The sequence below is a fragment of the Struthio camelus genome, chromosome 6, assembly GCF_040807025.1.
Source record: "Struthio camelus isolate bStrCam1 chromosome 6, bStrCam1.hap1, whole genome shotgun sequence".
NCBI classification, from domain to species: Eukaryota; Metazoa; Chordata; class Aves; order Struthioniformes; family Struthionidae; genus Struthio; species Struthio camelus.
The window spans coordinates 9,944,415-10,015,306 of record NC_090947.1 but is presented as its reverse complement, the minus strand read 5'-3'; the positions used below and the strand labels follow the sequence as shown (position 1 = coordinate 10,015,306).

The following is a 70,892-nucleotide window of genomic DNA, read 5'->3' as shown; positions in this document are numbered from 1 at the left end:
ACATCTCATTCATGTTAGGAGATTGCAGAAAAGGTATAGACACTTGAAAAGACACAAAACTATAATTGATGTTATTTTAATTTCACATTATAAAGAAACAATCTACATCATCCTGTTTAGAACTAAAAAGCTACGCTGTCTCCTTCTTGAAAGTCTGAGAGCCTATGGGGAGCTATTCATTAGTAAGAAAGTAAAACCACACACAAAGTTCACAAGTTATTCCTGGGTTTCACAGCAGCACTTCAAGATTATCACACAAGATGCAACAAATGAGGTTATGCAAGAATCTGAGAAGTGAGGAGGTCTCAGATGAAAGGGGTGAGGGCAACCTCTGGGCTGTGGAATGTCACATTAAAATCAGCCATCTACAGTTTTGAGTTGTTTCTGCAAGAGCCTGTGACTGTGACCCTGTGCTTGGTGCAGCCAGTATTTGCAGTCAGTATTTTAACTCTGGAGTCTGCCTGTCTAAGTACACTCACACAGCCACTAACAGCAGTCAGCTGGAGACAGCTGCTTTCCCTCAGCTGATAACCAAATCTCCTGGTTCAGCCTCCCAAAGCAGACACACACAAGACGCACGTCCTACCTCCCCACATTGCTTGCATACACTCAAGAGTGGGGGCAGACCTCCACAGAGTCCTGATATGCGATTTTTATGTCATCATTGTGAAGTTAGCCAGATCCTAGCCAATCCCAGCCTTGGGCCTACCACCACACAACTGTCTCTGCTGCTGTTAGCTTCATCAAAGCAGCTTAAGAGCGGATCTCTACCCAGACCTCATGCTGTCTTTGTGCATTTTTTTCATATTAGCAGGGTTTGTGTGCCAGGGAAGTGTTGGTGTCATTTCTGCTGTGCCATTTCTAGAAGAGATGAGATTTTGGAAGTTTCCAGGGCTGTCAGTTAACCTTTTTTTTATTTTTATTTTTAATAACAGCATTAAAATTCACTCTATCAGAGACATATACAGTACAGAACCTGCATAGATCCTGATCAAGATACTCTCAATTTCATTGCAGAAGACTCTGAAATACCTTTTGAAACCAGAGTCAGTCTTCACAGATATTCACATGAAACCTCTTTGACGCAAAGAAATGACTAATAAAGTACAAACCATATCTTCTTATAAAATTCACTATGAAGTAATATGCAAAACATCCACGGAAAAAAACAAGCATACTACATTGCATTCAGCATGTAGGTAATTAGCAGACCTGGAGAAAGGCTTGCAGGCCCAAAAGCTTATCTGTTCTCCCTCCTCTCAGTTGTCAGCCAGCCTGTAAGAGATACTACTTCTTGCTACAAACTTTCCCTAACAGAAACTTGACCCTATTTCTTCTTAGAATGCTCTGGTCATTTTCACACGTACACATCCCCTTCATGATTTGCACAGACATTCAGATTTAAGCTATATCCTGTCATTCAGGAGAACATGAAAGCTCCAGTAAACTTCCAGCAATGGACAGCTCTGAAGACAAGAACACCTGGGGTCTCAGCTGATTGAGCAGTTCTTTCTAATGGAGCTTGCAGATCAGCATCTACCCAGATTAAACAGTGGGAGAAAGGAAGGAGACTGGGCAGGAAAAACAAAGAGATTAAGGTTCAGGTTTAAACAGGAATGTTTACACTGGAAGGTTAGCATGATCGTAGACATGGTTAGAAGCTGGAAACCAGTCTCATTTACTACGGACGACAAACATGAGACAGACAGCATCAACAGTCTCCATTTAAGTTACTTCCCTCCCTTGTCCTGTGCTTGCTTTACACAATTACCATAGAAAAAAAAATTATATAATGAAGCTTTGGGAATCAAGCATAAAAGAAACATCAGTTTTGATGCAAACCTCTTCTGATATACCAGTCATTATCATGTTAAGATAGGACAGAATGATCAGGCTTTGAAAGGCAATGTTTTTGCTTTCATTCTTTTCCTGTGTCCTTCTCTGGGACCTCACCGTTTCTTGATTTACTAAACTAAAGGCTATTTAGGAACAGTGGGAAGAGTGTTCCCAGTCACTGTTCAGTCTAAGTCGTGAATAGAACACGACTGGCAGGGCTGCAGAACCTGAGACCACAAGTTGAGGGTATCCAGATCCACAGTTGCCTCAACGCATTCTTTGTTTAAAGACACAGTCAAGAAAGCCTCATCCCTGAGTTGACAATAACAAGCTTTAAACTCAGGAGCAACACTTGAAAAAGAAAGAAAAGTTCCAAGAGAAACACCTAATAAAATTAGTTGTTTCTCTCCCCACACAGTTCAATTCACTTTATTTGTTGTTAGTCTGAACTGCAAAACTTTCTAACAAAGTAAATAATTGAGTGATAGGAGAAGGGAGGTATTTATTTACGTATTTATTTTTACTACAGAAAGTTCCCGGAATGCAAGCCAGTCATTTCAATCTAACAAGAAAACAGTGAGTAAATAGCTACTGGAAGATTTTTCAGGGTTTATGAAAGTAACATCCTTTACAACAGAATTAGATTAGAAGAAAGAGCAGGTCCAACTCCAAGGCAGGTGCAGGAGAATATGAGCGAGGTTCACGTTACTCCAATCTAATGCATAATTCCCTGTTACTTTGCAACCAAAATCAGTGAGTGCAGTCGTAATCACTGTCCCAGGTCTGCTATTGCAAACACTTATCCATAAAATTGCTCCCAGGCATAAGTAGTCCCACATGGTTCAGTGGGTCTCATGACGTAAGCGTTAGCAAGGGTCTTAGGTCAGGGTACCACATTCCTTAAGCCAGACAGATTCCCATTCAAGTGATTAGGAGGGCTTCATTTGCCAAATAAAGAGAATTCCACAGGTATTTGTTTGAAGTGTGATACAAATTTACTTTGGCCACATTTCCACCTTTCTTCAGTGCTTGCAGGAAAGAACTATTTGAGCGCGTGAGTATTACTGACTAAAGCAAATTTCAAAGCCATATTCACAGGTATTCACACCAGAAGTTTGTGTACTCAGTAACTAACAAATGTTATCTGATCAAATCAGAACTAAGCGACAACTCAAAATTCCTGTCTGTCTCGCCCCCACACACACACATTCACCAATTTCCCAGAGAGATTTTCGTCAAGTTTTATACATATTAAGAAATCCTTGGCCTTTTGCAACTGAAAGGCAGGCCAAATTCAGTGCCAGGTAAATCATTTGGCTTGAGCTGTGAGCAAGAGCTACAGCAGTGAAACAATAAGTTAAGTTGTCATCTTGCTAAGTCAGCAACACAGGATTGAACCCTTAGCGCTATTCATTGCAAATTGATCTATTGGATTATGAGTCAGTAGTTCAATCATCTTTAACAACCATAACCAAATAGGAATGTTATTAAACATCTGTCTTCAGGAGCAAGTTTACTGGAGGAGATAAAGACACTTTAGAGACCCCTCCATTAGTACTGCCTATTTCAGCATGCATTCCTGTCATAAGCACCTTTCATTCATAAAAATATCTCAGGAACCCAAAGCATCCTGCAGATGTCTGCCTTTACATGCTGGTGACTGCGCCCTGGCACCCTCCAGACACGGACCAGTTATTTCCAATACACATTATTTGTTAACTTCTTGTTGCCTTCCTACTTCATATTATCTAGGCACAGGGGCAAACTTTTTTGAGAAAACATTAACCTAACCCCGGATTTCCAAATATATAGTGAGCGCTAAGACGACTTGCTCCCGACAGCAGGCCAACTCAGCATTTATTGACAACCAGGACAGTTATTTAAGAGTGTAATTTCAAGCTCCTAAGGGTCTAGCTCTTACCCAGGGCCTCCCACCCCCTTCAGACCCTCCCCCTTTAGACACATAAGGCCAAGAACAGGGCCTGCATTTGAGTCCACAGAACGACTTGGGGGGGGGGGGGAGGGGGAAAAAAGACAAAGAAATCATCCCAGGTCTTTTGCAGGTCTTAATCACAGCTCTTGAACAAGCTCCCCACCCACTCTGTAACACAATGGCACCAGCAAAGGTGACAGCAAACTATCTCCTCTAGCAACAACGATTTGTCAGGGCAAGGACAGAGAAAGAGAACATTAGCAGAGAAGTAAAGGGCGATTCACTGTGTTGACTGGAGAGGGGAAGGGATCTTACTAACCGCTGCTGAAATTCGTGGTGATTTACTAAGAAAGAGGGTAATTAGGCACACAAAAGCAATCTCTCTCCTACTCCTCTGAGGTCAGTTTGGGTTCTTAGAAATTTGTACCTTAGTCCAGGTGCCATACAGAAGTAAGGAATTCATTATGCAAGATGAAAGGGTAGATCTCACCACCCTGGTCTATTGTTTCAGCCTCCACAGACATTTGTCACTTTATCAGTTTAGAGTCATCCATATTTGTAGTTTCCCCACAAGAAATCAAAACAATTTGCATTTGCATTTAAAGGTCAAATTCCAAAACAAAATTATCATGTGAGCAATGAAGAGCTGGGGGGGGGGGGGGATGAGTGTGGATTTCCGTTCAGGTTCCGAGCAGGGAAACTGCAGCCAAAGGCAGGGTTTAGTTAGCTATCTTCACTTTACCCTTATTCAGTTTCCTCATTGCCTTGAAAGAGGGCTCTGTACTGATTTTAAAAGCTGTATTACGCTTTCTAGTTTTGATGCTATGAAAGAAGCAACTTACTATGATGTTTTAAAGTTATTTGCATTATTGATATTCAAGAACTGGAAAGCCCAGCTATAGAAAGAGAATTGAGTCTATCTAGATTAAAACAATGAATCTCATTCTGTCATAATCCATACATAAATTACAACATCAAAAATTACATTCATTATAAACTTATTGTGACAACTGACCAGGTCAAACTGAACACGAATGACTATGCATCCAGCGAGTCAAACCAAGTCCTGATCCTATAAACAAGCTGGGACCAACAATCTGAAGAAGCCTTGTCTTAAAAGGGTCAGTCTCAGACCTTTTCATCTTTGTGCTCCTTTAAATAGATCAAGACTCATGCAAGCTATATTGTTACTGTGCTCTGAAAGCCTTGTCCTTTAAAAAAAAATAGTCGCAGGAACACACAAACTGCAACTTAGCCAGCTGGGTGATATCAGGAGTAGCTAGATGAAAAAGGAAAAAGAAAAAAAAAACTCCTAGAATCAACTCTTGAAACTCCCCAACAGGCAGCATATTTCAGCAGTGCAAAAATGCACTGCTGAAAAGTGCATTTTTATGGAAGGGTGTTGGCTCTCTATGTTATCAACTGCCATGCCCTTACTAGCTCTTAAAAGCAGAACAAATGTTAGAAAAGTTTTTATGACTGGACAGGGAAAGGCAGGAGATAGACTATTAAAAGAAGTATGGGAAAGAGCTAGCACAGAGCCAACACAGTCTTGCAGCTGTATTACATTATCCCAGTGGGAAGTTGCCAGGCTGGCAGCGAAGTTCAGCTCTGCACTCATGAAAACGAAGCACTGATACCACCAGCTAGAACTTGTATGAAATGAGCTTCCCACACCTCTGTGCCAACTCAGCTCAGCCCTGATTTGCAACAATTTTGCTGTTCCAGCCCTGGGCCTGTTTTAAGCAAAGGCTGCCAGTCAACCTGAACAAACCGTACATCTGAACTGTGTGGTGACTTACAATTAAGCTTCTTTCAAACCACCATGGTAAATACTAAGGATTTGTTATACATAAGCAGCAGCTAGCCGAATAGGTACTCTTCTGCAAGTTGCTACCCATCCCACCGCAATCTGATCCTAACACTTAAAATCTGTAACCCAAATGAGCTCCCATGTTATTAATGCTAATTATTTTATAGTATCATAAATGTACACAGTACTTTTTAAAATACAGAATAGAGACATTCTCTTTTAAAGCTGGGAGAGTTAACTTCAATCCAGGATGACAACTTAGAAAAGAATTCATAGAAATAACTCTGATGAGGAAAAAACAGCTCAAAAATTTCTTGAGGAGAAGCAGAGCAGGTAAGTAGCATGATGGATAAATATCAAAAGCATAGTCCACGTGTAAGGTAAGACACAACAGAAGGCCTGAAACTTCATGTCCCTGTCAACACAAGAAAGGCTTAGCATGGTAGCTGAACACTTTCCTTCACCTGCAACAGTACCTCCAAGGTCACCCACTAAGCCTTTCAACATCGTCCGTACTCTACTGCTTCCACAGACCAAAATTCGTGGAGTGCTTGCCAGCTCACACTAAAGTGAAGCGTTAGTGCAAAGGTACGGTAGCACGGGACCACAAAAATGCAATCAATTTCTAGCTCTATCCTGCTTCATAGGGACACATGATATGTCATTGGTTTACTGTTGTATAGCTTCTGCGGTTCAGACAAACTCAGCAACATCTCAGGAAGAAACAAATGTCAATTCAAATTTCTACGATCCTGAATTCGAAGCACTTTACAAACACTGTTTAACACAAACGACATATAAAAGCAGAATATAGATGGTATCACTTGACTTACTACTGAGCTGCAGCTGCCTCCGCCCTGCAAAATTGCAGCTACACTGTACAACCCAAAGTCAGGAAGAGGAATGGCTATCCAGCTATACTAAAACTGCACTCAGGAGTTAACTTTTAATATTTGCAATTATGAGAACTATTCCTGAGAATATTTGAGATATTAAAATAGCATTCATTGTAGGTCATGGCTCAAATTCTTCTGGTTATCTTCACAGAAAATGCTCCAATCTTTGGAGGCAGCTGTCCAGAAGAAAGGACAGCCTCAGAACTTTGAAAATACAGAGCCAGTATGTTTTGGTTTTTGCATGCACCATTTCTGTGTTGTCTAGTATGTTATCATACACTTTATGCCACACACAACTTGCAAATCCAAAAAAGGAAGCTTTCAATTGTTTAAAAAAAAAAAAAAGAAATCAGGTGACTCAGTTTTTCAGCAACAAGTTTAATGGACTGGATAACACATCTGCAACTGGAGAACTTGGCATAAAGCTGCGCTCATAACACAACAGACCATATTTAAGAAACTGTGCAAGTCTTGCCTGTACTGCCCCTGCCCTGACCAAGAGGTGGTGTTTGCAGCCAGGCAGAAATCCGTTCCTTCAGAGAGGTGTGCTTTATCAGCTCTACCTGAACCCTCAGATAAAGATATAGAAGAATAATGGACAAATAAATCAAAGTTGGAAAGAGGTAATGCCTCAGTACTTAATTTCTAAACTAAAGCTTTGCTAGCTTGAAACATATTAAAAAAAGATAATTTGCTTTTTAAAAATCCACAGTTTACCGCACATTGAGAGGAACATGACTGAAGTCCTTGTGCAAAGGATCTTATGGCCTAAGGACATACCAAACCTTCCATAAACAGAAATTTACCCTCATAGAGCTCACTGCAAAAGTAGTCTGAGATGATAGTCAAAAACCTGCTGAGACACAAAGTTTGATACAAATTTAAAGGAACAGGAAAGAAGATTTAAGTCTTCTTCCTGCACCACATAATATAATCATGCTGCTGCACAGTTGCATCTGTTTTCATTAGATTACTCCAGAGCACAGTTCCATGGCAGTAGATCCATTTTGCAGATTCAGAAGACATGGAGCCCCACTCACATCGCTGCACTTTTCCGCAGTATGTTAAGCCTGCTGACCTTCAAGACTGTCACTGTAAATACATTTCTTTATTAAACGTACTGATTATGGTGCTCTGGATTGCACCTTCCTGATCTGATCAATCACAGCTCCATCCTCTCCTCCAATACTAAATTCCCTCAAATGTGCAAAATCTCACAGGCAAATGATTTAAAGGGAGTTCTTTAGAACCAGTAGGGAGCATTCATTTCCAGACAGAGCAAACTCTCAGTTGTTTTGCTTGTATCTTCATCCTTCCTTGAAGATCTTCAGCATTTACAGCAGACACTATTGCCTGTTTTCTTCCACTAAGTTCTGTGTGGATGCACTGATTCCTTCTCAAAAATATCCAGGCATAGTACTTCAGCTTCCTTCTCAGAAATATCCAGGCATAGTACTTTAGCTTTTGGGACGGAATTTGTTGGAAAAATGCCACCTCTGCTTGTGGTGCTCTATAAATGAAGGTATCGTTAATCTGATATGCTATAGGTCAACTCTTCCTTTCTTTAGTGTTCACTTTTCAGCAACTGGAATCACAAGGCATGAAGTCAATAGATATTTAAACTATTTAAATAGCACCAAGGACAAAGGTCATACCCCTGATGTGATCTATTTTCTTCACAGGAACTCACCCAAACGTTGGAAACCACTGCTATGGAGATAGATTCTGGGGGTTGTATAGGTAAGAGGCAGGTATATCTGAACTAGAAATAGCTTTTTCTAATAATGTATTGAAATAGCTTAGAGCAAGGCCTCTTGCTCAGGTGAAAAATATCACCTATGTGCTATACTCAGGAAAATGCCCATGAAGGTGTGGAACACAGTCCTCTAACAGCCTGCAAAAACTTGCAAGTAGCAGCTTTCTAGCCAGGGATACAACTGTGTAAAGGAATAGGAGCAAGGCCTGCTGTACATGGCCAAGTTACTCAAAGCTGTGAACTTAACTATAAACATGCAGGCCTTTCAGTAATCCATCCTTCTGAGCTGCAAAAGAATTTGGCTCGTCAGGTAGCCAGGGTGCTAGGAGCAGGACCTTTCCATAAAGAAACACCCTTGTGTTTCTTATCCCAACAAAGTTCAACTACTGAGTGCTCAGAAATGAGGACAGCAGAACTGATCCAAGATGCACTGACTTGTTGTGCAGAAGCCTGTCAGGAGATTAGGATGTTTAATGATATAAAGGAGTCATTGCCTCCCAACAGCTACCTATAGCCCGTGTAAAGCTAGTTTCTACTTTTAATGTTAAGCTTTCTTTAACCAGCTAGACAGTACCTCTAAACTGGCATAGTTGCATCTGAGTCGAGCTCTGCTTGTATAAGCAGCTATCCCCTCATATCACAGGGCTTAAGCAATAAGGATACAGAAGCACCCCCAACACTTTCAGTAATGTGTTGCTACGGTAATGAGCTTCACTGCTCCCAGCAGTGCAAAGGGTCTGGCCAGATGCAATTAGGGCACTATATACTGTACAACAGTAGCACCCTGAACTAATCACAGGAGGACACAGGGTCACTAATGTAGGTCCTTGTAGGCAATATTAGCCTGCAAAGTTGCAACAGGCACACGACATCACCACCACCCCCCCGAGACACTCAGCAGCAAGAGCACAACAATGCCTTCCACCCAACAGGCTGGAACAACCCAACTCACAGCAGCAATCATCCCCCCTCTCAATGCCTGCTCTCTCCAGTGTTGGCCGAGAGGCTAGCGTGTTCCTGGACATTCAGAAACCCAGAGCCCATTACAGCAAAGGAAATCAGTATTTAGGTTTCCCAGCCACTGCTACTTCAGAGCCCAACGCTGCTTTTAGCAACAGTCCTTACCTTACTTTTTAAGGTAAGGACAGTTCTGCTGCACTCTAATGGTTTGTCACTAGCCTGAAAGGGGAGGGAGATGGTTTACTCCTCCGCAAACTTCAAGTGCAGTTCAGTGAACCAGGCTTAACAGTTGACAGCGGCAAAATGGGTGGTCCCACACTGACATCTTCCTCCACCCAGCCATGCACTCCCCCTGCTTCCCTCGTGCCAGACCTGACATTTGCCCAGCTCCTCTATAAGTCCACCAGCTTCCTGACCTAGCAGGAAATTAGCCCAACAAAAGTTAAAGGGGAACATCTTCGCACAGATTAGCAAACTAGATCACTTGGTCAAAGGCCAGCTGAACATCACATCTGATGCCAGCGAGAAGGGAAAGCCTCTAGCTTCTTGAATTTCTCAGGAAAACAGTTCCTGTAGAGGTAGAATTAGACAACTCCAGCACCACCATGGCCACAGCCACCTACAAGTACATTGGTAAATAACTTAATGAACAGTGAAAACAGGCAAACTTGGAGAGGAAGTGCAGTATTTCTATGCCTTGCTGTCCATATCACTACAAACATGTGAAAGGCAACTGTTCACATGTTTAGAAAGCTTTGACAAGTCTTGTGAATTTTCCAAAATAAGTCTGAGTTCTGTCTCAAATGTACTATACGAAACAGAATCCTAGCTTGTGTAACAGACAGCAATAGCACAATTAAAAAATCCCACCTGAGGCCAGCTCTGTTCAGCAACCAGAGAGGAAGAGAGCTAATTAAAACCACGTTCCCTAAAATTAGGGGTCATTAGCTGCACATACCAGATAGAACATAGTGTCTGTCACAGACGATTGACCTCAAAACAGAGGAAGGAGCAGGGTAGGTGAATGTAGTTACAACAAAACACAGTCTGAAGGAAAACATGATTTAAGAGCTACTAGAATCACCAGGATTTGTGCTGAGATAGGAAGGATTTCAGATTAATTAACTACAGGCTCAAACCTGCAAAGACGTTTGCACCTCAGACCTCGCAGAAGGGAGGTGTAGGCATCTTTTGAGAACAAACACGGGGACCATCACAGTTCAGTTTTGAAATGTGCCCTGCACTGCCCAAATCTCTGTAGACTGCAGCAAGCACCATTTTTGCATCTACAGCAGTCAAAAAGCTCTTGAATCTTTACCATGGGATATCAGCACTGCTATCACTTTCAGACATTTCTTTCTTCACTTCCCAATGTTTTCTCTGCCCTATCTGTCATTACCTTGTTTTCTCATTTTCCTTTTCATTAAGGATTATTATTCAGGGGAGGAAATGTAACACAGTGAGAATTATTCAACATGAATGGAGAGAGACACATGGTCTAGTGACTTAAGCAGAGGATCAGGAGCCAGGGTGCTTGTAAGACCTAGCCTGACAGACTCCCTCTTGGTCTTCATGGAAGTCACTTAAGGTCAAATACCTTTTCCCTTTCACAGCCAAAAGGATTTAAGTTCAGCAGGTGCTCAATTCCTTCAAAGAGAAGGAAGGCTTACTCCATTAACACTGATTCTCCAACTTGTAGCTACACTGTCCTTGTGCAAAGGGCAGACAGGCCCTTTAGGCTCATCCTCACCACACAGTTACAACACAGGAGATTGTGAGCTCAAGTATTTCATGATCAGGTCAATTCATAGCACAGCTTTACAAATACAGGTAGGCACAAGCTGTGTACGCTACATCAGCTGGTCAAGGTGAAATTTGACTTGGATGACAGCCTTCTCCCAGTATGACTGCAATAAAGAACTTTATTTTTCTGATCTAATCTGGCTGCAAACTTTTGTTTGCAAATATCACACAGACCAGTCTTCAGAAGTAACTAGTGCTGACCAGTTCACTGCATTCATCCAGTGAAGACAACTCACTGTGGGTGATGTCCAGTCACCTCACATCTCCTTTGGCTCAGTGCTTCTTCATTCTCCAGTCTCACAGCATTGGGATTAAGGAGGAATTCCCATAGAATAGAGCTCCACAACGGACAGTGTATTTAGACCCCAGGTGCAGTCCCCAGGGAGCATCCCAGCCTTCCCATTACGTTGCTAAACCTTTGCTGTGCACACCATGCCAGACAGACAGCAACAATGTCTCTTTGACATCCTGCTTTAGTTTTGCACTGGATAGTGTAACACTCACTTGCTTAACAGGAGAGTTAGGAAAAACAGAATAATTTACTTTTGCTTGGTATGTGTTTCTTTCTTTTTACCAAACAGGAAAGTAGAATGAGACAAGAAAATAGATCCCACTCAGAAAATGAGCCAGTTAAAAATAAGTTACTGAAGAGTTAGTCTAATTCCTGTGGCACTACACGTTGGGTGCATGGGCCTACAGTTAATTTTCCCCTCATGCTTCCTCTAGGAAACAGGAGCTCTGTTTCTGAATTCAGAGAGCAAATTCCAGAAAGATCATTCTGACGCTTCAGATTAATGCAGGATATACAGACCAAGCTGGACTCTGGTTCTCTACTGCATTCTTATGTCACACCATGGATATCTGAAGCAGAGCAAAGCAGAGCAGCAAGACGATGTCGACTCTGTGAAAGCTGCAAGGTTCACAACCTGTTATATGCCTATATCTGCCATATGCAAGCTGGTGCATTTTCAGAGCAATAAGGTTGAAGGTTTTTTGTTTGTTTGTTTTAAATCAAGGCCAATAGATTAAGTAAATCCAGTACACTAAAAGGCCATACAAACACTTGTCCCAGGCTCAAGAGACAGGGTATCCAGAATGGATGAAGGGCTGAGTACGTTCATTTAGCAATTTTCAGCTTTAAAATACTAACGAAAACAACTCTCAAAGTAGAGTTATACTGAAACACTCTGATCTGAATTCCTACATATCCAAAGCTCTATTGAAAACTGAAATATAGGAACTTTTGAAAACATACTATTTTCTCCCTTCCGAAAAGCAAGCAGAATCATACTTGTCATCTCAGTGGAAAAAGGTAGAATCCTACAAAACATCACCCGTTCCCTTAGCAGTAGTTTAGAGGAGGAAGCTAGAGTACAAATTTAGAGCCCACCGGCTATTCTGCATTCACTCACCACACAGGCATTAAACAATGTGATTTACTCTACCTTCAAAGCAGAGTGAACTGCCAGAGAAAGGCATCATTACCGTGCACTAAGAATATCCAAACATAGGGAGAGCACAGAGAAGCTGGTGCACTGTAAATTCATATTCCAGCTTATTGCACACTAACTTTCCTGTACGGACAAGCCCTTAGACTAATAGGCACCTGGGAGTCTTCAAGTCTGAGGGCCCAATAAATAAAAAGGCTATTTTATTTTTTATTGGTGCTCTGGTACTAAGCTCTGATGCCCCTATTCAGACAATGCTTCCATTGAAATCCAGTCATGGTCTATTATTAACTACCATTTCTTTTACGGCTGCAAGCTTTCCAGGTTAGAGGACAGGGATTTCATATCAAGCCAAATAACTAATCTCAGTCCAAAGGGAATTGCGCAGGCATTTATTTTGATTTTATATAAGTACCTATATACTGCTTGATTCAATAGACTGGCATTGATACTTAGTGAAGTTAACTCCCCTCACATCCACCAGTTCCCAACTTAAACTAAAAAAAAAAAAAAACAGAACCAAAATTCAAGGTTTGTCTTGTTTTAAAAGCAGTTCCAGGTTCAGATTTGTTTGGGACAAAGTTCAGGACCACTATGAAGTTTGAGAGTCATTGACACAGCTTTCAGTTCAAATTCCCCAACCTTTAAAAGCATCACAAACCCTCCAAACAGAAAACTGATTCCAGGCTCCACTGCACTCCATTCATACAGCTCTAATCTTCAAGTTACTCTGAGCTGCTCCCCCACCATGCTGATTTCCCATATTGACAAACCAGGGTTGAGCAGAATCCCCTGAACTCAGTGAAACTCCATTAGAAATGAAGTCAAGCCACTGCCAAGAGTCCCTAATGCAGTTTAGCGATTCCCCAATCCTAGTGGGCACCCCTGTGACGGGTAGCCTGGCTACTCGCAACCAGGCAGTATTAGGAGTTACTTTTGCATTGCTATGCAGCTATAGGGAAAGGATTTTAGAGGAAAGCCCTGGGCTAACAAAGTATTCCTGCATTGTATTTGCTTATTAGCTCTACCTGCAAGAAGCCGTTCAGATTCTGATAAAGAAATCCATTTCCCAACCCTTGGGGTATCCAGCCTGCACGTGAAGGAAACAATTATTTACATGCATGTTATTTTAACTTTCTTCCTGCTTTCAGCTTTTTTAGAATGATAGGTCAATGACAAACATTTTCCTTCCAGACAGTTTACTCGGCTCATGGTGGTGTTCACTGAAAGTCTGACAGCTTTATCTTCTTTCTGAGCTACTTACAGCTGTGACTCCCTTTCTTTGAAGTCAGCTTGGGTTTGGTTGGAATGAAGCACAGACATCAGTGACTCAGGCTTAGTGTGTCACCTGCATTTGTTATCTTGCAATAGACAATTTAATCAATTACAATTTATTTTTATCTATGCACAAGAACAAGACAAAAACATTGATCATTTCAGAGTTGCTTCCTCACTGCTAGCAGGCCATTTAACATCGAAAGACCATATAAAAAAGGTCTTCCCAGGAGCTTGGAGTGTTTAGGTTGTTCTTTTTATAGTGCAGAAGGTCATTAATGAGCAAGTGAAAGCAGCATGGAAATAGCTAGACAAGCCTTGTTGAGTTAATAAGAAACTGCCATTCTGCTTCAGCACTTTCTCATTAAAAAGCCTAGCAATGTTCATGTCTGAGGAGACTGATGGTACAAATCTGTCTAATACTCAATTTAGTTCCAAGTTAGAGCAAATTTCTCTCTCTTTTTTTTTTTGAATGGCATTTACAGTTTAGCAACTTTTGAGGAAAAACATTAGATTTTTAAAAAATTTTTGCAGATGCAACCCAGAGACAAAGAGAGGCAGATGCTCCTTGAGTCTCCTGAACAGAAGAGCAGGAACCCCCAATCAGATTTTGGCCACCCAGTCCTCTGAAACAGTTCAGGCTTCCCCATAAAAAAATCAGTCACCATGTTCTCGTAATTTCTACTTTTGTCCAGACTAGAGTCTTACAATAGACTTTGGTTGTTGTGGGGTTTGTCGTTTTCAAGCGTTACATTGGCTTAATAGGAGAAAGGGACTGACACCACCTTTAACCCAGCCTTAAGTATCATGAATCCGTCATGCAACAGAAGCAATGATAGGAGAAAGGCACTTTCTCCTAAGAATTTAATTAGAAGGAAAGCTTTATTAACTTTCTAGCTACTTTCCTTTCTCCCACTTAATTTTGGTGCTTCTGCCTAGAATCTTAACCAAATTCACCTGCCTTGCCTCATGTATCCTTCAAGAGAGGATCAGTTACCTGCATTTCAGAGCTTTTGCTGCCAGACTCCGGCACTTTCTCTTAAGCAGCTTTTACCACTGTGCTTACTATTCCAAGTGACTGACTTTGTAGCAGCTCACCATCACACAGATGGAACACAAGAAAGAACAGCTCAATTGCTTAAACTTATCCTACAGTGACTTTCATATCACTCTGAGGTTGTCATCAGCCTAGTCACACAATTAAGTGGAGATATGGGGTGAAACGAACATCCTTGCTGGCCAATTACCAGTGCTTAGTCACTTTGAGCTAAGTGACCATGCCATCACCCCCTGAACATGCAAAGAAAGCTATGTGGGCACTGCTACAGCATTCTGTAATTTAGGCCTAGCTTCAGGGCTATGGAAGTGCTGGAGAAGAGGGAAGGAAGAGATTAGAGCACAGTCCAACAAAGAAATCTGATGTAAAAGAGCCACGTCTTCCCTACTGTACTTCACGTGTACAAAACCTTCCTGGGTGCATTAGACTAGAAGTACTAACACTGAGCAATACCAGTTGTCTCCTGCTGTTTTTAACACTAAAGAAAACAGTGCAGTGCATTAGTGAGGGAGTTTCATTCTCTTATCTGTTATTCTCCAGCATTTGTTAGCTAAACCTCTTAACTCTCCCAGCTACCCATTGCTCACACTAGGGAAGTTCCTAAAGCACACCTTTTCACACAGCATGGGTTTTATCTCTCGGCTGATTTTTCTTTTCTGAACTGCACATATGGAATTTCTTGTTAGTAAGCCCATAACAACTGTATATCCCAGCTCTGAAAACTCCCTCTAGAGCTATCTCCACAGAACTCATTTTTATGTTAGTTTCTTTTTCTTTTCTCCTCCCTACAGCAACCTACCAAAAAGTCCCTAGACCTATTAAGGCAAAGTACTGCTTCCTGCACCTCAGGTACTACGGCAAGGCGCTGAAGTTGCTGAAGGTTTGAAATCTCCAATCAATAGGGTCATATAGAGGTGAAGAGCGTTTAAAAGACTGAAAAAGAAGTGAGAAAGACAAGATGCATCCTAACACACCAAAAACATTGCAAGATTCTACTAATGTGAATAAAGGGTTTTTCCAATATGGGCCATACTGTTTTTGTGGGATGCTTTGTAAACTCACTGATCTGAGATAACTTCAGAGAAGTCTCCCATTATTCTAATTCCATAAGTGCTTTCTATTATTATTCACCACTGCAGAAACATCAGTGTAGAACAACTGCACCAGCATCTCTACCTCCTTCCCAGCCACGCTCCTGGCAGCCACAGTTACTGACTGGAGAACGCTGGTAACTTTCTCTATACTAGCAGTCTTGAACTCTTGCACTTAGTGCAGCTACCAGGGAGGGGAGGGGAAGAGTTTAGCTTAATTTATAAAATACACCACACTACCTTAAAGCAAGTTGAGCACTGGTGTTAGAAGCATGCCCAGCTCCTCCGGCACCACAGTCTACTCTGCTGGTTGTGCTCTGGACTACACAAAGACACAGCAAATGACAGCTTAAGACCATACAAACATCAGTGTGGGATGGGAGAACTAAGAGCACATACTAGTAATTGCTTTATATTCAGAAAAACTTACTTTTAAATGTATTACTTCTCTGATAAGCAAGAAGGGGACAGCAAGGCAGCAGAGAGTAGCGCACTAAGAAGTGTAACAGCTAAACATGCACAGCAGCAAGCATGCATTCCTTGACTGTATTTCTGATCCTTTCTGAAGTTGATCAGCAAATTTACCACAACATGAAATAATAAGAAATAAGCATGCAAAGAAATTAGTGAAAATTCATGCAAGGTTTAAGAGCTTCTGAAGGACCATCAAGTAGGAACACAACCAAAATATTTATAGTCTTGGGAAATTTCCTTTCTATGTTATGGTTGTCACTGGAAAAAAAAAAAGACTCCTATTTAATTGAAGGAGTTTCTCCCTTTGAGCTTTTTTCCATAGCCTATACCATACAGGTTCAGCTTTCCTTAGCACGTATTGCTGTTTCTCAACGCTTGAACTAGATCTTCTGAAATCAGAATTTCCTGTCTACTTAAAAGAAGTGCTGTTTGACAAAAGGCAGTTTCCTTGCCCTACATTCACATGCATTTCAGGACTTTGTTAGTGGGAAATGCAAGAGATTTCAGCAAAGATCTGTTTTTCATGCTGCCATTACTGCTTGCTTCTTGCCATCTCATTAGAGCTCCCCTTAGGTTGTACAGGGCCCTACATGCCAATAACGCATACAAGCTGACATCTGGCTCCTTCCTCATCTATGGTTAAGTCAATATAATCAGGTAACATGACGGAACTATGCAGGCGTTGCCTTCTTTTTGGAGACAAAGATACTCAAGTTTTCCCCCCTCAGGCAAGAAATGAGAAGTGTGAGATGTGATTTGTGATGAAATTTAGAACCATGCAAAACTTGTCTGGTTTCAGATTTCATTACCACCACACTAGAAAGGTTTGGCAAGGTAAGTGATCATCCGCCAACTAAGATCATGCAACATTCAGGTTCAGGAAGCTTCCAGTGTGCAGTAAGGTGAGAAGTTGCAGCTTCAGTCAAATCTGCTGTTGAAATGTGTTCGAGCTCTAAAATTCTACGAGGTTTTGCTCATATGTCAAGAAGGTACCAAGCAAGTACACATGTCCCAACAAAAGAAATAGGCCCATTTCAGCCTTACAGACAGTAATGGGGAACAGAACAGCTGGGAATGCCGTGTTCCTTCTTGGGCTTGTAAAATCAGCCTTACAGCCAAAATGAGACTGGTGCACACTTTCAGAAGGAAGCTCAGAGCAGGAAGATAGCATACCCCCACACTAAGGGGGCACCATTTCCAACAGCACTGATAACTTTGTAAACCTGAACAGAGACTGACAACTTCATGAAGAGCTGCTCACACTGTTGCTATGTTGAATTTGATCCCCACATTAGACAAATTATGAGATTCATAACCACATATTTAGCTGGAAGTTGCATCTTTCTCAGTCCTTTTCTGACCAACAGCCCATGGCATATAAAAGTGCCCCCACGCTAAAGGCTTTTTTTGAGGCAAGCTTTGCACATGTCCTAAGCCAGTCAGAAAGGCAAGAAGCATGAAAGAGCAAAAATATGGGATTATTATGCCTTTCTAACTGTAAGGTGGTCCTTGTGCAACTTTGTCCAGATATTTTTGTGAGGTAAAAAAGTCTGAGAGGGGAGATCCTTCTTTAGGAGGGTTTTTATTTCTTATTAAAAACCGAAGGGAGCTTTTACAGTAACACAACACTTTGCCCTGACAGAAAACACTACTATTCTGCACAGCTTTTCACACATCTTTGGAACAATGGTGCTCTCTACTGGTGCCTTACGATCCCGGCCCTTACAGCTTGCTTTTCTCAGTGAAAATCCTTCTCCCTCCTCTCCACGCCTTAGATTTCCTTCTTTTAGCAGGTTTCCTCACTAGTGTCCTTAAACTTACATTGGAAGAACAATCGGCCACTGCCCAAGAATTGCTTACCTCTACAGTTTAATCTCTTGCACTTTCAACTGAAGCTACAGAGCAAATCATCTCCTAGGGAAGTAGGCTTGATCAGGAAAGAGAGACCGTTTTGTTTTTATGAAGTTTTCCGTTTCCCAACAGTTGAGGTTGGATGATTGACAGCACATCACAGTGCTGTTCTGGCAGCTTCACATTCTGGTCACCTGCAAACATTATTTATTAAAGAAAAAAGTCCCTTTATTGCTGCTGGCTGATACCAGGTTTCAGGAGAGAACTTGCACCTATCTTATCATTTGAAGGCTCAACATTGGTTCAAAGATCTGGAAGTAGATCAGAACCCAAACCTTAAATTCTGAAATATCATCTAAAATCACTCAAAATTTGGAGAAGACAAAGAACATCAGTATTGTGAGGTTTGCCTCTAACAAGTCTTTCAACCCAAACTAAGTTCGGAGAGTTATTTTGGTTTATGCTTCACCCCTCATTTTCCGACTAATTTAACATGTAAGCAGTAGCTGTTCTTAAGTCATTCCTTTTGCGGCCCCAGAAACGGAGAAAGAATGCATTTGACAAGACTATCAAATCCATAACTTCTGACAAAAGAGAGTGTGATAGCAAGTTCCAAATTTCGCTGGGGCTGAAGGAGTTAAACCATTTCTTTTTTAATGTCAGATTTAGAACCAAAGCTCTCCTATCATCCTTTGGTTTGGCTACTTGTTTACTGAGACCAATGGCACTGAGTAACAGCTGTGGCACAAATGTTCAGAGAGAAAAACTATCCTACACAAACGTAAGCCTGGCCTAACCTGCCTAAAATAGATGATTTTTACTTTTACAGATCCACACAAGCAAACGTACAGAAACCCTGAATGCAGCATTTCACAACTGGAAACCTACTTTGACCTTTCAGCATACACTATTAAAGAGATATAAGTTTATACAGAAACCACTTTTTTTTTTTTTTTTTTGCATTTTACCTTCAGTGAAAAGTTCTGAAAACAAGACTGAGACTAGGCTTCCACTTCCTATGTTTCTATTTGTAGCCACGCATCTTAATTACATTATTGCCTATCATATTGTCTAACGCAGTGAAACATCAGAGAGAAATTTCTCAGCAATTGCACCCCCAACAATAGCAGCCTCTATAGCCCATATTCATAGTGAGAAAGGATGGTCATTGCCTCCTATTTATACAGTCAGAGACAGATCTTCTGTCGATTCCTCTCCTCAAATTAAGACACTCAACTGCCACAGCAACTAAGCACTCTTAAGACACCTTGATGAGCCCTCTAAAAACTAGCACTGAAAAAAAAAAAGTGAGGGGCTTCATGGAGTTTGCTCTTTAGGTGTAAAATCAATTCATTCAAGTTAAACGCATAACCATACAGTCCAGTCCAGAGAGATTTTAGAGGAAAACTAACAGGTGTCAGTTGTACAGAAAATACATTGCCAGAAACAAGAGGCATGTGTGACACTGCAGAAAACTTAACAAGAGCTAACTTCTGCTGTCTTCGCACTAATGGGGTGATACAAGACAAGTTTAAGTGAGTCTTAAATGGGCAGCTAAGTCCAGTTTGTGACTGCTTTGCACCAGTGAAGTGATGTTAAGTACCATGGACTCTAAAAACACAGGGAAAAGACAGATACCTAGCACATTGTTCTTTACAGCTCTCCCTATAGTCCTGGACAAGTCACACAGCATTTATTTACAATAGTTACCCAAGGAGAAGGCAGAATTAATCTCTAGACCAAAATGAAAATAAAACTAAATATCCAACTTTGATTATGAAAGAATTTTTAGCCTTCTCCCTCACCCTAAAAAGTAAAAATAAATGTTTTATATGAAACTTTGGTATTAAGCTATAATTATTACATTCCATGCTAGAAATGAGCATTTGCCATTTTTTGTGAATACTCCGTAATATTCTGGCATCATGAGCAACATGTCATGATAGCGCTAACTCTTTTAAACACATTTTTTTCATTAAAGTCATATGTCTCAGATTTAATTGCTTGCTTAGACCAATTCACCCTAAAACAGGAAGCAAAATAAAGTCTCTTTTCCTTTTAATTATGCTAGTGATTTACAAACACAGCTCTTAGAGCCATACTCAGGAAACACATTTCAAACAGGATTTCGTAGAATATTTACACAGAACTTATTTCATTGAAATCTGAAATGCCATTATTTGTAGCTTACTCTTCAGAGAAACTGAGCACTTACTGCTGCCGCTAAAGTCACTGGAAGCTATGGGCTCACCTCACTCCTAAAATAAAAATAAAATCAAACCATTAGTTCATCAAATACTTTGAGATCTTTGGACAATAGCTGTTACAGAAATGAAAACACAGTATTAAAATATTCATGCAAGGCACTTGCAAACCAGTCTTAGGATCTTCACTGCAGCTTGAGAGACTGGGACTCACTTTCCCCAGTAACAAGGAGAGAAGCAGTTACCTGCTAGGGCCACTGTAATTACATGAGTTTTTCAGTATGTGTTACTGACAAATTCTTCCAAAGGGTTTCAGGGCTTATGGATGTGCAAAGCAAGGTGAGGGGGTAAGGCAGGAGCAAAACCAAAGCACAAGATTTTCCTACCCCTTCCTAAGGAAAGTCGTTTTTTTTTTTATTACTGGAATTAATACTTTGGATTTTGATGTAGTTAATTTTATTGTTGTTCTCTCCCATCTCCCAATTTTTTAAAGGCAGGATATAGCATCTGAATCTGGCTCAAGTCTTTTGAGATGATCTAGCCATCAGGAAACGGAGAAAGAAGTCTGGAGTACAAACAAGTAATTCTGAAAAACAATTTGTGAGAGAGGAAGAGACATCCAAGCCAAAAGAGAGTGGAGGAAAAAGCAGCTGGCAATAGCTTTGGTATTGTAAGTCCTACAGCAGTAAGGCTTCCTGTCCAGTTGCCTAGAATGCCTTTCAGAAGAAACTAACAGTCTAAATATTTATGATAGAGATTGGATTCCAATACAGCTCAGATACTGATTGTAATGCAGTAAGTACTCTCTGGCTCATGCTACAGTTTGTCTGCTTCCTCCCGCCAGGACAGTGCTAAGGTAGCACAATACCCACTCATTTGCAGAGCAAATCATGTGTAACCAACTGCTAAGAAAGATATACATGCATATAGAAGGACTCTTCTGCATACAGACACCACTGATTGATGGTAAAACACCATTTCTCCTTATAATCCCTTTACAGGGCCAGCAGCACTGAAAAAACACAGCAACAGCAGAGGATGAGAAAATCCTGGCTCCAAGTATTTTCTGAGGTCACATCTCTTCTCCGGTGTCTGTAACTGGTCCAAGGACTGGTCATAGGATAAAGTGAAATAGTAGGGTCCCTGTGTAGAGTAAACAGTCAAACTAGTATGTAATATGAAAAAGGAACTGTAGGAGTAGTTGCATCAAGAACAAGTAAAGACAAAACAATAAAACTCAACAAACCCACACAGCAAACTAGACAATTTGTTACACAATCAACAGGAATTGTTTCTGCTTTTAGCATGAATGCTAAACTGTAACTTTTAGAGGAAGATAGTTTCATTAACTGTAACTTTTAGAGGAAGATAGTTTCATTTTCCTCAGGTATTCACCATCAGTAAGTACACAGAGTAACTTGAAGTTGTCTTCATGTCTCATAGGTTCTCATGCAGAATTTTCCACGTTCAGTAACACAGGAGTATCTTTGATTTGGGATGTTCTCAGAAGAGTTGACTGCACCAGCTGTGGTAAAGTTTAGCATGCACTTCCTGAAGAAATATAGATATTCTTTTATGAGCAAAATTTGTGAGGCAACTGACAAATTGGTACAAGGATTTCAACAGTTGCTGTTTGCCAAGAGGTGAATTAATACCCTTCATCAGCATGTAGGAGCACACACACTTTGACCTTTTTTTCCAGGACACAGGAGTTGGAGACTAAAGCCACAAAGAGCATCAGTCATAAGTTGACAAAGATGGACACAGCATCCAAAACACAGGAAAAGATCAATAATAAAAAAGGCAATATCACAAAGCAGAATTTGTTGTCAGTAAGGATAATAAACAAAAAGATCTTAGCTTCAGCATCTTGCTTTCTTCAAATGCAGCTTTCTAGTTGTTGCAACTGGAGATATAGCAAGGGTATACAAAGGATTACTGTATCATATTCAATTCCTGTAAAAGGGAACAACAGAGGGTCCAGCCAACTTGTGTGCACTTTTGCTTGCTGGTTGTTTGCAAGATCAAAAGCCAAAGATGACTCTGGCACTTAGGGATTTTTTAGTTTTTGTGAATGGTACTGATTAAGTTATTAAAACCCATTCCATTATTACTAAGCCTCAAATAAGATATAGCAAGTGTTACTAACAAAAAAGTTTCAACTACATTTCACGTAGGTCTTTGTAGAAGAGGTTTTTTTGTTTGTTTTTCTGAAAAAAAGTACCAGAAGTCAAGAATTACAAGCTGTATTAACAAGTAGACACCACAGCTAGGTTTTCTCTATCTAGACCACAGTGGTGAAACAGAAACTCCCCAAGCATGTCTACTGGAGCATGCACTTATTTCATAAACATAGTTTGAGGTTATTTAGGCATGCCTGTTTGCATTGCAGTGGTACCTAGACACAAAGGTGGATTATGCTGGGTCTCACCCTGTAGGCAGCAGACTTTCGGAGGAAGACAAAATAACTTGTGTGAAGTAATCCAGCAGACCAGACGCAGCACTAAGCTGTCTCATATTCCAGATTTCCTTTGACAGACATAATGGATTCTACCATTTGTCCACAGAAGTCCATTAAATGTGAGAGCATTTAATCTAGACAGAGCGCCTCAGCCCTTCTGGGAGCAGTTGGAGCAGGAGTATAAGTTAAGATAATTTATTAGTGATTAAGAGCTATTTGTATCAAAGTTTTAATGTTTACCCAGTTTGGAAGTTCACTTCAGTTTTGATTCTTTTTCGTTACACCTGTTTGACCACAATGCTGAAGCTTAAAAATAAGTTTTTTGGTGTATTTGATGAACTCAAGCAGAGCAGGAAACAAGATGGGGCAGAAAGATCAAGAGTACAAATTTCTTTTAAGAATCAAGTTATATGATTAAGCAATTTCTCTCACGTGGAACAAGACTTGTAGATTAAAACACAATGCTTCCATCTAATATACAATTTGCTCTGAAGTTTGTTCCCCCAGCACAAAAATATAACATCAATATAAAATTTATCTCATTAGTAAAGACTTACCTCTACACTGAAATATCTGCACTTTGAGCAAGCAACTACTATTGCGTCCAAAAAGATATTAGCTAGACCAATGAAGCAGCAGCGTAATAGTGATTTGGCTGTATGAGGTTCAGAAAGACTTGTGTTTTTCTAGGAAAACGGAAAAGAGAAGAGAACCACAGGGAAGAAAAGGGCCCAGCTGGAGAAGGCACAAGCTGCAGTGAGGAGGCAGGAGGCCCTGCTGGAGCCCACAGGGGAGAGGGGAGCCCAGGGCCCACGCACCGAGCCGGCCAGCCCTGCTGCCAGCAGCGGTGAGGCAGGCAGCAGCTGCCCTCCCTCCCCCTCTCCTCCTGAGGGGGATGAAGCCCTCCCTGACAACTACCAGGCCCACATGGGCAACTGCAGCCTTCTCCCCGGGTTGAGCCACTCGCCTCCAACCTTCGCGGGTAGCACCCACACAGCAGCAGGCAGGAGCGGCGGCGCCTCAGAGGTGAGAAGTGGCACTTGTGGGAGGGGACACGTGCTGAGGTAACTCCCACAAGGGGATTAAAAATAAACCCAAACAAACAAAAAAAAAAACCCCACCGAGAACGATGACCTATGCAGCGCAAACATTACCTGCCACCTCAGCCAGGCAACTCAGTCACCAGCTGCCTCAGCTGCCAGCCGCCTCAGCCACAAAATGGCCACTGCCTCCCCCACAAAATGGCTGCCACCTCCTCAGCATGTCAGCACCCCAACAACCAGGGCCCCCGCGCCCACAGGAGGGCTGGTCTCCAGCCCGTGCAGGCGCCTTCCCAGCCCCACCGCCGCCTCGGCTCTGCTTCAGGCTGAGCATCATCCACACGGGAAGGCACGAGAAGCCACGACAGGGGCACCCGCCTTGCTCCGTAGCCCGCGGCACCTCGTCCCGCGTTGCGCCGCAGCAGGCTTGGGCCCAGCACAAGCTGCAGTTTCCAGACCATAAATCTCTAACATCATTCTCAAAAAAGCCCTTCTCTTGAAGGGAGCGCAGGGACCAAGGTAATGAGGATCATCAGATATGCTTCAGAGCAGAACTACAGAAAAACGACAAGGCAAAATGTGCCCTTGGCACATGTTCAAAGAGGGTAGTTTAAGTAGTGACATATTGAGATAGTAAATGCAAAGAAATTAATGTAAGAGTCATCATGTGTCATGGAAGTGAGTGCCTGTAAGAGGAAAAAGAATAAAAATTTACCATATACAGAAAATAGGTACTGCCAGCCACGCTGACAGGAAGCGTCCCATATATGTCACATCAACTTTAAGCATGCATCTGGTCTAAAAAGCACTTTCTTTTCCCCCCCAAGAATTTTGAACCTCAATTAATAACAGAATGGATAAACCACCCCCCATTCATGGAATGCCAACTCTTAAGTGCATTATTAATTATATTCCTGTTCAGATTCCTCCTGGGAAATGGCAAGAGGAGAAATGAGCACAGGAAAAAAGAGCAGAAGAGGCAGAAAAAAGGCAGCTAGAAGTGGAGAGGAAAAGAAAGGAATAAGAAGAACAAGTGGAAAAAGCAAGAGCAGCAGGAACAAATGGAAAAAACGAAAGCAGAACTGGCAAAGGAACAACAGAGGAGAACAGAGGACACGCGGTTGGTTAGTGAGGATATCTGAGAAGGGAATATTTGGGTGGAATGATAACCTAAAACTACTATAGTCTGTCTGTCTCTCTTTTTTTTTTTTTTTTAAATACAGCCAAGTGTATGTACCCAAACCAATGATCCAGCAATAAACAAATATATATAACCAAGCATCCTCCCAATATAATAGGGTACTAGCAAGACATACCAGCATGAGGGAGCCAGCAAACCCGTCTGGTATTCCCCAGACACATGCCCAACCAGATGAGAACATCACAGAAATCGTCATCTGAAACACGTGCATATATAAACTCTCATCTTTTTGTAGCATATTTGATTTTTCCCTAAACATAGTATTTTGTCTATGCCTTTACTAATTTCACCCCATCTATTGTTAAGACTTTCACACTTTTATCTTTATTCTGAGTCCATCCTTCAAACGCTTACAAGGACTCCCAAATAAGCCTAAAATTGTGAGTTTTCCAAGATATTAATGAAAATATTGAATAATACTAGACCCCAGACAAACTTCAAGACCTACCTTGTGTGACAGTGGAAAACTATTAGTCATACCACAAATTCAGTTTTTGATTAGTTGAATGCAGCAACTTCATGGAGACAATATTCTACGCTTCACATACAGCAGTGAGACAGCAACAAAACCCCTACAGAACTTTTTGCTTGACAAAGTCACATCAGTAAAAACATTAGCGTGGTTACAGCTACATGCTTATAAAGATGCCTCACAGAGTGCAAGTTTTTTCGTAACACAAGAATTTTTATACTAGTTAAAAAAAAGCAGTATGAGCATTTTTGCGTCTTTACCTCAGCTGCCATAACTTTAGGAAAGAACCTTAAGTAAAGACAAAGCTCTGGGAGACACATCAATATCAGAAGTGGACTCTGGTATACAATTATCCCATTTCTATTTACCTTTTGAACTGGTCTGCTTACACAAAATGCATTTTCTGACACCATCCCATAGCTCTGCTTCTATGTTATACTGCCTTTTTCATTAAGAACGATCTTTGTTGAGGAGAACAGCGACCTCCTTGGGTGATTTTGAAGAGCTGCAGCCTACCTAGAAATTACTGAATACTTGAGATGTATGCTCTGATCCTGGGATTACAGGAGAGGCAGGTTTGTAGAAAGAGTATATTTTATTAGATTAGATGTTTGAGAAGGGCAGATCTGACTTAGACAGAATTTTCCTAGATGAGTGCTATGCCCTCTTTCATTCAATCTGAGAAAGGCCAAGCAGGCATTCAGGTCAAACTTCTGGACCAAGAACGTCAGGTTAGTTAGGGAGATGATCATAAGTGTCAGTGAGTGAAATGGAAGACCTGAGGAAATTAAGGGCAATTGAACCTATTGCGAAAATAAGAGACTATTCCTTCCCTTCATTAGCGTCCTTGACTTTCTTTCATGCTCCTTATTCTCAATGTGAACCCCCCTGCAAAAAATAACCCACTTTGACCACCATTCTGCTCACATCTAAATCTCATCCAAGACACTTTCATTGCCTCCTCTCTCTTGCTGCATCACCTAGGTTCTTGTTCTGGGTTTGCACCACAAGAACACACAAACCTGGACAATTTTTTCTCCAGCTCTTGCACTCTGAACTTTCCTAGCTACCCCTGTGCTCGACTCCATCCTTTGTCTCCACATCTTTGTTTCATATAAATCACATACTGTGGGGAGATGAGGATACAGAACTCATATCCTCTAAAACACACATCTAAAAGGTTTATAATTCAGATTTTCATCCCCTGGGGATGGCATGGTGAAAATTAGAGAGTAAGCTTCCCCCCCCCCCCCAATAATTTGTATAAGTAACCAGACATATGCTAAGTTTCACTAACCAGCACCTGTTCTGTCTTTATTCTGATTTCTCCCCCCTTCACTTAGGCAATCTGTTTAGCACTTTGGGCCAGAACCTGCTCTTCTTCTGGCAAGACTGTTCAGCAGACCCAAGGTTGCTATAGCAATTAATAATCATTTATGTTTTAGTTTACAGAAACAGAGACTAGAAAAAGAGCGGAGGCGCCAGGAGGAGGAGGAGGCAGCAAGGAAGTCACAGCTAGAGAAAGCAGCGCAGGAACGTATTTGGCAGAAGGAGGAATATTGCAGAAAGCTTCTGCAGTTCCAGAAGAGGAGACAGCCAGAGGAACAAGAACAAGCAGGTGGTCTATAGAAAGGCTAATGCTTACTTTATCTGCAGATAATTCACGAGAAAGGATGATTTCTAGTAAAGGCACAGAACTTGGACTTAGTTTGTGGCTCTGCCATGGAACTCCTGTGACACTAAGCCCCAAACGTGCAGCACCTCAGCTCTTCTTCTATAAAAGAGATGGTAAAAATTGTCCCTACAGCATGAAGAAGGAAAATTCCACAGCCTGGCTATGACACAGTTGCATAAGATGTTAGCAACAATTGCATTTATGCCACATTTGTTAATTTATTGATGTTTTCAGCATATTTGGTAACTTCTCTGGAAGCCCTAGTCCTGGTAGCTCTAGAGTTGAAGATTCTATTTCTAGCATAAATATTTGCAGAGGAAAGCTTGAAAACAGACATCCTAAATGCCAATCAGATTTTTAAAAAATCCAATTACAATTATTCCTAAATTGCCTAATCTCAGCCAAACCTCATGTTTTTGAGATCAGTTTAAATACTTGAAATGTCAGTATTTGAACTGTAATTTCTCCTTATTTGTAATTGATGAAAAAATATTTCCTAAATAGGAAGCATGTGAGCCGCTAACACTTGTTTGGTGATCTGTTCCTAAGAGGCAGGAAAACGGAGACAGAGAAAGAAATGTGGTCAGAGGAGGAACGCCAGCAGCTGGTGGAGATGGCAGAACAACAACGCCTGGAGTATGAAAGAAGAAATCAGGAGGAAGAAAAGGCAACATGTGAGGCTGAGGAGCAGAGGAAAAGGCTAGACTACTTTTAGAAGAAGCCAAAAGACAAGCACAGCTTTTAATCAGGTACACAGCTATTATTCAGAAAGTACAGTTTTTTGTTTTTCTTTGAACAACAACACATCTGCATAACTGGTGCCAGTCAGGACTTATTTATCAGTGTAGTTCACATTGAAGAGCAGTATCAGTACCCTCAGGAGTTGGTTAAGCTGCCTTCAATTCAAACTCCAAGCTACAACAGTTCTTTTGTGATTCAACCAGTTTTCCATTGCTCCCCTAAATTGCACTAACAACTCTAGGGCTTTTAGGATGTACGTGAAGAGTTCAAAGATATAGATAACATCCATTTACACAACAGGAAAAAAAAAGCATAGATTTCCCCACAGAGCTGAAATTATGATTACCTTTATGCAGTCCATCAGAGCCGACTCCAGCACACTTGCAGAACTCATTCCTACTAGCACCTCAGAAGGCAGGACTTGGAGTTCACATATTCTTTACCAAAATGCTGCACACAGCACAGAGCCCTTCTTAAGAGGAGCCTACATCAATTTGTCAGCCACAAAGCACTACAAAGGATAAGAGGATATGCCGTGACTTCACCTAAATATCCTGCTTGCTCTATTCATACTGTTGACATGAAGAACACATTGGCCCACAACAAGATATTAGCATAAGCTAAAGTTTTCTTCCCTTGCCCATTCCAAAGCTTGCTCAAAGCCAACTCCTGGGGCAAGTCCAGGCTCCTGCTCAAAAGGCACTGTGCATACTGTGGCAAAGTCAAACAAATTGCCAATGAACAAGCAATGAGCCTATTGAATTTGTAGGTTTCAAGTCAAAGCACCAGCTTTCTAACCAAAGGAAAAAATTCTGTACTGTATCTTCAATCCATTTTATTAACAGTTTGCAGACAAAAAGCAGCTCTGGAGCAATGCCTGCAGTGCCAGTGAGCACTACTAATAGAAATTACTGGACTAGAACACACAAGATTTTCCTGTCCGTGGGTGTTTTCTTATTTTCAGCTGCTTGAAAAACTAGGCCCGAAAACAGTACAAAAGAATAAATAAATGCTTAGTGCCAGAGATGGGTCACTGCAGTGAGCTCTTTCAGTTCAAACATAATTCAAGGTTCTAACCTGATTCAAAATCAGAACAATGTTCCTTTACTGGATAGGTGCTACTCTCGCTCCCAAACTTGTTTTCCCAGATTACAAGTCTAGTCTGTATATGCACCCTATAGATAGGAAGTAAAAGCATTCATCTTTTTTATCAGCTAGTAGAAATTAACCTAGACAGACCACAATGACCTTTACAACCTCTTGAGGTGCCAGAGTACATGTTGTTTATCCTTTGCTGCTTCAGCCCAGATTCTTTAGGCCATTTCGTAGTAAGACAGAAAACACTGGAACTGTCACAGTTTACATGAGGTATGAAAGACCTCAGTTCTGACTTTCAGAGGGATCCCCCAAAACAACTGATTTATGTACTACTATTTCAGAAAAGACTAGATGACTTCAGTGTTAGCCCTATGCACTACAGAAATAAACAAGATAAACTTTTCTTCCTTTCATACCAGGTTCATCTTGTTTTCTGCTTCACTAGTATTAATCTAGCAAAAGAAAGAAACATTTTGTAGATTCAAATTATATTGAAGTTCCTGTAGATCTGGGGAGAAAAGTAATCAATTTTTGTGGTCTTCCTAAATTGAAAATGAATTTCATTTGAATTAAATATTTATCAAGCACTGGTTCTAAAAGCAAAAAAACTCCCACCAATTTACAGTTACCAATTAACATGCACCGTTCCTACAGCTCTCTGTATGGAGTCTCAGAAGCTGATCTTCTCAATGAAGAAAGCTTACCTGCACAGCAATTACTCAGAAATGTTTACAGAAGATGCACAGGTCAGAATTATTTGTATTGTACTCTTTAAAATAATTTCTGTTTAAAGTAGTAAGAATTAAAAACCTGTACTATTCAGTAGCCAGAAGAGTTTGTGGCAGATCAAGTTTTAGCACCATCTGAAATTTTAACTGAAGTACAAATCCTGCAAACACATTTAACTGCACAATCTTTTGTTGGATTTACACTCAAGTATATACACTTTTAAGAGAATATACAGCTCCTTTAAACATACCAGCTGTAAGCAAATACGAACACAGACAGCACTTATCAATACAGCCTTTATACACCACTATAGTGGATATTAAAGATGCAATTTTCCTAATTAAAAATATTTAAGGCAAAACCATCTCAGTGAAGGTGGTTTCATTCCCTCTCACTTAAAAAAAAATACACTAGTAATGCAACCAAGGGCTCTCATCAATTACTCTAATATACTGGTAAGCATATAAAGGAAAAAACTTAGAAAAGAAAATCCTCTTCTCTATTCTTCCTCCAACATACAAAGGCCAATCTGACTTCCAGTCACTAGCTTCAAAGGCATGAGTGGTTGTTTATCAGTTCCACCCAAGACTGCATTTTCAGAAAGAAACTCTAAAAAGTATAACTTCTTCCAGAGAAAAGAGGAAAAAAAAAGTCTCTGCCCACTCCTCAACTTCAAAAATCAGGTTTTGCTTCAGTGTACAACATCCAAAAATGAACTTCCTTAAAAAGGTAATCATGCATCTGTGTGCAGAAGCTTGTGCATCTTCTCATTTTATACAAACATTAATACTAATATTTGAAGTGGAGTAGTTTTGCTGTTATTACTGTTTCATCAATAGCTGTAACAGTACAGACATTTCTATAGACCAGCAGCTCCTTTTAGGAACTAACTCCTTAAGGCTTCATAACAAACCTGAGAAAGAGGTTACATCAGTTTGCCACTGGTACTACACACTCTAAAGAGATGTTTTAGAACAAGGTCACAGGACCTCAGCCTGAGTGTCATCCCACCGAAGCCAAAATACCATTCCACAGCAAATCCTCCTCCATAGCCTCAAAAGAGTTAAATGCAATACTTCAGCTAGAAAGTTGATATAAACAAGCATCTAAAATGCAGACTTGGAAGAGGAAGGTGGGCGGTAAGAATCAAAGAAAATTGGTGCAGCAACTAGAATACTAGTACTGAATCCAGGGGATCTGGATTCTTTTCCCAGCTCCACTTTCAGCTTCCTGAGTGACCTGAGCAAGCCACTGTTCCCTGTGCCTCAGTTCTTAATTTGTAAGACAGGAATAATGAGAACTTGCCTACTAACAAGAGCAGTGCACAAATTTAAATTAGGATGTGATATTAAATTACAAGGCTACTTATTTCTGGTACCCTGAAGCAGATATATTGGATATTCTAAAAAAGCAATTGGAGAGCAGTCCAAAGAAAGCATTGTTCTACATCACAATAGCAGTCCCTCCTTCCCCCAAAGAATTTAATTACATAGAATACTTTAAGAAAACCCCATATTCTGACATTTTGTAAACAAAAATTTTAATCTTTAAAAAATTGCTTAGTGCAACTATGCGTACAAAAGTATATTGCTAGAGCAGAAATAGGACATTGGAACCACAGGCATGAAAGGAAATGCATTTATAACTTTACCGCGAGTGCCATAAAAACCTGATGATTCAAAACCCATCTGCAATTTCATCTAAGTATGCCAGCACTAAAATGTGCGTCTTTAAATGAATTTGGCATTCATAAAGTGATTGTGATTTACACAACAAAACCAAAGCAGAAACAAGACCTATTTATCCGCAGGAGCGATGAAGCAGGGAGAGTGCAGAACGCTCTGCACTGCCCTGCCTGTAACCTCCTATCAGAGCTTTCATACCCAATGGGGCATAACAGGTTATTTCAAACTGACCATTTAGAACCCTGTAACTAGCTATTACATAAAGAGAACCCTCACAGTGGTGCCTAATAACATGGATATGCCAAGACAGTTCATCCATCATATAAGGATTATTTCTGTGACATCATGATTAAATGACACATAGTTATTAAGAAAACCCTCTTCATATTTCCCTCAAAGTTGCATTTTCAATCTAACCCTTGAGGATATAAAGTGAAGCTTAACTGTATATGAATATTCTCTACCAATAGAACAAGAAATAGCTAGTAGTCTCAAAAAATTACCTACAAACCAAACTGATCAAGCGTTTTACTAGGACAAGTGAAAAATAAGTAAATGTTTTTTTTTTTTTTATGAGGCATATTTACAGAGCACAATTCTTCTGGCTTCGATGGATATGTACTAGAAAGACAAGTTTTAGTTATCACTTGTTATGTTTTTGTTCATTTCCAAACATTTGAAAAGAAGATACAAATTATTGTTTATAAAATCGTTTTTCTTGTTTATTTTAATGAAGCTGGTACAGACAATGTCCATTCAAAACCCACGTCCCAGGCCAAAAGGTACAAACAAGAGTGTCAAAGTAACACCAGTTGTCTGCTGTGAACATTCTTGCATGAATACCTGTGTGTACTAATTGCTATATGAAGTTAGAATGCTTCTGGGCTCTTCTGGCAAGATTTAAGAATCATTAGGGTTTTCAATTTTATGTCTTCAGCAAAGCCATCTCTGGAGCAAAGTACAGATGACAACAGTTCTAGCTTTTCCATTTCCAACTTGGTAATCTTCTTCGCTGGGCCATCAGCACAATTTAAGCAAAATAGCTCTGAGTTATGGATACACAATTTCTCCACAGTTTAGTTCTCTGAAAAACTTCGTCTCGCACTGAAAGTTATAGTCCAGGAGTGAAACAGTCACACATCAAAACTTCAGGGCCGATATGGAAGTCATTAAGAACACTCGCCCACCTGGCAGATCTTACAACCTTCGTGCCTGAAATGCACGAACCTAGTGAACATACAAATGCATGTGTGTACGTGTATTTCTAAAGGGGAGGGCGGAAGGGAAAAACAGGAGCAGGGCTGCAGCTGGATCACAGAAGTTCAGCACAATGAAAACAGAAACAATAGTGTATAATGAGCACGAGAATTCAAATACCAGACGCTTGAAAATAAACTCCCAGAGATGGGGTGCCAGTTTCAATTCAGTGTTGAACACCACATTACAAAAGAACTATTATTTAAAAATAAAAAAGGATCAAGGGGAAAGAAAACAGAAGGATCTAAACTGTTGAGTGACCCCCCGTCTGTTCCTGATAAACTTCAATCACATCTTCCTCCTCCATCCCCAGCTGTGAGAACAGAGAAAAAACAGCACATAATTGTTATAAATCTGGTGTTCAGAGAAGGTCCTAGACAAGCTATAGAATGGTTTGTTCCTCTGTCTCACCATAATCCTTCAGAAGACAAACGGGTTAAGAAATTTTCAATCACTATCTTACTAGCCATCGCTAGTGATTTTGTCTCTCTCTCATGTTTCATCTCTACAGCACATCTCAGTCAAAGGAGCAGCCCTTAAATCCACTCGTGGAGCAGAACACATCAGCTTGGAAGGCACCAGCTTTATCTTTCTCTAAATCCTTTCTTGTGCAACAGATGCACAGGAATGCAACCACTGACATAGCTAATGCACCAGTTGTAGAGCCACATGGCTTATAAACAGCACGCTCCTACCTCACAATACAGCTAAGACCCAAAGCTTGCAACTCAGATTGCCTGCTTACAACTGTTCCCTCAAAGAGGATAATTTAACCAATTCCACAATACACAGTTTTCTTTCAGATTTTTTCAAAAGGTCATTACTATAACTCAATGTTTCTTCCTGCTTTGTCATACCAGTTGCTAGAAGTCACTGGATAACAAAAGTAACCTATTTTCTATTTATTTGCACTTTCTTCTAATAAATGAGAGCCAGAATTGACTCTATTTAAAGAAATATCTTCAGGTTAGCAGCCTGGCTGAACAGAAACTTATCACATATGTATTTAATTTTTCCAGTGAACACTTTCTAGAAAGAGAAAACTCACCTCCTTGGGGGTATGATTATCAGTAATTCTCTGACCCTCGAAGAGGAACCTGAGTGAATTCATTGGAACACCCTAAGAAAACATATATACAAGAAAATGTAACTGAAACTTGCACATATTCATAAGACATACATTTTCAATAAAAACAACCCATGTGAAAAATCAAAAAGGAAACTGTTCCTTTTTTACAGTAAGCTCAATTATTCTGTGGCTCCCACGTAGACTCTGAAAGAGCAAGTCAAGGAGAATGTTAGCACTAACGTGCATGTTTATTTCAAAGTCACACAGGAGTTCAACAACTGGGAAGTTTCTTCAGCATCATCCCCCCTGCTTTTTTTGAAGTATTCATTCCTACACCCTCCTTCCCAAGACAATTTTACGTATGGAAGTCAAAGTCTTTTTCTGAACTAAGTATGCTCACACCCTTATTAAGGATTCTACCACAACATGAATAACATGACATGTACTTCAGAAGCCCCCTCCCTCGCTTTCCCAACCCTACAGCAACATAAGAAGGAACAGCACCCTTCACCATTATCCAATCTGCAGAAGTTTTATGTTGTGCAGGGGAGAGAGCAGAGGTGAGAAGCAGAAAGAAGCACCATTCAAACAGGGAGAAAGAAGCACCCCAATGGGTGCATAAGATTAAGTCACAGTATACCTGTCATACAGTGTGCCTGTGTTACAGCTGAATATCATACCTCACCTAAACAGGTGAGGCTAACACTTCATCTTTTTCTTCTTTCAAGAGCATTATGAGCAAAACAAATGCAAGCGAAATATGACCTGTTTTGTGCACCAATTACATCTCAGAAGTATTGCTTATAAATTACCAGGAAAAAAAAAATCATAGGGGAAAAGCTCCTCACACTGTAACAATCCCCCAATCCACTCAGAAGAAATGTTCACAGTCCCCTACCAGAAAAAGATTACCCTGACACCAGAAAAATGTGTCGACTGTAGGCGAAGGTAATAAGAGGTTCTCCAGATTTCAGCCATGTCTGTTATAACAACCATTCTTTTTTGAAAAATTCACATATGTATACTTCAGTCACTCAGTAAGGCTACTGCATCAATTATTTCCAGACTTGATCTAAAATTTTAACTTTATAGAAGGAGTCACAGCTTCAGTCACTTGGATTTTGCTACAAACACTTCTGGTGCTCAATCTCATATTTTCTTTCCTCCTATGCCAGTCAGATAGCAAGCTGTATAGCAGCATGCTGACATTAGCGTACAAAGACTGAAAATCTAATGCACCATAGTATGAACAAGGCACGAGCAAGCATTTCTACAAAGGAACGCTTCCATTGACAAGTTCAACTTGTCTCAATGTATAACATAAAAAAGCAAAGCACTAATTCTTAAGATAGTATCTGCTGAAGTGGACTTGAACACAACAAGACAAGGCCACACAAAAGGCATCTTCTAACCCCAAAGCTGGAATAAACCAGGCCAAGGCCTCTGCAAATGCTTAGTAGCAGTGAATCCATAATACCTGCCACAGAATCTTAAAGTGAAGATAAATTTATTGTCCTGGTAACAGTAATTACTACTTACCTACATCAAACATTAATATTGCAGTTTGTTTAAATTAAGGCATAATAGCTAACGTTAACAGATTACCATATGAACAACAGTAACTACGTCTAAGGCTGCCCTCATGCTTACAGCATCAGTATCCTGCAGTTTTCATGGGATTTCACTTGGAGCAGCAAGATTTTACAATAGCTATAAATATATGCCTGAGTATACTAGAAGTTAACCTTTGTTTTCTGAACAGCTACCATATAGTTTCAACCAGTAATTTGAACTCATTACAAAATTTGCAACAGGCTTTTTAATAGAAATACCTTTATCTGCCAAAAGAAATGAGGAAATCAATTATATTTATCCTGTCAAATATTGGTCCTGCTGGTAACTAAACAGAAGCTTTCCTGTCACAACAAATGTCTTTGAAAGTATAGTAAGAGTACAAAAGCAAAAGTGGTGTTTGCTTTTTTTTTTTTTTTAAATAAGAGATAGCGCCATTGTTTTACAAACCTGTCTTTGACAGTACGATTCTTTGAGTTTCTTGAGGTGTGTTGTCATTTTCACCTTGAAGTGAATTTCACTGCTGTCCTAAGAACAGGAAGGAAAAAAATGTTATCCTCTTTGCAGCAATTGCTAACTTCATCTACACTAGTTTTGAGACTTGTATTGCTGTTAAACTAGCACTGAACACAGTTTAACTATCACTGTGAATACCTTAGCAACTGGTAAATCATCTTAGAAGACTATATTATGATGCATTAAACTCATCATTCACTTTCATGGAAGCATTTAAAACAGATGGTCTGATATAGCCTCAGGCTCACTACGGAGGTTTTAGATTTAAAAGCTTTAAAAACCATACTTACTTCAGTCTGTGCTTCCATCTTTTACCCAGCTGATGTACTTACACAATACAAACATACATATGCAGGGGACTTTCACTCTCAGATTCCAGAAGAGACAAGTTAAAGCTTGCACTTCAACATTTACATTAAACCTTAATCAATTAGTGTAATTATCTAGAAGTTAGGATACAGGCTGACTTGGCAACACAACATTAACCTAAAGTGAATTTAAGTCTCATTCTGTAGTCCTTTCTATCAGCTAAAGAAAGATATATAAATAACTAGAACTGTCAAAATGGCTGCAAATGCAACTGACTGCAAGAGATTCTGTGCATAAAGCAAGTGGGTCATAATTAGCCTTTGAATGCGTCCTCATTATTGCTGATTAAACTAGCAAGAGGTAAGCTAATTTATGCTAGCACTACTTAGGTCATCTGTCTCCAGTCAATAAAGCAATCATGCCAATACTTCCAAACAATATTGAAATCAATTAAATGAACTAGGGGTTCTTTGCTGAGGACTTCTGTTCAAGGCACATCTGGACACTTTCATTCCAACACAACTTAAATTCAGACCTATAATCCACCCCTCACATCCACCACCAAGTCAACCAACAGCATCCTCTTCTGATCCCTGTCCAGGAAAGATGACCTCAGGCTTATGCGCTAAATGAGCTCCAAAGACCTGAATTTCAGCTTTGCCACAATATTGCTTCCATGATTTTGGAAAAATTAACCCCTCAATGCATCAGTTTCTCTAACCTTAAGATAGGGATCACACTGACCAAATTCTCAGAAGGATAACTTACATAGCTTTTCAAAAACCCTCACACAACAGCCAGAGAGTAGACTAACAGACATCACTGGCAACAGATAAATTGTTTATTTAGGAAAAATCTAGATTGAAGAACTCAAAGTGTCAGCTTTCATCTGTTCATTCCTACAGTACAAAAAACCTTACACCTCCAGACATCCACAAGCATGTATGTATATAAAAAAACCACTCACCTGCCCAATGACTTTGAGTTTAATGTACTCTCCCTCTTTCTTATCTCCTAAGTCCTCAGCTGAAGGTTTTGCTTCCTGCAAGAAAAACATATTCCAAAAAATACTCTGATAAAGTACATTTCATTATTTTCACTGGACAGTATGGCAACCGCCATCCTCCTTACATTACATTAAATACAAACTACCCGAGGCACCTTCTTTCTTCCTTTCTACGTGTGAAACCAACAGTGTCATAGCGTTATGAAAGGCTGTATGATCGCATGTGAAAAATTTCACGATGGAAGAGAAACATCATAGAGAACATAAGAAATGGAAGAAGGATCATTTGAAAATAGATGACAACAGATGCAAAAATTAAAAGTACAATTTTACACCACTAACTCCCAGTGAACAAACAGACCACAAAAGAGAAATAATGAAAAGGTACTAAGACTCAGTCACTTGACCAAAAAACCAAAACAAAATTAAACAAAACAAAAACACAGAGCAAGAGTGAACAGAATACATGCAAACATTTTTCACTTTTCAGTCTTTCCACTGCATCGACAGTAGTTACTACTTTCAAAAGAATGGTCAGCCACCTTCCCTCCAATGACAACAAAACAGCACCAATTACCTGCTTCCTTCCAACATGTTTGCTGTAAGACGACCATTCTTAAAAGTTATAGTTCTAAGAACTACAATGTTTTGACATCTTTCCAGGATAAGAATGATTACAGGCAAGTTTGATTCAGTAGCTTAAGCACAAAAGCTCTTCAAACAAGGTTCAAATGCTAGGTTCAGGAAGACACAAATTAAAAACTTAAGTTTTCATGTGAACTGCTGATAGATAAGCCAGAGATGAGGTACTGTTAACCCCATCCCTCACCTGTAACTACATATGTTGGATGAGGCCTTCGGTTATCTTCCATTACAGCACAAAGGGATCTTACATACTGCCTCAGGTCCAGATGGTGCTTGATGAAGAAATCCTCCCGAGTAGTCAGAAACAAGGATACCCTGCTGACCATGCTTTAAATCTTTCTTTCATATGTGATTGCTTAGCACAGTGGACAAAAGCAAAACACGTACAGGTGCCTACCATATATGTTTTCCCAGCCATAAAGCAGCTTTTTGCTGCATATACAGAAACATCCTTTGTGTGGCTGGACTCGAGCTTTGGGATCAAGCAACACACATACATACTACCCTTATAGATTAAAACCATCCAGATAGGGCTCTATCTCCAGACTAAAATGACAAACAAGCCCTTTTTTAACCCCCTTTAAAAAAAAGAGATGAAACATGCACAACTTCTTTGAATATTAAGACCTCGAGGTGGGGGAGGAGAAGTCTGCAAATGCTTTCCCTAACTATGCAAGTCCAGTGCAAGTCTCAGTCTGGAGAGGAAGATCTCTTTGTATCATTTCGACTCACTGCTTTCAGCCAGATCCATTCAGTTTCGGTGACAGCAAAAAAGCATGAGCAAGAGAACCCCACTTTGTTTGAATGCTTTTATTTTAAATACCCACTATCTGGAATGCTGGGACTGAATTTTCACTCTTCAAGCTCATCCCAGAAACTAACCTCAAGCCTGCAAGAACCTAGACAATCACCCCCAGGTCTCAAAGCAAGTCACTGTTGAAATGTGAAAGGAGTCTTCCCTGATATATAAACACAGCAATTGCATTTCTTACCAAAGTTTTCCCTTTCTAACGTATCTCAACTCAGATCTCATGGCACTATTTGTGGAAATAAATTTAAAAAAAAAATACAGTAACTTCCACTCCTGACTCAAAGAGGGAAAAAAAAAAGAAACTGCAATCTGTCCTGCAGACCTGTCTCATCTCTTTCATATGGACGGCTTGCACAAATAACATTTTTGGTCTGTATGTAGGATTACTAACCTCTAGGGATGCAGAAGAGATTCAGATCTCTACAAATCCAAACTCTAACTTTTATAACTGCCTCCTGTTTTGCTGTTGCCCAAGGAATTTATCAGAACATCCCATCTCTTCACATGAAATTTCAAGTCAGTATCTTATTCTGCTTTGCATAAGAATTAAACTGCATACCAGCGTATTGTCCCAGCAGTAAAGGGCTTCATAGCAGTTTATCCAGTTCTGTGCATTATAGCAGATCTACCTCTTATAGCTTTCCGTAACAAATCACTCTGTACAAGGTATGACAAATCATCATTGCTACTATAACAGCACCTCTAGCCAATATGAGTGGAAAGCAATGATTCATAATGTTTGATTCCTACCCTTGGGGACAGAGAACTCACGTACTAGACACCAATAGGGAAAGGAGCAAACAGTAGAAAGTAGAGGCTTAAAACATCAGCCTACCATAAAGGTGCATGTTTAAAGCCCCAACAACCCCTCGTCCATGAAAAAAAAAAACGCAAAGAGTAGAGCTGGAATTTCAGGAAAAAAAGAAATAGGATCAAATCAGCATTGAAAAAGCCAGTAATGGTAGTTAAAAAAAGCAGAAGATTTGAAAACAGAATACAACAAGACTCAGCAAGTCTAAAACAGCTCCCTGCATTTTGTCAGTGCTAACTATACTGCCATTCAATGCCAAATAGAAAAGCCAGCAGAAAAATACTTAAGAACAAAGGAAGCAAGTAGATTGCAAAGTTACTAAATTACGAGCATCCATTAACAAAATCCATGATCCACAAGCAAACATCCAGATTTTTAGTTGAACTGCTAAAGAAATGGTTACATCAAAAAAACCCAAACACCACAACACCCCAAGTTTAACTTTTCACTAGACTCCTAAATTTCTAAAGGCTTCATTCCACAGTTTTCCTAAATAGCACAAAATAAGGTCCCTAATACTGTCTCAATTATATTAACACCGCATTCATGACTGCAAAGCACTCAAAGTTCCCTGGATGAAATGCAACCCAGCGTGCCAGGTATTTGCTATTGCCACTAATGGAACCACAAAATAAACATTGTAAGGCAACTTATTGCAAATTCCCTCCAACAACAAACTGTATCTACTATTATTCTGAAGCATTCCAACTTCACTATCCAAGCCTAAAAAAGGCCCTGCTCAGCATACTTGAGACCATCTTTTGGCATCAAAATTGCAAGAGGAGGAAGATTACACTGTGCATCCCCAGCTCAGCAAACAAACTCTTACATTTGTGACAGGAATAGGAAAGTATGTACAATTGTGCCACAGCATTTCCTATCCACAGTACACAAAGAGATAAAAATGCTTTCATCTAGATGGAATGAGAATAAGAACAGCCTGAGACTTCGGGGGGGGGGGGGTTACTTCTCTTTTTCCCCTTCTGCTGCGATCCCACCAAGCAGCCACGTGGTTCTAAGAAGTTTACCCTTGTTGCTACAGTTTTTTTTTTTTAAATCGAGTAAGTTAGTTTGTAATTGAGAATAAAGAAACTAAACCAACTATGCATCTTTATCTACATAACAAGAAAAAAGAGCTAGAATTATAACTACTGACAGAGATCATCCTCTTAACATCTTGATTCCAGGACCAAGAAGGAGGCTATTGTAAACAACCTACAACTTCAGGCAACCTGATTATTCCAGTAGCATTGATAAAGAGAGAAATGAGATCTATGGTTAGGCGATATTCACTTTATGTTATACTGTTACTTGTACATCTGTTTAGGTCTTGTTACACAGTCCCTCTACCCCAGCAGTCAATGCCAAAACATATGATAATGTTTAGCACAGGCATTTCCAAAGGAAAAAAAAAAAAGAAAAATAGGGCCCTTATCCAATGCACCTTCTGGGATATGTGCCTCTAAGACACATATCCAATAAAGGCTTTCACATACAATGAATTTTACATACTTCAAGCAGTCCCAAAGAAGAATGAACATGCATACACCTTAGCAGGACTGGACTGGAGAAGGAATTACTTAATGAATGCTGTTATGTGTTAAAACGTGCCTCATCAGTTCACAAACATGAGCGACAGAACAGGCCACATAAAGAGCAGTCCACAGAATCTCGTTCATAATTTGATTTTTTTTTTTTCTTCCTTTTCTGCAGACACTCGCCTGCCTGTTACCGCACTGGAAACGCGTCCTGATGAGAGCTAGCGCTCGCCGCGCTCTCGCAGGCAGAGCCAGGCAGTAACACCACCAAGAGTTTCATTGTGCTCCAAAGTCGGGGGGGGGGGGGGGGGGGCACGGACCCAGCTCACACAGCAGTGACTTCTGTTCGCGGGTCACAAGGTGCCAAGGCTACTCCTCAACGGGGGCAACAGCATATCCTAAGATTTACCGTGGTTTCGGAATAATTTTTCAGTTCATGACTTGCATTAATACTACCCTTGGCTTCCCGGCACGGCAGGAAACATTCGCCGGCGCTGCCGTTGATTTCCCCCGAAGTCAAACCGCCGTGACAAAGCTGTCACTTGGGGGGGGGGGAGGGGGGCAACGCGTGAAATAAGGGCACGGCGGGGAACAAAACCACCCTGCCGTGCCGCGTTAACTCCCGGCCGGCCGACAGCTCACGCCGCCGAGCGCGGAGGGCTGCGCGCCGCAACGCCCGGCGAGCCATCCCGCCCCGGCAGAGCGACCTGCCTCACGGCCGGGACAGCGAAAACGAAAGGAAAGGGCCTCGGCGCCGCGCCGAGCCGCCCCGGGCCGGGCCGCTCCGCGCCCTCGGGGCTGGCGAGCAGAGCCCGGCCGAGGCGCAGGCCGGGCCGCCCGCCTCCCCCCCCCCCCAGCCCCGCCGGTACCTGGTCAGACATGGCTTCGCCCCCTCGCGTGCGGCAGGCTCGGCTGGGCCGCGGCAGGCGCTCCGCTCCCTTTCTCTCCGCCGCAGCACAAACACAGGCCGCGGCGCGGGCGGGATTTCCTGTGCGCCTGAGATCACTTCCCGCCCGGCCCGGCCCGCTGCCGCCGCCGCCGCGGCTCCTCCCCGCCCAGCCCCGGGCCGGGCCCTCGGCGCGCCCAGCCCCGGCCGCCGCCCGCCGCCGCCGCCCGCCAGAACCTTCTGGAAGCCGGGGCCGGACGGGCCGCGCGCCTCGCTCTGCGCCGCCGGCGAGGAGGGCCAGCGCCGGGGGGGGGTCGGGAAGCGCCCCGAAATTCTGCGAGTTTCCGTGGATTTCTGAAAAACTCAGTGAATTTCTAACCCACCCTACTTGTGTTCCCCCCCCAGCAGGGGATTCTCGTCCTGATTCCCCCCAGAGAAGGTTTTAACTCCAGTCAAGGAGAGGCAGAAGCGTTTCCAGGCGCGAAGGGCCCACCAGCGCCACCGGGGCTAACGAAGCCGACCCGTCGGGGAACGCACGCGGCCATCGCACCAGGCAGGCCTGCAGCGGCCAACCGAGCCGCACAGAATTAACGGGGGAGAAGGCGTTAAATAAAACGGGGCGACGCACTCCGCGGAGCCAGGTGACGAAGGGGAAGATGACCTCCTCCTCGTCACCAGGTCAAGAGCACTGCAGGAACCACCACCGAGAACCATTCGCAGCCTTGGAGCAACCCAAGAGGTGAACAGTGGAGATGACAAACACTTGATCCTATTGCAAACGCCACTGCTAGCAGTAAACAAAAGGACAGGTTTAAAAGCAGGGAGGTTAGCCCCACGGATAGAAGGTGACAGTTTTAAAGTTCTAGCATAAAATCTGAATGCAATTCCTAGTTGTACCCCTTTTCCTATGCATTCTATAATAAGAGTAACATGCAAATCACCAGTTATCCCTCTTCCCCATGCATAGCACACACAGTTGAAATTTAAATACCACTATTAAAACTTAATAACAATACCCCTCTTTATACACTTTTTATTCACTTCGGTTACAGATATGTATGTGCTCAGGGTACAAGCTATATTTGCACAGCACCTCCCTAGCAGCTAGTCTCAATTCAACCTATAAGGGTTACAAAAGTCACACGTTTCTTCTGTTACAGCCCAAACCCAACATGCAGCACCCTTAAAGCCCAACAAAAACATGCTTTTAAAAGACTAAATATACATACATGAGCTTCTTCCTACAGAACTCAAAGTAGCCCTTGCTGCTACAGCTGATGTTGAGACTACTTTACATCCACTAATAACTTTGTTTAATCCTCAGGTATTTTATAACTTCTCTAATTTCCCCATCTGCAACTAATCTCAATCACCTGAAGTTAATAAATTTCACCTCCGTTCATTCAGCTTGCTGCTAATTAACTTGACCAATGTTGTGTGGAAAGCAGAGGAGCTGTTAGTGTTTTTCTGGACAGCGTTAGCCTACCTAGCCTGCACAAAGCCTCTTCAGCCTGCAGATAGTTTTCCTACAAAACAGGGCTTTAACCTGAGAACAATCCATAATCTCGTAACACTAGTGTATTTGTTCGAGAGCAGCTAGTGCTAGCAGTAAGTATTAATATGCCTTATTAAAAGGAAGAAGGTAAATCATGTTTAATCTATAATTTGTTCTTTGGGACAGTAACCCCTGGACGCGCTGGAGGGCGCAGTGCGACGAGGCGGCAGGCGGCAGGGCCGGGCTGAGCTGCGGCTTCCCCGGAAACACCGGATCCTGGGCAGGCAGCACCGCGCGGGGAAATCGGGAGCCTCGAAACGCCTGTTGTAAATGCAGCGAGTTTGGCGTTCCGTTGTCAGAAGGGAGCAGCTGTCGGACGCCCGCAGCGGCACCGAGCTCTGAGCGCCTCCCCCCTTCTCCTCGGCCTAGGCGGAGGGCGGGCAAGCGCCGCACGCAGCCGCCGCGTCCACACCGGGGACTGGGCTGGTTTAACTCTGCTCGCAGAGGAAAGCGCGCGTTCACGAAGGCAGACCGCAGCCCTATGCCGACGTGCGCGCAGACGAGGCTGGGGAACGAGGCTCTGTTTACGGCGGAGCGGCAGCCTGGCCGGGAACGCGCCCAGACCTGTCTCCCACCCAGGGGACATATTTCTGCTGTTTCCGTGCGCCTTTTTTCCCCCGCCTCGGTCAGCGCAGGGAGCGGACACCGACGGTGTGCGGCTCCGTTCCGGCCGACGGCCCGCAGGACCCAGCAGCGCCGGCGCGGGGGGCGGCCCGCGGCCCCGCCCCTTCCCCTCCCGTGACATAACTTCCGCTGTGGCTACTTCCCGTTCCGGCGCGCGCGTGTGCTGGGCTGAGGGCTGCCGTCCGCTCGCCCACGTGGCCGCGCGCGCCCTCCCCACCCCCCCGTGAGCGGCCGTTGGCCCCCGCTCCGGCCGTTGGCGCCGCCGCCGCCATGTTGGTGCTGTTCGAGACCGCCGCTGGCTACGCCATCTTCAAGGTGAGGCGCGGGGGGGGGGGGCTGCGGGCCGCCGGGGGTCCGCGCCTCGCTCGGCCCGAGGCCTTGCCCGGGGGGCCTGACCCGCTCGCGGGGGCGGCCGAGCCCCCGAGCTGCGGCGCTTCGGTAGCGGTCCGCGGTGTGGCGTGGCGGGAAGTGCCCGCCCGGCTCAGGGCCCGGAAGGCTGCTCTTTTCGCAACACTTTCGTCTTAAAACGCCGCTCGGGGTTTGTGGCGCTGGGCTGATCACCGCCAAGGGGAAAAAAACGAGTTATGTGGACCGTGTTCGGGGAGGAGTGGGTTGCCGTCCTGTCTGCGGAGCGCTGTGTGGTGTGTTTCCGGCGGAGGGTAAGTTAACGGAAAGGAGTTGTGAGAGTTGCAACAGAAGTAAGATAGCTTTAGGTATTGTAATTAACTTGTGGCGGAAACGTCAACGGGGAAGGAGTGTGCTCAAGTCAAATGGTTTTTCAAAAAGTCACTTTACACGTCAGCCTTGTTTGGTTTCCTTGTGACATACACAGTAGGAGAAGGAGGGAGGTGAGACATGAAGCTGAAGAGTGAGTGCTGTAAAGAGGATCTCGGGTAAGAAGGAGAGGCACAGCGCGGGGAAAGATGGCTGCAGTTGTAGTAGTGTCCTGGAAATGCAAAGCCTAAAGGCACTTGAGAGGGAGAGCTTTCTCCATGGTCCCATCAGGGATTGCACATGGCTGTTTCTTTTTCTTCCACCAGTGAGAACAGATTTGGTGGGAGAGAAGGTACCTGTCTTTGTGCCCTCCTTGAAATCTCTGGAGACATCCTGTCCTGGGGAAAAGCATCTTAAGTGCTTTCCCTTATTTCTACTGAACTCATTTTGCTCACAGGCTAACAGCACCTCCTGGTTGTAAGGAGAGGTGCATGGGAGCCATGCAGCATGCTAAGCAAATCTGCAGGGTGCCTTGACCTGCGTGTGTTTCTGTCAGCTCTTTGGCAGACTCAGCACATGGGCCAGATGAGCTGGCATCAGCTGCCCACAGGTGTAGCACATGCTCTGCCTTTCTTGCTGTGTTGAGAACATGGGGCTAGGAGGAACAGACCACAAGTCTCTGGCAAGCTCCTGATGTGTTGGTTCAGAGGTTGCAGCTCCATGATGGTTTAAATGAGTTGCTAGAGCTGCTTTGGTGCTGTGTGCCCCATCATCTGTCTTTTCTCTTGCTTTGGATGTTGATGCTTGTACAGTCTCATGATGAGATTGTTCATGGAGTTTGATGACAGCACTTGCTTTATTTCAACCTAGCTTAGTCTTTTTTGGGTTTGGCTTGTGCAAACACCAGTGCAGATACAAGGAGAGCAAGGCACTAGTTTATTTTACCCTAACTTATAGAACTGCATCGTTGGGGCTCTACAGAGCCCTATGGTTCCTTGGTCTACCCTGAAACCTTTCCTCCTCTTTGAGGTGTAGCTGCGCAGTTCAGGCAAAGAGGGTTTTTAAGACTAATCCTCATGTAAAAATGTATCTAAAAGCATATTACTTCCATTTTCATTCCTGCTTGCAACTGGGGAACTAAAGTATATCACTGTCTCCCTGGAGGTTTAGATCAGTGGCTGTTCACACTAGCTAATATACTGCACCTTCTGAGTTTCTTTTAAAAAAAAAAAAGAGGGAGAGAGAGAAGGCAGTATTTCCAGGTAGGGTTGAACCTCTTGTGCTGGGAGCCAAGCCCTCTTTTAATCTTCTACAGAAACCAGGAAGGGCTGAAAATAGCACGTTTGAATCCCTGAAACCAGGATAGATATAAAGCAAAAGTAGGAGGAGGAGCATAAAGAGAAATGAAGAAGTTTCTTTGCAGGAGTGCTGCAACACTCAGTTGCAGGTGTCAACAGCTGGGATTTGGGGTCTGGCTGTGATGTGTATGCGAAGCGGCTAGAGGGCACTAGGCACCAAGAAGCAGTGTTTAAATGTGGTCTTCTAAACGCCTACCTCATGGGCAAGAGAGGAGCGCGAAGGACGTCTGGGGTGGAAGCTGTTTGTTGGAAGTGAGCATAAATAATATTTTAGTAAATCTTGTGTTTTGAGACAAGCTATTGTTTTCTGTCTTGGTTCAGTTTGCAGCTACCCATGCCAGAGAGAGTCCCTGCCACAGTGTGTATCTGCTAGGTAGGGAGGGCTCTCAATCACATGGCTTTGCGTTCCCAGGCACAGTAGCTGTTTGGTTACAAACTTGCGTGGTCCTTATACTTGTTTATTCATTCTGTAGCAAAGTATTCTCTGTGCAATTTAGTGGGGTGGTTTTTGGTTTTTTTGGTTGGTTTGTTTTGGTAGCCTTTAAAGATGGCCATTGGTGCTTTCCCCCCCCCCCCCCTTAAGTATCTTGAGGGTTGGGCAGAATTTGGGCTTCTGAATTTTGGGAAGCAGTCATGGACACCCGCTCCCCTTTTCAGCAGTGTCCATAGCCAACGTAACTGCTCTGCCTTAATCCTATGCTGATCAAGAGCCCCCCCTGCAAGCTGGGGAGCTCTTGGGTAGTCCCTGGTGGGTGTTGGTCCCATTAAAGAAGAACAAGCAGAATTCAGAAAGTAAGGGCAAACAGCATAAACATATTCCAGATCTTGGAAGACTTTTTCCAGTGAATCTTACTGTCTTGTAGGACACGCGCTATCCATAGGCAACCATAACTTCTCTACATCAACAACCTCTGTTTTGGTGACTTCTGTCTCTGCCAGTGTCTGTTTATGGAGACTGAAAGTTCTGTCTGCCTCGGGATAAGAAGGATGAACTAGAACAAAGAATCAATACACCGAGGAAAGGAAGAGGTGTCCCAAGCGTTTTCTGTGCCTCAGAGTCCTGTTGGAAATGAGTTATTGTGTTTGTTTGCTCAACTGCTAATTCAGTTTGAAAAAGACACAGTCCTTTGACCTGGGTTTAAAAATCTGCAAGGAAGCAAAGTCTCATAATCCCTAGAACGATTTCAGTACTGCGCTGAGTCCCATTGCAGTTGCTTTGGATTTAGTTGGGGACAGAGACATCAACATTTTTGAGTGACGTAAAATGTAAGGATCTTGACTATGGAGTTGTTCCCCTGAGCACTCTTCTAGGAATTCACAGTACGCATTTTATGCAATATGTGGAGGGTTGATGGTGTAAGTGTTAATCTTCTGCAGTTTAAAAATTGAGAGGCGTTCCCCTCTGTACAGAGAAGGGATTAAGCCATTGCTGCCTCTTAGGTAGTTCTTGGCTCAGTTGATTACTGAGCTGTGGTGAATAGTCTTTATAGGAATATCCTCTTTGTTCCTTGGGTTAGCTCAGTTTAATAACTTGTTGTAGGATCACTCCTTCCCCTTAGGTGTCCCAGGTTTTCTGGTGTTTTCCCAAAGTAGTGGCGAGTTTGATTTTTGGGTCACTGGGGTTGTGAATGAGTCCTGTAGGAGGTGGAGCAAGTTTTGATAAACAAGGAGAGGGTTTTGCTTTAATGTGCGGGTTCAGAAGAACCCAGCCTTTATTGAACAACTTGCATAATTCAGTTGAAAGTAAAATGCTGTGAATATAGTTGCATATTGGTAGGCTAAAGCTGCTGAGAGAGCATGTTGAAACTAAAGATCACCAAAATTGAGTTTGCTTGCTGTCAGTATTAATTTCTAGTGGCTGGACATGCTATGGATCTGTTTCAGGTCTTCTCCGATGAATGCAGGGTTGAAGGCTTTTCAGAATTATTTTAATAGATTATTTCTGGTTTCTTGTCTACAGGTTCTGAATGAGAAGAAGCTCCAAGAAGTAGACAGTTTATGGAAAGAATTTGAAACTCCTGAAAAAGCAAACAAAATGTAAGCAGCTTTATGTAGGGGTAGCAGCCTGGGTTTTGGAAGAACGTGACTGCATGTATATTTATGCACATCTGAGGTCCAGAAGCGTGGGGTTTTTTTTTAGTATTGTAAAATTATAAGTTGCGAACAAGGATAACGAAAAGTGAGATATTCATAGAAATAGAATGCCAAACGGATGGAAGGAAATAGCTTTATTTTCCCTTGCAACGTAATTAAACTGTAGAAATCATTAACGCGTGCCACTGAAGCAAAAAAATTGAATAATATGTTAAGGAGATTTGGATGCTTTGACAAGAATGTCCAAGCTTGTAATGCTGGCACTGGCTGAAATGACAAGTTTTGTGTTCACAGGAAGTCTTAAAATAAAAAAGAATTGGTTTAATCCAGCTGAAACTAATAGTATATGAGTTACCCTATGAAATGGGAGTCAATTTTGCTGCCCATGCCAGCAGTGACTGTTAGTGTCACTGAGAAGCTGCAGGCGGGGGTTTTGGTGTCCACCAGCCAAGCTAGATTTGCTAGCAAACTGTCCTGTGGCTGGAGACAACGATGGATTCCTTCCAAGCCTGAATCTAGGGTGGCTTTTTGGGAAAACTTCTAACCAGATTTTGTTATAACAGATACCCCTAAACAGGCTATGCCTTGTAGTTTGGATTTATTCTGCTCTGTAAAAATGCTTAGGGTACAGGATAGAAATCCCGCATCTGCCTGTTTTGCAGTGGTGTTAATCTTGTTTTACAAGTATCATCCTGACCCCTTACTGGATAGGATGCGTCTCTAATGGATCTCCGCTCTGATCAGGTTAATTCCTATCTTTCATGTTTGTCTAAAGAGGCATCAGTATAAGCATGGAGCTTCTGCTAGGCTGTGCAAGTGCTTAACTCAAGCATTTAGCTTTATCTGTGACCTTGCTTCCTCTGCACATACTTGACTTGCAAAGAGCAGTGGTTAATCAGAATTGGATTAGTCAAATGCCTGTCCTTGGCAAGGAATTTACTGGATTGAGATAGCTTCTGTAACTCAACAGGCAGATCAACACTGTAACTCTAGATATCAACATGAGAGATTATATGAGGGGGAGAAGAAAACTATGCCTAGGGAGCTGGCACAGTGTGGTTAAACACCGTCCATGAGATTATTGGCTCTGGTCAGTAGTTTGGGCGTGGCAGAATTTTCTGCTTACTAGTTCTTTGTTTTAAGCTTAACCAGAACTTGTATTCTAGCATCTAATTACAGAGGAGGAGTTGGGAATTCATGAGCGATGAATCAGTTCAGTTGTAAAGCCTTTAAAGATGCGTTTGGTTAAAAAGCACGTTAAAATCTGGGCTGTGCAGGACTATGCATTCCAGAGGCAGAAGGTTCCTTTTTAGAGATGTACGGGCAGATACTACCATCAGTCAGTCAGCAGTGACACCTTTTTAATCAGGGTGCAGTGTTAAAATGTGGATGGACGATGTCTGTCTTTAAATATGAACTGCACAAGGAAAGGGGAGGCTCAGGTTTTCTGATCGTGTTGGTCCTAATTAGAAATATTAAATCAAAATTTGTGGGAATTTTTAGGACCTTATTAAAAAAAGTTTGTGACACAGTGGAAGAGCCACACCAGGCTCAAACTTAATCAGCAGGTTTAGTGCTCTTCCTCTTTATTGAGGATCTGAATATTGATCTCTGCTCTCTTGCAGTCTTAGGAAGAAGTGAGGACCTAATGGGAACTATAACAGCAGAGACAGGAGGGAAAAAAAAAAGTAGGATAGGTCTAGCATCTAGTTTGTGTGTTGGTTTACACATTCATGTTTTTCTTCTGTAGAGTGAAGTTGAAACACTTTGAAAAGTTTCAGGACACAACAGAAGCACTTGCTGGTAAGTGAAATGTAACACCATTTTTGCAAAAAAGAACCTGTCACACATTAGTTCATTCATTACTTCTATCCCTGCTCTGTACCTTTATTTAGTTTTTTAGATTACAGATTCTTCAAAGGCAGCTGCTTTTTTTTGAGGTCATCCACTCGATCGTAGCATGGTGGAGACTTAATGAAGTCTAGTTTTCCTGCTGTGCTTATTGCCCAAACAGTTCACTCATGAGTGATGAATGGAAGCTTTTGACTGATGTACAAGGTCTGTTGTCAGTGATGGATTCTTGACGGAACTGAATATAAATGATTTGACCCAACGTTTCATCGCTACCACTGAGACAACAGACTGGTGTCAGGGAGTGCATACATTACAACTGTTCTTGTTTTGTGGATGCATACTTTGCCTGCCTTTTTGCAGCCTAAGACATGCCTGTTTGCACTTTAAAGAAATTCAGGAGTTGAAACAAAATGGAAAGCCTTATTTTCAATAATTTGTACAAATTAAACACTTAAATGCTAAGGCTGTGGACTATGTTGAACAGAAAAGACAGTGCTAGCTAATCTTTCAGGGATGGCATGACTATTACTGCTGAATAGAACATGTTGCTGTATGATATTTGTAGGTGGCTGTTACATGTCACACGACCAAAGAACGGATTTTGATATTCTGATGTAGTAGGGATAGCTTTTTAAAGAAAGCTAAGGAAACTGCAAGAATGGAGACACTGCCATCATAAGCGAGGCGCAAATGAAACAATTGAGATTGAAGCCGCTGTGTATTCCTCTCTCCCTGTGCTTTTTATTTGGAGTATGTTGCCTTTGCATAGGGCTGGGTTCAGATCATGTATTGTTAAATGTTGTTTTTCGGGGTTTTTCTGGTTGTATTTTTTTTAAAGCCCTATTACTTCAGGTTTACTAATCTGTAAAGTGGAGGAGATTATTTAAACTACCTATACTATACTTGTTTTGAAGGGAAAACAATGTGTCTGTTGTAAGTGGATTAGGAGTTACTGGCCAGCTTGGAAGCTTCGTAATGTATGTTCATTAAGGATGAGAGGAAAACTCAGCATGGCACTTTAGATTTTACCCTTGCATTTCATCAAGGCATCTGAAAGCGCAAATCACTGGCTTCTGCTCTATACGCTGTACTTAAGATGTTGTATCAATCAGAAGTTCAGTGGAGTACAGAGCTGACCTGTCAAGAGAGTTGTATAAGTGTCATCTTGAAATATATATTGTGTGGAATTGTGAGACTGGAGATGTCTGTTTAAAATTGCTTCAGTCTATGCACTATATATTAAAAGTGTCCATGTCTGACCCACCAGTCAGTGTGCGTGGCTTCATGCTTTGTTGGGGTTTGATGGATAACCCACTGTCATTGCCAGGGGATGTAAATAAGCTGTTACTTAATTTAGGACACAGTGGTTGCTGACTAAAGTGCCTGAAAGATGATTGGGTGATTAAATCATATAATAAATGTTCTAATGCTTTCTGAAATTTTAAGCGTCTATCTAGAGCATATGAAATTGTTTGTAGAGTTTCTTAAACAAAATTGGCAGAAATAGAACTGAAGCCACATGGAGGACAGAGAGAGAACTGGGAGAAGGGTTTTTGATTTAAGCCACTGCATGATGAAGTAGTGTTGCAACTCAGCCTAGAGCTATTGTGGGCAGTTGGAAAAAAAAAAAAAAAGTTAGAAATCCTAGTGTTACTGGGTTTAGGAGGGAAAATAAAGTGCATTTTTATTCTTTTTGTTTTCTACAGCATCCACAGCTCTTGTGGAAGGCAAACTCAGCAAGAACTTGAAGAAAATTCTCAAGAAGATAGTGGCAAAAGATGCCCATGAACAGTTGGCTGTAGCAGATGCCAAGCTTGGAGGTGTCATAAAGGTAATAACTGACTTTGCCTTTCTTCCTTTGGTCTTATGCTACTGAAATCTTATAAACAGGTTCCGGAGATCTTATTAGCAGTGGAATAGGCTGCCAATACTATGTTTGTGGTGTTGAAGATACCTCATCCTTATGATTGAATGTGGACTGCATGTAGGCTGGGAAGATGTCATGTTGAGTACACAAATGGATGATAGGGTAAAAGTGTACTGAGATGTTCAGACTTGTCTGGCTTACCTCTTAAGTGTTGGCTGGAAACCCAGCAGATGCCAAAGTTAATTTCTCGAATGGCCCTGTACAAAAAGAAAAAAGGCTAAGCACACGTGCTTATTCTTCAACAGCTGTAGCAAAAGCAGGGTGGCAGCTTGTTGCTGTGTTGGGAATGTGTGACCATCCCCCAGCTCTCCCCATCAGTCCACAAGCAGTTGGGCACATCCTCTGCCTCTTGCATGCTGGGAGAGGAAGTGCGGTAGAGATGGACTGCTTTCTCCTAGGTGTCAAATCCTAGGTCTGTCTCTCCTGTCTCTGTTGCCTGTTCCAAAAACTTCTATTTTGACCACCCCTCATTGTGCCTTAGGAGATTGGTGTGGGATGCAAAACAAATAGGAGACAGTGCTGAAGTAAATAACGCCTAAGACTCTGAGCTAATTATTCAATTTTCTTTTTAAAAAAAAAAAAAGAAGAAATACCATCAAACCCTCTACCTCTTCATTTTTTTCTCTGCTGCCAAACTATTGCTAGTCAACTGCAAAGTCTTGAGTTTCAGTTCCAATGTCTGTGTAGCAGATTGAAGATGAGATTTATAGCTAAGGCTCTAACTGTGGGGCTGTTAGTGTGGAGGACGGGGGATGTCGCTGCTTTGAGCATCGAAGAAGGCTCAAAGGTTGAGTGACCATAGGATTGCAGTAGGAAAACAGGTATATGAGATAATGCTACTGGAAGAAGGATTTTAAAGGAATGTCATTGTTGTGCTTGACTTGGACTATTGCTTTCCACCCTCCAGGATAAGCTGAATTTGAGTTGTATACACAGCCCAATGGTTACAGAGCTGATGAGAGGAATTCGTTCGCAAATTGAAGGGCTTATCACAGGCCTCCCTTCTCGAGAGATGGCAGCTATGTGTCTGGGTCTGGCACACAGGTGGGTTGTCAGTAGCACAGCTCTCTTTCATCTTGTCTCTTCCCCACTCCCATATCTTTGGCCATGCTGTGCTGCTTGAAATGTCTCTGATTATGTGACCAGGTCTTGTACTCGCTCTGCATGCAAGTCAAGACGTGTTTGTGTCTGGAGTCCTATTTTATAGAGAAAGAGTTTTTCCAGTTTCACCCACCCTTTAGGGAAAGGCTTCAACTTTCCCAAAGTGAAAGTGAAAAGCTTTCCTATGCATATTATGTACTTTAGCGTTTGGTTTAATGAATCTCTGTGGCAGTTAAATGGGTCACTTAAAACTAACTCCGTTCCTTCTGAGAAGCATGGGGAAGATGGCTTTGGGTTGGTGATTGGTCAGAACTCTGGGGTTCCCTCATAATATGTTACGTAAATGTTAGAGGCAGAGTTGTTTTCCTTCCTTGCCACCATGGCCTTGTTAGGTTTAGCAGACTGGTAGTTAGAGCAAAGGTGTTGGATCAGCACTAGGTCAGGCGTTCATGCACAAACAACTTTTCATCCAGGTTCTGACGTGATTTTGTTCTGTAGCCATTAGCATAAGATATCTGCCTTAGATAATTCCTTAAAAATAGACTTTTGTTGCTATTACAATGTCTAGAAAATGGGGATTAATATTGACAAAGAGCTTTGAAGTTGCAAGTCCTCATTTATGTCAGCTGTATTTTGCTGTGGCATACTGCAGATGAGTACTGGGAGATTTTAAATGTAGATTGAAAGGCAGATGATAATGTTCTTTCTTGACCAGAGGGAATCTGTTTGAGGAAGTTTCCGCTAGTACTTTGTATTAGCGTTGCTGGTATTTGTTGCTGGGTATGCAGTGTTTGTGGATCAGCTCCAACCGTTGCTGACCTGGAAATTCTATTGACAAATATTTTTTTGTGGGGAACCATGCAGAAAAGAACCAACAGCATTATTTCCTGCCACAATGTTCATGTTGACTCTGGAGCATATGGTACAGATAGCCTTAGCTTTCCTTTTGCCCTGGTCATGGGGTGTGTGCATGCATCACGGCTGTTGTGAAAGCGTGTGGCAGTGGCAGCAGGGTTTCTCCACTGGCCACAGCTGAGAGCCACCAGTGGCGTAAAACTGAGCTAGTGTGAATGAATGTGTGGACAGGGATATTAATGCAAAATAGGAACGGGGGGATGTGCTCTACAGTGGGATGTCAGGATGCTGATGAAACTATATTTCTGTCTCCTCAGCCTTTCCCGATACAAGTTGAAGTTCAGCCCAGACAAAGTAGATACCATGATTGTCCAGGCAATCTGTAAGTATACTTAGAATTTAAATCCTTAGTGGCTTTAGGTTAGGATAGCTGACTTCCTTACGTTGGTTACAGAAAAATATTGCTGTCAAGATTTCCTCTTAGCATCTTTCAGTAAATTGGGCAGTTGCATTCAGCTAGTCACATGGCATTTTTTCTTAATAGGGCTTTCCACAATCAATAGTGTTATTAAGGTTGTACAGTAACCTGATGTCAATTTTCTTTGTCTAGAGATCAGTTGAAGTACAGGCCATTATTAGTTCAGCCCTCTGAGGACTTCAATTCCCAACATGCCTTGCTTCTGAGTAGTATTGGAAGGGTATCTGTGCCCCATGGAACAGGATTTTCTGACCTTTGGTTGTAGGGATAGCGTGTGTGGGGAGCATTGTGGCAAGAGTCTTATGTTAGACGCATAGGAACCACTGCAAAGTATAATGTTGCATTCCATGTTGTTGCTTTCCCAGCCTGAGTCTCTTGCAGAAACTTAAATTGCAAGCACAAATAGGAAAGCCAGTTCCTCATTTTTTCCTTGAACACATCTACGTTGTAATCAGCATGCTTGCTGTGAAGCAGTGGTGAGGAATCCTGTTTGGAGTATTAATTCCCAGACTCTGTTGTCAATGATGAAACATGGTTAAGCTGAAAATAATGATTTAATTCAGTTTCTTCGTCACTACCACTGAGACAACAGATGGGAATGTTAGTATTGCATTAGAGAAATATTTTAGCCTCAGGGCTCTGTAGCAATGTATGCTGTGGGTGTTCTATTCTTATGTTACAGGTCCAGTTATCAGCCATACCTGGTAAATGGAGAGCCTGTTGCATTTGTGTTGGCTGTGTTTTTATTATAAAGGCAATTAAAGGACTGAATACAATCTTCTAAAATAGTTTAATAGAAAATCAGTTTCTCAACATTACAACTCTTTTTCTTAAAAGTATAGTAGATGGCTAATTTTACATCAGACACTTGTGTGTTACGCCTTGAATGGCTGGCTGAGAGGAAGAAGTACATTGATTGCTGTTCTCTTTCCGAGTGAACGTGCTTTACAGCAGATAAAGGAGCTTCTTGTCCCAGACAGTCCGAGTGATAGAACCCTCAGGCTTCACTCACTCACTTGGTCTAGTATTGTACGGTTCTCTGAAAACTAAAGCCTTTCTAATGTCCTGCAGCTTATGTTTTATTCCAGTGAATTTTTATGGGGAAAAACACTTGGGTTATATCCCTTTATAGTATTTAAATTTGTTGATTTGAGAGTTTTCCATGTTTAAACTACCTTTTAAAAAAGTCCGTTCTTCTTCCTTTTAGCCCTTCTTGATGACCTGGACAAAGAATTGAACAACTATATCATGCGCTGTAGGGAATGGTATGGTTGGCACTTTCCTGAACTGGGCAAAATCATCACAGATAACCTAACGTACTGTAAATGTGTGCGGAAAGTTGGTGAGTAATAAAGAGCAGAAGCCTGGAATATGTTGCATGTTATTATGTAGTGCTTTATGATACTAATTTGTAGACCTTCATCTAGCTGGTCACGGTCATGTATACAGTCCTGCCATCAGCAGTGGTGTAATTAGGGCTAGTAGAAAAGCAGTATATGCTTGAATCTGTGTGTTGATGCGATTTACCATTTGGAAAGTTAATAGAAAGCTAACACTGTATGACTCAACCAGTTATTCATGGACCACCAGCATATCTTCTTGGAATCACAGTCAGCAGACTGGTTTGGAAATTAGCTGCCAAAACCTGATGTAAAAAGACTTGCTGCTTGTGGGTGTTCTGAGGTTGCAGCTGCTATATGTGTTCATTGGAACAGAAAGAATGGTGGCTTTAATCCTTTGGACGCTCGGTTCTTGACTCCTAAATGTGTACTTTTTTTTAAATGAAGCTTGCATTTCAGAAAACCTTATATTTTTAAGGGAGCTTTTTCAACTGAAGTTGGGGGGGAAAAAAATTAAGAATTACATTGGTTTAGCTAGTGGTAAATGGCTGCTCGCTTCCTGGAATTCTTCCTTTGTAATCTTGTAAAAAGGTGAAGTATCCAGTGTTACAGAATAAGAGTGGGATTTTTTGTTTATTTGCTTTGTTTTTGTTTATCTTTTTGTTTGTTTTTTGCTTTATTTTTTGTTTCAAATGTTATCTTTCTAACCATTCTTAGTACAAATATGAAAGTAAGCAGTAACATTGATGTATGCTTTGGGAGTTCAGAAAAGGAAGATGGTAGACTTGATCCACTGCTGTTACTTTGGACCTTTTTCTTTGTCTGTTTCTGTTATTTTTCACTTGTTCATCTTGCCCCAATGCGCGCGTACTTTTGTTTGTCCCCCACAGGAGACAGAAGAAATTTTGCCGCCTCTGATGTTTCTGACATCCTGTCAGAGGAGATAGAAGAGGATGTGAAGGCTGCCGCAGAGATTTCCATGGGGACAGAAGTGTCAGAAGAAGACATAAACAACATAATTCATCTCTGTGACCAGGTATGTACATGTGGATGGACAGCATTAGGAACTCCGTGTTGGTTAATCGTATCAGAGCCTATTCTGCCAAGGAGTGGTTTTCCCAGAGCCTTTCTAACACTTGTGATGGCAGTGATGATTCCTCTAACGTTGCTGACCTGATGTTCAAACGTGAGGGTGTGCAGTCACTACCTCATCTGAGCCATCTTAGACTGTTGGCATCTTCCTGAAGTCTTACAAAGCGGCAGTCTGTCTTTGGGGTGGAATCGATGTGCTTTTAAAAACTTGGGAGGATGGTATTGTATGCCCTCTTTTTAATATAGTACCTCTTACTTGGTTGTTTTGAAGCTGGTTGATAACCCCTGAGTTAAAAGGGGAGCACTGAGGCCCAAAGAATTAGGAGCTCTGTCCTGCTTTCATCTAGATTGTATTTGAATTCCCCTTACATCAGTGGTGCCAGTTGGGTCCCTTTGTGACCTTGCCAGGGAGTGGCAGGATTAGGAGTAGAGAGTTCCTGTTCTCAGTCTAGACCAGGCTGCTTTTTGTGTGCTTTCTAATTGTGTGTATTTGTATGGAAAAAGTAAAGAGCATTTATCCCATTTTGAGAGAATGGTGGCAAAGATTTATGTGAAAGCTGAATGTTCCAGGGTTTTGTCCTAAAGAAAATGTCCTTACTGAGTATTTTTGTTCTGCTTCGCTGTCTTTGGCATGTTGCCAGCTCTCTTATCAGGAGCTTTGTTGCGAACATAAGTTGCATAAGGGCATGAGCCCTACAGGTCCAATACGCTTCATGGATGGAGCTCTGCTCTGGGAAGGTGCCCTATATAAAGCTTTAAATAACTGGCTCTTGGCCATCTGTGCATTTTGCACTTTGTTAGTCTCCTTGATTGGAATCCTCAGCGCTTTCTTGTTTCAATACATGTAGCTCTTTTATTTGTCTGTCAGCTAATACTGATTCCTGTAACCAAACTTTGTGTCTGTGCCAGGTGATTGAAATCTCGGAGTATCGGACACAGTTGTATGACTACCTGAAGAACAGAATGATGGCCATTGCTCCTAATCTCACTGTCATGGTGGGTGAACTGGTTGGAGCAAGGCTCATTGCTCATGCAGGTGGGTCACATAGGAAGCTTAGATGTCCTCATCAGAGGTTTTCCCTGAGGAGCTGGTCAGCCAAAAGCATTATGCAAGGCCCTGATGGATGCCTCATGGTAAAAGGGAGGAAGGTGGTTTTTGAGGAATTTGAGAATACCAGCATGAGCACAGTAGCAGTCTGTGATGATGTAGTTCTCTGTTGGCCTGAATTCTTTTTAGAACGTGAGGGCAACTTTAGTCACTACCTCTTCTGAGACACTTACTGAGCCCATTGCTGATAGTTCAGTCACCTCTGAGGTACAGTGCTGGAAAGCTGGCATTAGGCTTTTATGGTCAGACTGACTCAAGGTGATAGCCTTATTTCTGTGTTTATGCTCAGTTCTGTGACACATGCTTGCTGTCTGACTTTGTCAGGAGTAGGCATTACTCCAGTGGAGTATGTTTTATTGAGTTAGCCTTCTTTCCTGATGCTGAAATCAAACCAAGATACGGAGTAAGTTTAAGCATGACGGACTGAAATGGCTTACCTATCCTTCATGAAATGAGCGCGGAAGCAGTTCATATACAAATAGAAGGCTCTGAGTTTCCTACTTTGGGATGCTTTAGGAATCTAGTCTCCTGTTTCTCAGCTGCTTCACTAATAGGTTAATGTTGCTCTGCTCACCTTCTTCTAGGTTCTCTTCTGAATCTGGCTAAACATCCAGCTTCAACAGTTCAGATATTGGGTGCTGAGAAGGCACTCTTCAGAGCACTGAAGACTAAGCGGGATACGCCTAAATTTGGCCTCATCTATCATGCTTCCCTAGTAGGACAAACTACTGCGAAAAATAAAGGAAAGGTGCGTTGCAGAATTGTTTGTCTCACCAGCTTGGCTTTTTCCGGAGCGTGAGTATCTGGTGATGAGATGCCTTGAGCCTCACAGTGAGGCTCTTTCCATTGTTTGCTTTACTGCTTTCCTTTGTGGTAATGTGGAAGCTGCCACTGTGCCACAGATCTCTGGGTGTCATTCGTTCCTGCTCGAAAAAGGAAATGGGATTATCCCTTCAACAAATCTGGGTAGTAACAAATGCATTCCTGCTGGATTATGGTATAATGCTGCTTTTCTCAAAGGGTATGTTACTACTTTCTTTTATATGTTAATGAAGTAAGCTGTTGCAGGCTTTAGTCTTCCTTGGAAATCAATCTTATTGTGTGCTACAGGCAGTAACTTTGGCTCAGTTCTACAGGGCTTAGGCTTTTATAATGCAACTGTATGAATTGTGGAGAGAGCTATTCAGCTAGGAATTACACCATAAATTGACCTGGTCTAACGGTTGGGGTGGAGTGGGAGAGGTATAAATAGCTTGCTAGGTTCAGATGTTTACCTCTAGGTATTTAGCAAGAAAACATGGTGTTCAGTTAGCAGTGCTAAAAAATGATGTACTTTTGGATTTAACACTGCTAGTAAGTGGTTACTTTGTTCTTCCGTTTGTGGGCATGGTTTCCAGATTAGAGTGAATCACCACCTTATGTTCAGTCTTAGCACTTAATATTCTTTTTGTCTTCTCCAGATCTCTCGAATGCTGGCAGCTAAAACTGCCTTGACTATTCGTTATGATGCCCTTGGAGAGGATACTAGTGCTGAAATGGGAGCTGAGAACAGATTAAAAGTAGAGACGAGGCTGAGGCATTTGGAAGAGAGAGGGGTAAGTCTGCATGAAGCAGTTGCTGATGGCTGCGTGAAGCAGATATTGTTGAAAAGAAGTTTGACTCTGTACTACCTGTGTTTATGGTATGATTTTTCTGATGCACTGCTCTCCAAAGTCTTTTCCCCACACTTGATTTGCTGTCACTGTGATCCTGTACTTCTCCCAGCCTCAGCTGGAAAGTAGGATTCTTTATGCTGGTTGCATCCTTTTGTGTCAGTTTTTCATGTCTACATGTGTGTCTTCATTTGCATTCTACTGGAAACTCTTGATTCTGAATAAGGTGAATAAGATCATACCCTTACATTGCACTACATCTCTATTGTATTTGCTGTAGAGATATGCTTGTTGCTTTGTAGCTTCCTTTCTTAGAAGAGAGTTCCTCTGGTGCTTTTGTTTTTCTGTCCTCTCATTTTGCACCATGCTTCCCCAAAGTCTGAACATTGGCCACTCTTAGTCTTCAGGAGCTTTCTCTGGAGGCAAAGCAAGAAGCTGTTGTCAGCACAGAACATGAAGAGTGCTGCATTGTACTCCTGTCACCAAGTACTGTATATCTTGCCTCTCCATACCTGCTGTTCCCTTTGTTGCCATTGGTGCAGCATGCTGGAGAACATAGGGCTCATCTTTTAGGTGGTGTGCCTGCCGAGTGTGGTCTTGTAAGCTATCGTTAGCTGCAGCCTTCCAAGCTAAATCTGGTGCTAATGCTATAGTACTGGCATCATGGCTACAAAAAAGAAAAATCCAGAAAAACCTGCCTATTCCTCCTTGAGCTTTTCTTAGGAGGTGGCACTTTCCATGGAAACAAAGAGAGGGAGCCATGTTTTTTAATACCAAAACACAAACAGATTGTCTGACAAGTACACATTTAATCCAGATCAAGTTTTGAGCCTGTATTGTGGGTTTTTTAAGTTGACTGTATGCCAACTGTAGGGCGATATCTGCCCAGACATGCAGCTACCTCTGCAGAAAAGAAAGTGTGCACAAATTTGAGCTGGCATTGTTAACTTAGAGGCATGATGCTGCCTGTCACGTGGCTGTGGTATGTTTGATCCCGTACTAGATGCCCTTTAATTGCGTTGACTTCTTGAAGAGCAGCATTAAAAAAAGCGCATGCCTTTCTCACCCCGGTTACCTCCTTGTCACTGTTTTACTCCCGAGTGTAAGACTCGTACAGTTATGCAGAGCCTGACCAATAAAATGCGCTTATCTTTCCATTTTTATTTCCTTTCAAGGACTGTGGAATTTAGGTTGTGAATTGTTTTCGTTATGAGTAACTTGTTTTTCACTTCTAAATTTTTGTTTTAGATAAGAAGAATAAGTGGCACTGGAAAAGCCTTGGCCAGGGCAGACAAATATCAAAACAAGAGGTGAATAGTTTTTCCTTTCAGCTTGGCTGGGTATAACTCTCCTTATTTTTACTGCTGAGAGGCTTTTTGGTTGTGGGCTGAGTTGACTTGAGATCCAGAAAGCATTTTCTGTGATTTTAAACACTGATGACAAGTGCCATTGTTAAGGGGAATTTCCATTTTCTTGCAATTTACAGTTGTGGCAAAGCCAGTGAACTGGAGAAACAGACCTGGTTTTCTAATAGTAAATTACTGATATCATCAGATAACAAGTATATTTAGATGTTATCAGCATCGACCCAAAAAGTTGAATAATTTTGGGAGTTAATATGTAGCAGCTTTATTTAATGAAAGCCCGAATCAATTGCATTTTAGAAAATCAGGATTTAAATGAATTTCTGTGACATGATTGGAAACTGCCCAAGAAACTTACTTAGTCTTATTCTTAAAGAAAAAAAAAACCTGTTGTTGTTTTGAGCAAAGCTTCATCCCCTTTATTAGGTCCTGTACACAACAGCACAGTATCTTAAGTGATAAATATGCCCTGCACTCCAACAGGACACAGAGCAGTTTCTGGTGCTGGAAGTGGTACTCTAAATTGCAGTTGAGGATTCTGAACACCTAAATACAGGGAAAACCGCAGACTGGAGAGGGAGAGGGAGGAGGAGGATTGGAACAGTTCATTATTAAGCTGAGCTGTGTGGCCTGGGCTTTTCCCTTAACTTGGTTGCAAGCTTGTTGCTTAGCTTGGCCTGCTTATTTTGGTGAACCTTTGGTGTAGAGAGGGCAAGTGCTCAGCCAAGTAGGGCTGGGTGCTAGTTTTGTCAGGAAAATTAGCATTGCTGTGCCCATCTGCGTTTTCCTGACATCTTTCTCAAGCCTGGCTGTAACTTAAGTTTCCACATGCCAAACCTCTCAAAGTGTAGTGAAGACTAGATTACTGGAGCAGCGTCTAGAATGGGAAAGCTTTTAAAAATGCAACAGTGTGGCAGTAAAAGAAGCAGCAGTGATTTAAGGAGGCAGTAGCTTGAGGAGGAGGGTGGTGAGGAGACAACATACTTGTAGGTTTTTGATCTCCTGAAACAGGGAGTCATGATGTCCCGCCAGGACATGTTTCTACTGTTAGACATGCTCTACAAACATGTCCAGGCTTGGGGGAGAGACGCTGAAGATAACTCCTGACTATTTGGCTTAGTCTGACTGTCTGAAATGGAAAGATGCAAAATGCCCATCTTGGACATAAATGGTAAAAATCAGTATTTCTGAACTTTTCTTTCAGGAGTGGATTGTGTTCCTGAAATGAAACAGAGCTCTGTTGGGAGACTCTAGTACCTGTAAACTGATTCAGTCTCTGTCAAATAGTCCTTCTAATGCAAAGTTGAAATACTACTGCTATATGGAGATTGTTTGAAGGGCTAAACTGGTGTTTTAAGCAGATTGGCAAGAATGTCCTGTATGAAACTATAGATCCTATATGGATTAGCTGCATCAAGGTAGTATTTCTGAAGTTAGTTGCAAGGTAGTCTGTAGAGATGAGGTTCAAGCCAAATGTTTCAGTATGCTGTCAAAAAAAAAAAAAAGAAGAGAGTGAGAGCTTTACCCATCTTTGGCATGCTTATTTGATGATTTATTATTTTTATTTCTTAGTATTTTGACAATGTCAAGTAAGCTAGTGCACTCTACTTCAGTTAGAAACCCTGGAAAGAGTCCACTGTTTGCAGAAGGCTCTGTAATTAGTTTCTTCAAAGTGTTATGCAGTATTCATACGCATAAGAATAATTAATGATGCGTAGAGGAGGAATTGATGGTGCTGTTAGCATTATCACATGCTTCCCAGCCTAGTAACTCGACAGAGATTCGTAATCTGTGCCAGGTAGCTACTTGAGAGTCCGATTTTAGGGAAGTTTGGATGCTCAGAAAGTGTCAGGGGATGGGGGGGCAGTAGTTTGGGGTTACTAGGTTACTGTTTTAAAACTCCTTTTTCTTTCAGTAGGAATTCTGTCCTGAAGAAGTCAGGAAAACATTTTTATTGGTATTAGATGAAGCAAATGTTCAACTGCCCCTGAAAAGGCTGGACGGAAGAGTCCTGGGTTTTTGGGGTGGCTGGTACTTTGCAGGCTATAGAAAAGTCTGGGACTGAGCAAAGGAGTCCACAGTATCCAGAAAGAGGCAATTTCAGGCACAGATTAGGCGTTCAGCTGCACTGTAAAGTCAGTGGTGCATGCGGTGCAGGGAAGCATAGCGATGGGCCGTAGCATTATCCTGGCTTGTGACTTGTACGCTGTGAACATGACAGTAGAGAGGCAATGCAGAAAAAGCAAGAGTTAAAGCTACTTCTAACCCTAAATATGTTACCCATAGGGTACAATTATATGGACTTCCCAAATTGTGGGGAGCCATGTGCTCCATACAGCTGTGGTGGGAAGACTTTCAGCTGTGGAGAGATCAACATAATGGGTAATGTAAGTGCTTTGTACAGCCTTGAACAGATATAAACCGTAACTGAATTTTCATTTCAACTGGTATCTTCTGTCCGGATCAGGCAGTCATACTTCATGGGATATCTGCTGTAGTCAAGACTACTGATGGACCTTCACGTGTTAGAGAAAGGCCCTGGCAACCTGTAAACACTTCAGTGGTGCCAGATTGGTTTGAGAATATTCTTGGGAGATTGTGTTGGAGAGTGAACGTTCAATGGCAGCATCTTACCTGTAGGGCTAGCTCTTCTTTCTGTAACTTAAACTGACTTGTTTCCTTCATTACAGTGAAGTAAAAATATATGACCCATCTGGTGACTCTACGCTTCCTGCTGCTTCGAAGAAACGCAAAATTCAAGAAGTGGAAGAACAGGAGGCAGGGGTTGCTGTGAAAGCAAAGAAGGTCAAAACAGAGGTTAAAGGTTGGTTGCTGCATCTGTGCTGCTGGCGTGTTGCTGTGTGCGTTGTGCAGTGGGATTTAACATTGACAGCTAGCCACAATACCTGGTTATTCTCCTTGGTTTTCACGCGCTGCGTTTTTTTTAAAAAAGTTCTTTATGGGCCGACGCTGGACTGCAGTCAGTTATTTTAAATATCTGCTTTTAAATGGTTGCAGGCATAGAAGAAAGTAATAAAAAAAAAAGTAAGCCCAACTTGTATTTGTCTTACAGAACTTCTTGCACAGTAGCTTGATCTTTAGTGAGCCTCAGTATCTTGAAGCGAAATAGCTCCTCTTTGAAAAACTGGAATTTCCCCCACAATACCATTTTATTTTGTGTAAAAATGGTTTCTCAAATGTTTTAGCACACAAAACTCTTCTCAGTGACCGAGTCAGTGACTGACTCTTCTCAGTGGTGCCGAGTGACAGGACAAGAGGCAATGGGCACGAACTGAAACACGAGAAGTTCCATCTGAACATGAGGAAAAACTTACTAGTGAGGGTGGCAGAGCACTGGACCAGGTTGCCCAGAGAGGTGGTGGAGTCTCCTTCCCTGGAGACAGGGAGGTGGGACTAGATGATCTCCAGAGGTCGCTTCCAACCTTGGCTCTTCTGTGATTCTATGGAAAACGTTGAAAATCACAATTTGAGATGAAATAAACAACACTTGGAAATTTCAGTCAGTTTACGTGATAAATTTGTATTTGTGTTTAACTGCTGTGCTTTGGAGAGAGAAAACTGAACTGTGCCCACAGTTCATTTGTTCCTTCTCTAATGAGTTACTGGATGATCAAAGATTTTGGACTGTGACTTTGGAACAGCCTGCATTTACATTAAAGTTGATTTTAAGAAACTTACTCCCTCTTCTTCCCTCCTGTGTGCACTTCCAGCTCCTCTAAATGTTTGGCTTAGTACTTGCTACGGCAGTGGACTACCCTGTGTGTAACTTGGGAGGGGAAAAAAGAAAGAAAAGAGGGCTTTAAGCCATTTTTTGTGGGATCTGAGCCAGATCTGGGTGTGAACTACTCCCAGTTCTGTCAGCTACCTGTGCCTGCAGGCACGGGCTGTCAGAGCCTTTCACTGCCCTTCTCTGTGCTGTTGAGCTCTAGACAAATTTGGAGACATGATATCAGAGTAATTATGCTGTTTCCATACTTGTTCATGCTCACCTTATGCTGAGGTGATCTTTCCCGATGCTGGTTGGTTGGTTCATGGTGTCTGCACGTGGACCAAGCAACTTGTGGGAAACTGCTGAGAATTAAAGTTACACAGGAGGGAGAATCCTTTATACTGTAAAGATCTGGTCCCCCAGCTTATTCTTGCGCACTTATAGTGGAACAGGGACACACAAGTGCTTTGGAGGCTTGAACTTTACCCGGTTGCTTTTTGGAGGATGTGGGTGTTGTCACTGCTACTGCTTTCGATAAGCTTTGAACTAACTTCTCTTACAGTCTCAGAATTGTTCCCGTGGCTTTCCCTGCCATTATCAAACTAAGTGCTGGCATCTCACAAGCATGAGCTCCTTGCACGTGACACTTTGACGAGACCAGGCTGGAAATTATTCAGTATGAGGATGGATATTTCTATTCAGACATTATTTAATTGTTCATGATTTTATACAGGAAACCTACTTCTGTGTCTGCTCCCTTTGCTTTACTGAGCATTGATATCTCTTAGCTTAGGGGGATGGGAGGAGCTTAGCAGTTATCCTTGAGCTACAGAGAATTATCTGAGCCTTTAGTGTGCAGAATATTGTTAAGCTGCCAGAATCCTCTGTGCTGTTTGGTAATTTTTTTGAACATTTCCCAGAATGTGAAGCGCAGGATGTCAAATGTGTTGCCCTTCTTCCTAAAAAGGAAGGGCATCCTTCAGGTGTGCTGTTTGTGGCTCCTTTTTTTCCCCAGCTCTGCAAGTTGAGTGGGTTGTTTTATTGGGATACTTGGATATCAGAACCTTCATGTGTGCCAGATGCTTCAGATGAAGGAAGAAGCAGTTTTAGAAAACTTATTTACCTCATAGCACCTCTATGCAAATCTCATCCCTTCAGCCTGTACTCCTGTACCCTTTAAAATATTACCGCAGTTATGTTTGCAAATTCTTCTTCGATCACCCAGCAGAATAAATGGATTTCCCTGACACAGGCTAGACAGACAGTGACCTTGCTCTTTTTCAAGTAGAGTTGGTCTGTCTACACAGCATCCTGTGGTGATGGTGGTCTCAGAAGTTTGCTGAGTGGTTGCACAAGTTCCACAGCACATAGGAAGGGAGGGTCATACCACAGAGGAGATCCCAGCATCACGATTTATGCTGCATGTCCCACTTGAATAGGCACGAGTGTTTCAGTTCTGCTGTTCTTGGGACTGTTCTTTCTATTAGGCTTTGTCCTTTTTGGGGATTGTGCATCCAGCCATACTATTGCATAAGAAGTCTCTGCCCCCCCCCTTTCCCCAACGCTGTTTGTGCAGCTGCATGGCGAATGGGGTTGGCAGAAAAGCAGTTCAAAAAAAAAAAAAATCAGCCAGATCAATTTTGATTCAGTTTGCAGTGCAAGGGGAAGGAAGGTTAGGGACAGGAATGAACTGGGAAGCTGGCACTGCCACTGAAAAGTGATCTGTCAAACTGTTCCTGTAGTGTTTGTAGTAAAGGGAAACAATTTTTTTAAATCATGCTTGCCCGAAACCAAAATGTTACTGCAAGAGGAGGTGTCATGTTTTGTGTCTCCCTGCTTAGGCTGCATGTCTGGCAGTACTTTAGATAGGAACTGACAGGGCAAATGGGTGCATGAATTCAGAACGCTTTGATCTTTTACACCTTAAGAAACATTGAAAGGAAGTTACCTGAAATAAATTTTAGTCCACTTAAAGAGTAACCTTTTGATACAAAACCTGTTTTAAGGGAGGAGTGGAGGGGGATGGACATGACTGATTTGTAAGGAGTTGTATGTGGCTAGATGGAATGCTTCCCGGCGTTCCTGCTGACAGGACTAGCCAGTGCCCCCAGTGAAGCACTCGATTTGCATTTAAGCATCAGAGTATAATATTAGCTAGTCACTTGAAAAAGTCTGTCATCTCTTAAGAAGACAAGAAGTGTCATCTTTAATGGAGTGAACCCTGCAAGACCTAAAGCTTTAAATGACAGGGATGTGATGATGTGCTTTTAGTGACAGACTGACTTGATTCTGTACGCTTTGAGAAACAAGAGTGTGGGGAGTAGACAGCACATCAGTTTGGTGTGTAAAAAGCTTAGAGAAAACTGGTGGAAAATGGGTGAATGAAACTACAGCTAGTGATCCCGCATGGTGCAGGGATATCAGTCAAGCTGCTCTTCTGGGTGCTGCTTACTGTGCCTACTTGCAGTAGTGAGAACCGTTGGCTTTCTTGTCAGCTGCTGTATATCACAGAGAAGCCCCACTGGGCTTGAGTGATTTGGAAGCCCTGGTTCTGGAGGGAAAAGAACAGCACCCCTGGAGCCTTTATCCTCATTCTGCTGAGGTACGACTGTGTGAAGCCTTGTGATGAGCTTTGCTAGAAAGCAGCAGCTTAAACCTTCATGAAAGCATCTGCTGCCAGCTGTGAGAAGTGTCAGTGCCTGTGAATGTGCGGTACGTTATCTATTGTTGTAAATCGTGACAGGTTCCACTGCCTGGTGTGTCAGACCTGATGACACAGATAGTAATAACAATAAGTTATTTTCCCAAGGTCCCACCCAGCATTTTGCTTGAAAATGCATAGCTGCTTTTTACTTAGTAACCTAGCTAAGTGAAGACATGTAGCAGAGCAAATGTGATGCGTATGCTCCTTTTGTATTGAATGATTGTAATGTAGTATATGCTTATTTTTTCAGCCACCTTTTATCTATGTCATATACATAAAGTAGGGAAGCTGATATTTGTATTTACACATGTTTTGGAACCTTTTGCTTGCGTACTGTTCCGTGTGAATGACATGTATGACAGAATCCACTTACAGTTATACATAACTGTTCCTTCATCTGGAATCCTTTGGTTTTTGCTTCTGGCATTTTTAGTGTCAGAAAACTACGTGGGCTACCTGGCTGTATTTTGCTGTAGACGTGTTCAGAGTTTTTCTACCCTGAAGACAAACTTTTGTCTGAAGGTTATGTTAGAGGCAAAGATTGAAGCATGTTTTTGAATCGTATAATCCTTTTGCTGCCCTGAGGAACTAAATGTGTGAGAGTGCAATCAAGATGTTAGGAAGCTGCGTGTTTTGGCGTTTCTATAATTGCACTGGTTTTGTTTCTGTTCTTTCTGTAAGTGATAAGTGAGTGTACTTTCCAAATGAAATTGGTTCTGTTTTTTGGGAGTACTCTAAGAAGATTATTTCTTCTTGAGTCACGCTTCTGGTAGCAACTTTACACACCTCAGACAGCACTGATTTCAGCATCTCAGTTTTGTGGCTACTTGAAGGTCTGTGGTTGATATGTCATTAACTTACTCATGAGTACTGCATGCTGAGAAACTTGATGTCCAGTGCTGACTCAGTTGTGCAAATAAGTTTAATTGGGGTAGACTCTAGTAACAGCCTGGCTACTACATAAGTTGTCAGCTGGGTAATGATTTCTTTACCTAGCGATTCCTAAAACTGCATGGTAATATTCTAGAAAATGGAGTGGTAAATCAGGAGTGGCCTCTACCACTATGATTAGATAACGCCTCCTGTTGACAAATCGTTCTGAAAAATAAATTTAAAAGAACATTAGTAAATCTTTCTGTGGGTTAACAGTCCTCTCAACTTATACAAATAGTTCAATCCCTGTCTTCCAGGACAGGACAAAATTTCTGCTTTTGCATTAAATGTTGTATGCTAGCCCAGCATTGGTTCTTTGCATTTGCTAGCCTAAACTGTTCAGGGAAGATTGCTGATTTGCTTCTTAACAGATTTCCAATGTCAAGATACAAGAATTGGTTATGCATATCCTACTGCTGGCTGAGTGTTTCTAACATGGGTTTTAGAGTCCTTCCACTGCTCCTGGGGTGCTGGTGGAAATATTTGCCAAGCTGTGGACAGTCTCTTCCCAGGAAGAGTACTCGGGAGATAATTTGGAGAGTACTCAGAGATAATTTGGCAGGCAAATCAAAGCATGCAGGCTTGCTTTAAACTTTGGGAGCAGCATATAGGAGTGCCGTTTGTGCCAGGAGACGTGAATAGTGCTGTGTCTGAACGTTGTCACTTTTGTCTTGGGTAGTTGTGTGTTTTGATAAGAGCAGGGAGTAGTCGTTCAATTAAGGGAGCTGAGGTGGAGACAATAAAAGAGGGTAGTGTGGAGAGATGTAAAGAAAGCAGTGTGGTATTTGGTATTTTGCATTGTTTCTTACTGTCCTCATTGCATCTCCTTATATCTTGTACAAAGCACAGGTAGGGCTTTTTTTTGCCTTGTATACTTTAATAGCTGACAGTCTGCCTTTTCTTTTCCTCCCTCCTTTGGTACAGAAGAGACAAACGTAGAAGAAGGTGAACCTGTCAAAAAGAAGAAAAAGAAAAAGGAGAAGAAAAAGCAAGCTGAAGACGAGGGAGCGCTGACTGAGGAACCACCCACGAGCCCCACGGTTGAGGTGAGACAGAATTGCACAGTTACTTGATCCTTCATGGGAACAGATTCTCCCCAAAACATTGGGACTGAGGAGGAAAAGCATATTCTTATCTCTATAACTCATGGCATGTGAAGATTGTTGGACTCTTTAGCAACTTTATTTCATCATACCCATCACTGTAATGTCTGAGAAGACTGGCATTACAAAATAAGGCCTGGGAAATTTGTGACTGTAATGCCTCCAAGCAGCAGGAGTGTTTCCTCTGCTTTCTGCCCACTCCCAGCTTTAGTCTTTCCTCTTTCTACCTCTTTTCTAGAAAACTGGGCAGGGTGTCCTTTGGTGCTGAACCACAGAAATCGCTAGTGTTCAGGACTCTGGAGCAGCAGCTGTACCCGTTGAACTGCTGAAGCATCATTTGATGTCTTCTAGCATCAGCAGAGTGGATGCAGCCAAACAGAACTAGTTGCTCAGTTTTGAAATCCTGTTGTTCTTTAAATGGGATTTCATTTTTTTTTGCTTGGGGTAGCTGTGCTGCCTGATGCAGTCTGACTACTGCGCTGAGCTGCCAGCAGTGCGGTGGACAGCACAGCTTCCCCTGCCCCACCGGCCCCACCATGCTGTAAACCACGAAGTGGTGTTAGCAGTAGGAGAAGGGAACATCTTTTGAGTTACGCTTTGCTAAGTATGGCAGCTGTTGCGCTGCTCTGAGTATGAGCTGTGTTGCCTAGCTACATGTTGCTTTTTTTGCTGTTATGGTTTGTTCATAGCAACATTTGTTTCCAGAATGCAGAGAAAAAGAAGAAGAAAAAGAAGAAAATGAAAGATGAGGATGAAGACTGAGGAGCTGAGGGAAACAGCCCCTTGGACAGCTGCTTCAGAGTAGTATTTCTTGAAATAATTTCTTTAGCCTTTTGCTGAAAACTAACTTCCCTGTATTGGAAGAGGGCAAGGAGATGGATTTGACAGGTTATCTTCTGCCTTGGAACAGAATATTGCAGTGTCTCTGCTACTTCAGAGAATTGCTGGCATTTTTTGCAGTTCCTTTTGTTGATAAGCTTGCCATAGATCCTCTTTTCATACGCAGTCTCCATTGATAAAGAATAAAAACAGTTTTATGGAGATTTTGTGCCTCTGTCTTAACTTATTTGCTGGCTTTCTAACCGATACCAGGAGCGTTTCTAAGACTGTTTGTTGTTTTAAATGAATAATCAGTAAAAGAAAAACTGTTTTCTAAACGTGTAAATGTTCTGTTGTAGCTTGCTCTATAAAGGATTTAGAGGTTATATACTCAGTTCATTAATTAAGATGGAAAATATATATTTTTTTCTAGGTATTATGGTAGACTCCTACTAAACAAATGGCAGTGTGTCTTTAGCTGGATAACGTTAGGTAACTTTTCAGCCAGTGCAGCTGGTGCTTTTCTCTTGAATATAGGGTACTGATTAGCTCTTAGCATGTGGCTTGC

The 70,892-nt window shown here is 41.9% G+C and overlaps 2 protein-coding genes and 4 non-coding genes across 7 annotated transcripts; 5 read left to right on the top strand and 1 right to left on the bottom strand.

Annotated features, from left to right (window-relative positions):
* Positions 1 to 32,193: 32,193 nt before the first annotated feature.
* SUMO1 (small ubiquitin like modifier 1) lies at positions 32,194 to 42,088 on the bottom strand. Its single transcript, XM_068948119.1, has 5 exons — positions 41,903 to 42,088; positions 37,190 to 37,264; positions 35,848 to 35,925; positions 33,805 to 33,876; positions 32,194 to 33,069 (listed from the first exon to the last, which is right to left on the bottom strand). Exons 1-5 carry the CDS (start codon positions 41,912 to 41,914, stop codon positions 33,001 to 33,003), a joined length of 306 nt encoding a protein of 101 aa, XP_068804220.1. The 5' UTR covers positions 41,915 to 42,088; the 3' UTR covers positions 32,194 to 33,000.
* Positions 42,089 to 42,929: 841 nt separating this feature from the next.
* On the top strand, positions 42,930 to 70,546 carry NOP58 (NOP58 ribonucleoprotein). Of its 2 annotated transcripts, none has more exons than XM_068948102.1 (15): positions 42,930 to 44,413; positions 48,131 to 48,207; positions 50,015 to 50,067; positions 51,825 to 51,949; positions 52,953 to 53,089; positions 54,319 to 54,383; positions 55,687 to 55,821; positions 56,710 to 56,855; positions 57,821 to 57,947; positions 58,604 to 58,767; positions 59,480 to 59,614; positions 60,920 to 60,981; positions 63,726 to 63,859; positions 69,327 to 69,448; positions 70,211 to 70,546. In XM_068948102.1, the coding sequence occupies exons 1-15, from the start codon at positions 44,369 to 44,371 to the stop codon at positions 70,265 to 70,267; spliced, it is 1,584 nt and encodes a 527-aa protein (XP_068804203.1). In that variant the 5' UTR covers positions 42,930 to 44,368; the 3' UTR covers positions 70,268 to 70,546. The 2 variants fall into 2 exon arrangements, with proteins under 2 accessions (XP_068804203.1, XP_009682520.2); XM_009684225.2 differs by lacking the exon at positions 42,930 to 44,413 and adding an exon at positions 44,439 to 44,757.
* LOC138067735 (small nucleolar RNA SNORD70) lies at positions 50,321 to 50,409 on the top strand. Its single transcript, XR_011142113.1, has one exon. It is a non-coding gene; the product is annotated as a small nucleolar RNA SNORD70 (small nucleolar RNA).
* LOC138067736 (small nucleolar RNA SNORD70) lies at positions 54,988 to 55,075 on the top strand. Its single transcript, XR_011142114.1, has one exon. It is a non-coding gene; the product is annotated as a small nucleolar RNA SNORD70 (small nucleolar RNA).
* On the top strand, positions 56,959 to 57,042 carry LOC138067733 (small nucleolar RNA SNORD11B). The gene has a single exon (XR_011142111.1). It is a non-coding gene; the product is annotated as a small nucleolar RNA SNORD11B (small nucleolar RNA).
* On the top strand, positions 58,103 to 58,188 carry LOC138067732 (small nucleolar RNA SNORD11). Its single transcript, XR_011142110.1, has one exon. It is a non-coding gene; the product is annotated as a small nucleolar RNA SNORD11 (small nucleolar RNA).
* Positions 70,547 to 70,892: the final 346 nt, after the last annotated feature.

What these genes read in the sequence shown, in the direction of transcription:
- SUMO1 (XM_068948119.1), bottom strand. An exon ending in AACTCAAAGTCATTGGGCAG is followed by an intron (nt 35,926 to 37,189) that starts GTGAGTGGTTTT and finishes TCCTGTTCTTAG; the next exon opens with GACAGCAGTGAAATTCACTT. An exon ending in ATAATCATACCCCCAAGGAG is followed by an intron (nt 33,070 to 33,804) that starts GTGAGTTTTCTC and finishes CTGTTCTCACAG; the next exon opens with CTGGGGATGGAGGAGGAAGA.
- NOP58 (XM_009684225.2), top strand. Translation starts at nt 44,683, where the DNA reads ATGTGGACCGTGTTCGGGGAGGAGTGGGTTGCCGTCCTGTCTGCGGAG. An exon ending in TGGTGTGTTTCCGGCGGAGG is followed by an intron (nt 44,758 to 48,130) that starts GTAAGTTAACGG and finishes TCTTGTCTACAG; the next exon opens with GTTCTGAATGAGAAGAAGCT. An exon ending in GGTCAAAACAGAGGTTAAAG is followed by an intron (nt 63,860 to 69,326) that starts GTTGGTTGCTGC and finishes CCTTTGGTACAG; the next exon opens with AAGAGACAAACGTAGAAGAA.